Genomic DNA, 72,089 nt, shown 5'->3' with positions numbered 1-72,089 from the left:
TGCATAGTCTGTGTTGCTTCTGATGGAATTATTCATATCAAGGAGTCCTGTGGCCACCAGAGTCTATTCTGAAGTTTAAGGTCAATACTGCTGCTTAAGGTCATGTTGTGTAGTGTTCTAAGATATGTTATATTGATTTCATTGATATAATGTGGGAAAAGATACCGTTGTTTTCTGTCCACAATGATTGATACCAGGATCATCCATGGATGTCCATGTTCTCTGCTGCCACTTGGAACATTAATACAAGCTACTCCAATTGCCACCAAAATATATACTGATATCATCAATCCACACTTCTGCCATCTGACACCATGTTAGGTATATGATGTGTACTGCCAGCTCTAACCAATTTGATGTCAAAGGCCTATCCTGCCACTGGACTGGACATTACTGTCTATGGTTTTATATGTCCTCTGAAAATGTGTACAAGCCAATGATACCTCCTGGCAACAAACAACATGGATTATCCCAGATGATGGCTGCCATTAGCCACAAGAAGATTAGGGATTCTTGCTGTCACTTTGGACCCTATTGATTATACCATTGATCTCAATTGCATAGGAAAATATCTTGATGTCACTTAATCTTGCTGCCTGTGGTAACCATGTTGATATCCCAAGTCAGTGTTTGCTCTCAAGAGCTTGGTGATGTCTGTGAGCCCTACTGTCATAAGAATCTATCTTGAAGTTCATGAACAATGCTGCTACCTACTTCATGTGGAGTGTTCTGAGTTCCACCTCAGATATGTGTGTGATCCTACTTGCAACTGGAAGCTATACTGATATCAATATCTGCTTTCACCAGCAAAAAAGATGGTGTACATAGGTATTATTGAGATCCTACCTGCCACAGGTGACTATAGTGAATTCCTTGATGCATGCATGCAGCCCTCAATGCAGACCATATTCATTAAATACCCTTTTTGACACCAGATTTGCTATTGATGTCAATGATCCATCCTGCCACTGGAGAAGAAATTGATTTGCATGATCTATTCTACCCTCTGAGTCTACGATGATATCACAGATTTATCTTGCAATAAACACCATGGAATCTATACTGATGTTGGACCTGCACTCTGCAACAAATGTGTGCGAGCCCCAGGTTCAGCCTGTGTATGGTACTTGGGTGCTATTTCAGTATCTGAGAATCTCACTGATCCAAGTTGTTTGATTGTGTTGGTATTCCTTTAGAGTTCTTATCCCCCTTGGGGACCTCAATTTTTCCCCCAACTCTACCATAAGAGACCCAAGCTCCATTCAATATTTGGCTGTGGGTGTCTGTATCTGTCTGAGCCAACTGCTGAGTAGATCCTCCTAGAGGACAACATGCTTCTGTCTGCAATCCTATCACTGTATCATTAATGCTGTCAGGGATTGGTTGTTGCCCATAGGATGGGTCTCTAGTTTGGGAAGTTATTGCTTTGCCATTGCATTAGTATTTTCTCTATCCCTTGTCCATGTATTTCTCATAGACAGAATAAATTTTAGGTCCAAAGTTTGAAGATGTGTTGGTGTGACGATAGCTTCACTGGAGTTCCTACATAGTTACAAGAGGTGGACCATTCAGATTCCATAGCACAATATTGTGAGTCACAGTTAAGATCACTCACATTGATATTTGAGTACCTTCCCTTTCCCAGGTCTCAGTCTCATCCTCAACATGTCACACCCCTACACTCTATACCCCTGCAAGTTTCAGTTTTCCCTCCATTCTCATGGTCATCTAGACATCTACCCTGCCCCTACCCACACTGGATTCTGAACACTGCCATGCCATTACCCATTCTTTCTCTCACCCAGTTAATTTTGCCCATCTGCTTCCCATGATTTTTTTTAAGTGAGATTCAAGCATCCTCACTTTGTCTTTTCTTCTTGTTTAGCTTCCTTGGGTCTTTGGAGTACATCAAGTTTGTCCTGTATTTTAAGACTAATTTCAACTAATATGTGACTACATGCCATACATGTCCTTTGGGGTCTGGGTTAACTAGCTCAGGATGATATTCTCCATTCCATCTATTTTCCTACAAAATCCATGATGTCTCTGTATTTAATACCTGTATAGTACTCCACTGTGTAGATGTGTCACATTTTCTTTATCCATCTTTCAGTTAAGGGACATCTAGGCTGTTTCCAGTTTCTGGCTATTATGAATAAAGCTATGAACATGGTGGAGCAAGTGTTCTTTTGGGGACAGTGGAATATCTTTTGGGTATATGCACAGGAGTGTTAAGCTGGCTCTTGAATAGAACTATTTACAGTTTGCTAAGAAACACCAAATTGATTTCCAAAGTTGATGCAGAAGTTTGCAGTTCCGCCAGCATTTGAGGTATGTTCCCCTTGATCCACATCCTCACTAACATGTATTACCACTTGAATTTGTGATGTTAGCCCATATGATTATAGTATGATAGAATCTCAGAAGTGTTTTGATTTGCATTTCCCTAATGACAAAGCACATTGAACATTTATTTAAGTGCTTCTTGGCCATTCAAGATTCTTCTGCAGTGAACTATCTGTACCTAATTTTTCACCTACGTTATTTGGGTTTCTGGAGGTTAACTTCTTGAGTTTTTGGTAAATTTTGGATATTAGTCCTCTATGGGATGTCAGGTAAGTGAAAATTTTTCATAATGTGTAGGTTGCTGACTTGTACTATGGGCTATGTCCTTTGCTTTACAGAAGCTTTCCAGTTTCATGAGGTCCCATTTTTCAGTTCTTGATCTTAGAGACTGAAGTATTGGTGTTCTGTTCAGGAATTTGTTTCCTATACCAATGTGTTGAACCTATTTCCTACTATCTCTTCTATGAGATTTAGTGTATCTGATTTATGTTGAGGTCTTTGGTCCATTTGGACTTCAGTTTTGTGCACGACAGATGTGGATCTATTTGTATTCTTCTATATACAGACATCCAGTTAGACCAGCAAAACTTGTTGAAGATGCCTCCTTTTTCCATGTATACTTTTACCTTCTTTGTCAAAAATCAAATGTCCGTAGGTTTGTGGGGCCATTTCAGGATCATCCATTCAATTTAATTGATCCACCAGTTTATTTCTATAGTAATAGAATGCAGTTTTAATATTATTTCTCTGTATTATAAATCGAAGACTGGTATGGTGATACCTCTGGAAATTCTTTTAGTGGTTAAGATTGTTTTAGCTCTCCTGGGTTTTGTTTATCTGTATGAATCTTAGAATGGTTCTTTCAATGTCTGGAAAGAATTGTGTTAGAATTTTGATAGGGATTGCATTAAATCTATAAATTGCTTTTGTTCAGATGGTCATTTTCAATATGTTACTCCTAGTGCCCCATGAGCATTGAAGATTTTTCCAATTCTGATATGTTCCTCAGTTTCTTTCTTCAGAGAATTGAAGTTCTTCACTTTTAAGTCCTTACACATGCTTGATTAGAGTTGCACAAAGATATTTTATATTGTTCATGTCTATTGTACAGAGTTGTATTTTCCTAATTTATTTGTTGGCCCATTTATCATTTATCAAAGGAGGGCAGGCTATGTATTACTTTGAAATAACTTTATATTCAGCTGTTTTGCTGGAGGTGTTTATCAACTTGCTTATGTTTACAATAATATCATCTGCAAATAGTGATACATTGAATTCTTCCTTTCTACTTTGCATCTCTGTGAACTCCATCAGCTGTCTTATTGCTCTGTGTAGAACTTTTAATGCTATATTATATAAATAGTGCAAGAGTGGGTTGCATTCACTTGTCTCCAATCTAGTGGAAATGTTTGAAATTTCTCTACATTTAATTTTATGTTGTCCATTGACTTTCCATATACTGCTTGGATTATGTTTAGGTATGTGCCTTATATTCCTGATCTCACACTTTTGACATGAAGGGGTGGTGAATTTTGTTGAAGGCCTTTTCATCATATTATGAGATGATCATGTGAATATTTTCTTTCAATTTATTGATATGGTGGATTATGTGGATTGGTTTTCATATATTGAGCCATCCCCACATCCCTGGGATGAAGCCTACTTGATCATCATGGATGATATTCTTGATGTATTTCTGAAAGGGGTCAAAGTCACACTTAAAGAAATGTTCAAAGTTCTTAGTTATATGGGACTACAAATCAAAACAACACTGAGATTCCACTCTAACCCAATCAGAATGCCTAAGAACAAGAGCTCAAGTGACAGTACATGCTGGTGAGTATGTAGAACCCGAGGAACACTCCTTTATTGCTGGTAGGATTGCAAGTTGGTAGAAACACTATGGGAAACAATCTGGCTATTTTTCAGAAAAATGGAAATAGTTCTACCTGAAGAACCAGCTCGACTAATTTGGGCATATATCCAAAATATGCCACACCATGTGCTCCACTATGTTCACATTAGGCTTACATGTAATAGACAGAAGCTGGAAAGATCCCAGATGTCCCTCAATAGAAGAGTAGAGACAGAAAATGTGGTTTCTTTACATAATGGAATATTATTCAGCTATTAAGAATGAGGAAATCATAAGTTTTTCAGGCAAATGGTTAGAACTGGAAATTATCATCATGAGTTAAGTATCTCAGACCCAAAAGGGCATTCATAGTATGTACACACTAGTCAGTGGATATTAGCCAAAAAATACAGAATACCTAGGATACAACCTACTGAACTTAAGAAGTTTAACAACAGAAAGGCACAAATGAGGATACTTCAATAACATTTGAGGGTGAAGAAAATAATCATAGGAGTCAGGGGGAGGGAGGAACCTGGGTGTGAGTGGGGAGATGGAACAGAAATGGGACAGGATCAGTTAGGTGGGACAGGAACGAAGCCCAAAGCAGTAGCAGAATGAGTGGAAATATGCAGGTTTGGGGGTGGGTTCCATGTGGGGGAACACTCTAGAAAGTACCATGGACCTTGGAGTTAAGACTCTCAGGACTTAGTGATATGCTCAACAATGGGGAGAGGGAACTTAAAAAGCATCCACCTCCATTCGATAGATAGGGCTTCAGGCAGATGGATGGGGTTACCAAAACACAGTTAAAATTTCTGACCCAGAATTGTTCCTGTGTAAAAGTACTTGAGGGACAAAAATGGAGAAGAGATGAAGGGAAAGGTGGTCCAGTGACAGACCCAAATTGGAATTCCTCTCAAGGGCCGGCTCTAAGAACTGACATTATTACTTTTTTTTTTTATATATATTTTGAAGTTTTATTAAGTTGCTTATTAAGTGACAAAGTAACAACTAAAATCAGAAGAAATATTTTAACTATATTTATGATGTGACATTGTATAAGGCAACTTTCTTTTTTTAATTTTTAATATTTTTATTACATATTTTCCTCAATTACATTTCCAATGCTATCCCAAAATTCCCCCATAGCGCCCCCCACTTCCCTACCCTTCCATTCCCATTCTTTTGGCCCTGGCATTCCCCTATATTGGGGTATATAAAGTTTGCAAGTCCAATGGGCCTCTCTTTCCAGTGATGGCCGAATAGGCCATCTTTCGATACATATGCAGCTAGAGACAAGAGCTCCGGGATACTGGTTAGTTCATAATGTTGTTCCAACTATAGGGTTGCAGATCCCTTTAGCTCCTTGGGTACTTTCTCTAGCTTCTCGATTGGGACCCCTGTGATACATCCAATAGCTGACTGTGAGCATCCACTCCTGTGTTTGCTAGGCCCCTGCATAGTCTCACAAGAGACAGCTATCTTTGGGTCATTTCAGCAAAATCTTGCTAGTGTATGCAATGATGTCCGCATTTAGAAGCTGATTATGGGATGGATCCCTGGATACGGCAGTCTCTAGATGGTCCATTCTTTCATCACAGCTCCAAGCTTTGTCTCTGTAACTCCTTCCATGGGTGTTTTGTTCCCAATTCTAAGAAGGGGCACAGTGTCCACATTTTGGTCTTCATTCTTCTTGAGTTTCATGCGTTTAGCAAATTGTATCTTATATCTTGGATATCCTATGTTTTGGGCTAATATCCACTTATCAGTGAATACATATTGTGTGAGTTCATTTGTGATTGTGTTACCTCACTCAAGATGATGCCCTCCAATGGCTTGTGCTGTAAGATCGAGAATTGACAAGTGGGACCTCATGAAACTGCAAAGCTTCTGCAAGGCAAAAGACACCATCAATAAGACAAAAAACCACCAACAGATTGGGAAAGGATCTTTACCTATCCTAAATCAGATAGGGGACTAATATCCAATATATATAAGGAACTCAAGAAGGTGGACTCCAGAAAGTCAAATAACCCCATTAAAAAATGGGGCTCAGAACTGAACAAAGAATTCTCACCTGAAGAATACCAAATGGCAGAGAAGCACCTGAAAAAAATGTTCAACATCATTAATCATCAGGGAAATGCAAATCAAAACAACCCTGAGATTCCACCTCACACCAGTCAGAATGGCTAAGATCAAAAATTCAGGTGACAGCAGATGCTGGCGAGGATGTGGAGAAAGAGGAACACTCCTCCATTGTTGGTGGGATTGCAAGCTTGTACAACCACTCTGGAAATCAGTCTGGCGGTTCCTCAGATAATTGGACATAGTACTACCGGAGGATCCAGCAATACCTCTCCTGGGCATATATCCAGAAGATGTCCCAACCGGTAAGAAGGACACCTGCTCCACTATGTTAATAGCAGCCCTATTTATAATAGCCAGAAGCTGGAAAGAACCCAGATGTCCCTCAACAGAAGAACGGATACAGAAATTATGGTACATCTACACAATGGAGTACTACTCAGCTATTAAAAAGAATGAATTTATGAAATTCCTAGCCAAATGGATGGACCTGGAGGGCATCATCCTGACATTATTACTGATGCAATGGTTTGCTGACAGACAGGATCCTAGCATTGTTTGGCCTCCTAGAGACCCAAATAGCAGCTGAATAATTCAGTTGCAGATACTTATACCTAGAAATTGGACTGAAGTCGGGACCCCTATGGTGCAATTAGAGGAAGGATGGAAGAAGCTGAAGGGAAGAGTGACCCCATAGGAATACCAGCAGTATCAACTCATCTGGATGCCTAGAAGCTCCCAGAAACTGAGCCACCAACAAGGCAGCATGCCAGAGCTGGCTGGAGTATCCTGAAACACATATAGCATAGGATTGCCTAGTCTGGCCTTACTGGGAAAATATGGGCCTAATCTTCAAATGACTTGAGACCCCATGGAGGGTGAAGTTCCAGTGTATGTGTGGGAGCATCCTCTTGGAAGAGGGGCAAGGGGGAGGAGGAATATGATGAGGAACTGTGAGGGGGTACCAGGGGCAGAAACAAAGCCAGGATTGATATATATATGCGCATACATACAATACTCAAGGTCATCTTCAGCTACATAGTTAGTTTGAAGCCCACCCTGAGATACATTAGACCCTGTCTCATAAAAATATTATTAACTATACTCCTGTTAATAGGAATATAATTCCAGTTGGAATTGCCCCACTTAAATCTAGGATAACTAAGAGCTTTGTTGGCTTCTATTTGCCCTGAACTTGTGATAACTATTGTTTTTCAACCTGTCAAGAAAAAAATGAGACCTCTAATGTCCTATAATCAAAGGGCGTTCCTATGACATTGACCCAGAGGGAAGGAAACCTATGATAAGCAGACTGGAGTTAAAATGCTTAGTCCGGCTCCCAGTGTGGAGACAGTGTCTTTTTGTGTCATTCTGATTTTCTTAAAAATTGGATATTTTATTCACTTACATTTCAAATGTTATCCCTTTCCAGGTTTCCCCTCTGCAAACACCCTCTTCCAACCCCCTTTGCCCTACTTCCATGAGGGTGCTCCCCCTCTGACCTAGCTACTACTGCCTCACTGCTCTAGCATTCCTCTACAATGGGACATCAAACCTTCACAAAACCAAGGGCCTCCTCTCACATTGATGCCAGATAAGGCCCCTTCAGCTTCTTGAGTACTTCTCCTTACTCCTCCACTGGCTTCCCTTTGCTCTGTCCAATGGTTGGCTGTGAGAATCCACATTTGTATTGGTCAGGATGTAGAAGACCCTCCCAGGAGACAGTTGTATCAGGCTCCTGTCAGCAAGCACTTCTTTCTTTATCAGCAATAGTGTCTGGGTTTGGTGTCTGCATGTGGGATGGATCCCCAGATAGGGTAGTCTCTGGATAACGTTTCCTTCAGTCTTGATCCACTCTTTTTTTTCTTGTATTTCCTATAGAAAGGAGGAATTATGGATTAAAATTTTGGAACTGAGTGTGGGGTCCCATCCCTCAACCATGCCAACCTCTGGATATGATCTTTAAAGGTTCTCTCTCCCCTTTTGTGGTGTATTTTGGCTAATGTAATCCTGTTGGAGTCCTGTGAGTCCTTTGCTTTTTGGCATTGGGGACTTTCGGGTTGCTACATCCAGTTCCCCATCCCCATTTGCTATACACTGCTATTCAGGTTCCCGACCCACATTACATTTCCTCCATCTCCTCTGATATATGATTCTTCCCTCTTTTTCACCTACCCCTCTTCTCTTACATCCCAGTCCCTTTCACCCTCTATTTCCCATGAGTATTTTGTTCCCCTTTCTAAGTAGGGCTGAAGCATTCACACTGATCTTCCTTCTGCTTGAGCTTCATTGGCTCCATGAGTTGTATCTTGGGTATTCCATGTTCTTTGACTAATATTCACTTATCAGTGAGTACATACCATGCATGGTCTTTTGTGACTGAGTTACCCCACTCAAGACAATAGTTTTTAATTTTTTTAAATTTTTATTAGATATTTTCTTCATTTACATTTCAAATGCTATCCTACAAGTACCCTATACCATGTTCCATGCACTGCTCCCCAACCCACCCACTCCCACTTCTTGGCCCTGGATTCCCCTGTACTGGGGCATATAAAGTTTGCAAGACCAAGGGGCCTCTCTTCCCAATACTGGCTGACTAGGCCATCTTTTGCTACTTATGTAGCTAGAGACACAAGATCTGAGGGCACTAGTTAGTTATTTTTTTGTTCCACCTATAGGGTTGCAGACCCCTTCAGCTCCTTGGGTATATTCTCTAGCTCCACCATTGGGGCCCTGAGTTCCATCCAATAGATGACTATGACCATCCACTTCTGTATTTGCCAGGCACTGGAATAGCCTCACAAGAGACAGCTATATCAGGGTCTTTTCAGCCAAATCTTGCAGGCATGTACAATAGTGTCTGCATTTGGTGGCTGATTATAGGATGGATCCCTGGATGGGGTAGTCTCTAGGTGGTCCATCCTTTCATCTTAGCTCCAAACTTTGTCTGTGTAACTCCTTCCATGGGTATTTTGTTCCCAATTCTAAGGAGAAATGAAGTATCCACATATTGGTCTTCCTACTTCTTGATTTTCTTGTGTTTTGCAAATTGAATCTTGGATATTCTAAGTTTCTTGGCTAATATCCACTTATCAGTGAGTGCATATCAAGTGGTTCATTTTGAGATTGGGTTACCTCACTTAGGATAATATCCTCCAGATACATCCATTTGTTGAAGAATTTCATAAATACATTGTTTCTAATAGCTGAGTAGTATTCTCTTGTGTAAATGTTCCACATTTTCTATATCCATTCCTCTATTGAGGAACATATGGGTTCTTTCCAGCTTTTGGCTTTTATAAATAAGGCTGCTATGAACATAGTGGAGCATGTGTCCTTATTACCAGTTGGAACATCTTCTGGGAATATGCCCAGGAGAGGTATTGCTGCATCTTCCAGTTGGACAATGTCAACTTTTCTGAGGAACTGCCAGACTGATTTCCTGAGTGTTTGTACAAGCTTGCAATGCCACCAGCAATGAAGGAGTGTTCCTTCACATCCATGCCAGCATCTGCTGTCACCTGAATTTTCACACTTAGACATTCTGACTGGTGTGAGGTGGAATCTCAGGGTTGTTTTGATTTGCATTTCCCTGATGATTAAGGATGTTGGACATTTTTTCAGATGTTTCTCATCCCTTCAGTATTCCTCACTTGGGAATTATTTGTTTAGCTCTGTACCCCATTTTTAATGGGGTTACTTGAATGTCTGTGGTCCAGTGTCTTGAGCTCCTTGTAGATATTGGATATTAGTTCCCTATCAGATTTAGGATTAGAAAAAAATCCTTTCCCAATCTGTTGGTGGTCTTTTTGTTTATTGACAGTATCTTTTGCCTTACAGAAGTTTTGCAATTTTATGAGGTCCCTTTTGCTGATTCCTGATCTTACTGCACAAGCCATTGCTCTTCTGTTCAGGGATGATTCCACTTTGCCTATAACTTCCAGGCTTTTACCTACTTTATCCTCTATAAAATTTAGTCTGGTTTTATGTGGAGTTCTTTGATCTACTTAGACTTGAGCTTTGTACAAGAAGATAAGAATGGATCAATTTGCATTCTTCTAAGTGATAACCTCCCGTTGTGCCATCATCATTTGTTGAAAATGCTGTCTTTTTTTCCAATTCATGGTTTTAGATCGATCCCTTGTCAAAGGTCAAGTGACCATAGGTGTGTGAGTTCATTGCTGGGTCTTCAATTCTGTCCCATTGATCTCCCTGTCTGTCTCTGTACCAGTACCATGCAGTTTTTATCAAAATTGTTCTGTAGTGCAGCTTGAGGTCTGGCATGGTGATTCCACCAGAGTTTCTTTTATTGTTGAGAATAGTTTTTGCCATCCTAGGTTTTTTGTCATTCCAGATGAATATGGAAATTGACCTTTTTATCTCAGTGAAGAATTGATTTGGAATTTTGATGGGAATTGCATTGAATATGTAGATTGCTTTTGGCAGGATAGCCATTTTTACTATATTAATCCTGCCAATCCATGAGCATGGGAGACATTTCCATCTTCTGAGATCTTCAATTTCTTTCGTCAGAGACTTGAAGTTCTTGCCATACAGATCTTTCACTTCCTTAGTTAGAGTCACTCCAAGGTATTTTATATTTTTTGTAACTATTGTGAAGGGTGCTGTTTCACTAATTTCTTTCTCAGCCTATTTATCCTTTGTGTAGAGAAAGGCCACTGATTTGTTTGAGTTAATTTTATATCCAGCTACTGCACTGAAGCCGTATATCAGGTTCAGGAATTCTCTGGTGGAATTTTTAGGGTCACTTATATATACAATCATATCATCTGCAAATAGTCATATTTTGACTTCTTTCCAATTTTTATCCCCTTGATCTCCTTTTGTTGTGGTATTTCTTTGGCTAGGACTTCAAGTACTATATTGAATAGGTAGGGAGAAAGTTGGCAGCCTTGTCTATTCCCTGATTTTAGTGGGATTGCTTCCAGTTTCACTCCATTTAGTTTGATATAGGCTAATGGTTTGCTGTATATTTTTTATTATGTTTAGGTATGGGCCTTGAATTCCTGAGTATATTATAGATGTCACTGAAGTCCAACTTGGTGGACCAATGAATTTTACTGGGATTCCTTACAGGAATATGTGCAAGGGGTTACTTACAGGAGCAGAAATGACTCAAAGGCAGCTGCATCACCAAAGCCCACCACAGCATGCGCGAGAGCTCACAAAGCCGGGGACCAGGAGCACACTGCACGACCTGCAGGCAGCACAACAGTTTGGAGAGAGTCTTCCACGTGCCTCAGTGGGTCTATACCTCTTCCAGGCAAGGTAGCTCCAGCTCTGCTGGTTTCTACTTCTTTCGGGAAACTAGTCTCATCTTCCAAGATACTCCTCAATTGTAGCTCAGCTTTCTGCATCTGAGAAGGACTCTCAGCTTTTAGTCCTTCCTCTGGCATGGAGGAGCCTAATGACTGTTTTAAGTTTGGGGGACTCCTTGAAGCTGTTTGGAGGTGTTTGCCTTCCTGCTTAAAGAGCTTCCTGAAGCTCTTTTTAGTTGTTTATCTCCCTGCTTAAGGAGATTCCTGCAGGGTGGAAGGTTTCGATCCTCTGAGGACACTATTATACAACAATATATTAAGGGCTTTGGGAGTTATATTAGTAATAAATTCAACTGTACTTGGATTGTACAGTTAATAATAATTTTATATGTCACATTATAATATAGTAGAAGTAATAATAATAATAATAATAATAATTTCAACTGTGCCTTACCCTGATAACATGGTTTCACATATACATGGGAGTATGGTAGCCTCCGGACCCATCCTCTGTCCAGGTAGCTGGACCATGATAATGGATTTTATACTCAGATGGCCATTAATTTTATTTATAGTTGCCAATTTGTAGGGCACACCATTTACTTTGAGATTTCCTGTACTTATAATTTCTAAATGGTCCCCTCTGGTAAGTTGGAACAGGAAGAAAACTGTACAGCTAGACCCTAACACACACAATCCTGATGGGTTGAGCAGAAGTATAATCTAGGCTGTGTCCCTCACATATCTGATATAGTCCACAGAGGGCATGGTACCTGATATCTGCATTGACACTGTTTCAGTCCAGTCAGAGATGAGAGAAACTAGACAAGGGATAGAGGTTTTGTTCAAAGTGGTTTGGGAACCAAAGCATTGGATTTCCTAATCCACTGCATTATAAAATCTTTGGCCCAGGTATGTGGTGCTTCCAGCAGAAGTTTAAATCACACTTCCACTAGGTAAGTCAGTTTTCCACAAAAACTGAAGTATTATTTTGGTTTTGGTTTTGGTTTGGGTTTTGGTTTTGGTTTTGGTTTTGGTTGACAGGGTCTCATTATGTAGATCAGTGTAACCAGGAACACACTGTGTAGTAGTCCAGGCTACCATCAAACTAACAGAGGCCTCTGACTCTGGAGTGCTAGGTTTAAAGGCATGTGCTACTACCACACCTAGCCCCAATTGAAGTTTTAGGGAGTTAAACTGTACTGGCTACTTTTGTGTGAACTTGACACAGATAGAGTTATCACAGAGAAATGAGCTTCAGTTGAGGAAATACCTCCATGAGATCCAACTGTAAGGCATTTTCTCAATTAGTGATCAAGGGGGAAAGGCCCCTTGTGGGTAGGACCATCTCTGGGCTGTTAGTCTTGGGTTCTATAAGAGAGCAGGCTGAGCAAGCCAGGGGAAGCAAGCCAGTAAGGAACATCCCTCCATGGCCTCTGCATCAGCTCCTGCTCCCTGACCTGCTTGAGTCCCAGTCCTGACTTCTTTCAGTGATGAACAGCAATGTGGCAATGTGAGCTGAATAAACCCTTCTCCCCCAACTACTTCTTGGTCATGATGTTTGTGCAGGAATAGAAAACCTGACTAAGACAAATTGGTACTGGGAGTGGGGTATTCCTGAGAAAACCTGACCATGTTTTGGGGAGGACTGTGGAAGGACTTTGGAACTTTGGACTTGAAGATCCATTTGTTGTTAAGAGCTCTGTCAGATGTTGTTTAGGAGCTTGGAAGATAATGTTGAGAAAAGTACAGAAGATGGAGGTCTGGTTTGTGAAATTTCAGAAGGAAAATTAAAGACACTTTCAGGGCCATTGCTGTTTTGATTGTGAAGATTTTGTAGCTCTGGTTAGCTGGGGCTGAAGAATCAGCTGTGGTTAAGAAGATACCAGAACTACTAAAGCAAAAACTTTGCATTACTGGGACTATTGATGCTGGTTAGCTGGAGCTAAGAATTTAGTGGTGATTAAGAAGAGACCAGCATCATTGAGGTGACATCTTCTGGGAAGTGTTTTCTGAAAGCACCAAGAGGGTGTGCTCCAGAGATAGCCAAGATTGTACTCCTGCTGAAGCGGGACTTGGTAATATGTAAGGGTCTCGCAGGTGGTACTGGTTTTGAAGGCATGAAGGGATCACGCAGAGCAGCTGAGGCTCGGCACTGTGAGAGGCTATGAAAGGCCATTGGTGAAGGTGTAGCCTCAGTTGCAATTGAAGGCCCAGGACTGAAGGGGTCATGCAGTGTTTTGGACATGCCAGTTACATGAGATGACCACCAAGAGCAGCAGCAGCAGTGGAGTACAGTTGTCTGGAGCCCAGAGGATGACGCGTGTGCTACAAAGGGCATGGCTAGAGAAGTGACCCAAGCCCTTGGTGGAGCCCAGAAGATCGTGAGTTGGATCCCAGACATTGGATGGTTGGAGATTGATTTTTGCTTTGATTGTAACTGTACCTTTATATTTTCCCTCTTGAAGGAAGAAACTGTTTTAGTGGAGCCCACAGTTAAGAGACTTTTAATTGTAAAACTACTTTGGATTTTAAAAGAGATGGATATTTTAAAGAGATTGAAATTTTAAGAATATGTAAAGACTATGGGACTTTTAAAGTTATTTATATCTTGGGGATGAATAAGAATGCAAGGGTTGAGGCTTACTAGTGATGTGTTTGTGTGTCAAGTTGACAAGGGGTCAATTGTACTGGCTAGATTTGTTTCAACTTGACATAGCTAGAGTTATCACAGAGAAAGAAGCTTCAGTTGAGGAAATGCCTCCATGAGATCCAACTGTAAGGCATTTTCTCAATTAGTGAACCAGGGGGAAAAGCCCCTTGTGGGTAGGATCATCTCTGGGCTGTTAGTCTTGGGTTCTATAAGAGAGCAGGCTGAGCAAGCCAGGGGAAGCAAGCCAGTAAGGACCATCCCTCCATGGCCTCTGCATCAGCTCCTGCTCCCTGACCTGCATGAGTTCCAGTCCTGACTTCTTTCAGTGATGAACAGCAATGTGTGAGAATTTCGCTTTCTTTAAAAACCCAGTAATGTTATATGAGTACTTTTTTGTTTTGTTTTGTTTTAATCTCACGTGTGTCCCCAGCTGCACATAGTTTATGTTTGAAATTCTAGGGACTCTTGAGAGGGTATAAATGCAAGAGCTCCTGAGAGGACCTGGGGCAGTTGCTGCTACTCCTGTTGCATCTGCTTGTTATCGCTGGTTTAAATGAACAGTGCTCTAGCCACTGGAGCAAGGTTGTGGATTTATGTGTGTTAAAGGGCAATGATAGATATACATTGTTTCAAGAAGAAAAACAATTCCAAAATTCAGCTCACAAAGTAGGGTATTACCTTGATATAAAAACTGTTTAATGTTAATTAAAAAATAGTTGGATAGGGGCTAGGAAGTTGGCTAACTGGGTAAAGTGCTTGCACTCACAGTAAATGCTAAGAGTGCCAGCACTTGTGTGTAACCCAGCCCTGGAGGAGTGGAGAGAGATAGATGCCGGGGCTTGCTGAAGTACCAGTGTAGCTGAAAGGGCCAGCTCCAAGTTCAATGAAAACAACTATCTCAAAATAAGATGGACAGAAATAGAGAAAGTCACTCAGCAGCTTATCTGGAATGATTAATTCATTTAAGTAAATTTAGAAAAACAGTATGATTGATTTAAAAGAAATGTTGAAATACTGAATATTTGGTAAAACAAATATTTCAATTCTTTCTATCTATAAATGAATATTTGAAATAATGAGGAATAAAGATTAACAGCTTAAGAATGAATCTAAACACAATGAACAGGCCACTGACACAGTATGTGCATATTTGTGAGTTTTAATTATGATATATTTTCAATACACATAATAGTATGTTGGATAATATATATATATATATATATATATATATATATATATATATATATATATATATATATGTTGAATCTACCTGAATAAATAAAATACTAAATCTAAAAAGAATGAATCTAAAAATCAAACTTCTCTATGTTTGCTGAACATCAAAATAGAAGGCATTCTTGATCATTTATGTTTGAAGACACATGTGAAGCATTCTTTTTTTAGTTTTTTATTTCTTTTTTTAATTAGGTATTTTCTTCCTTTATATTTCAAATGTTTTCCCAAAAATCCCCCAAATCCGCACCCCCACTCCCCTACCCACCTACTCCCACTTCTTGGCCCTGGTGTTCCCCAAATACTGAGGCATATAAAGTTTGCAAGATGTTGAATATGCCTGAATAAACAAAATACTAATAATAAAAAAAAGAATGAATCTAAAAATCAAACTTCTATATGATTGCTGACCATCAAAATAGAAGGCATTCTTGATAATTTATGTTTGAGACACATGTGAAACATTCTTAATCATTAGGTAAGTTTAGGTGTCATTTATCTGAAGGCCAAGCACAATGAAATGATGTTTTGATGCCTTTATGAGAATACAAAAATCCATGTCTCAAACTAATATTTATACATTTTTTCAGTTAGATTTAATGTGTTAGTGTTATGAAATATAACATGGCAAGGGAGTACCTTTGGTGGGCTAATGCCAGGTGTTCCCCTGAGAAATTATACCATGCAACAGACCTGGTATAAAGTGGATTTATTGGGGGAGGGGAGAGGAGTGAGGAACTGGGGAAGAGATAGAGGCAGACAGACAGAAGCAAAGCCATTAGTTCAGAAAATGTAGGGCAGAGAACAGATAGATGGGAAGCTGGGAACAAAGACAGACAGAGATCTCAGAAAGAAGAACAATGGGAACAGAGAGAAGGGGCTGGGCCTGAAACAGTGAGAGGGGACTAATCAGTCCTTTTGTCCTGCCTCACAGTTAGCAGTTTAGTTTGTTTCAAGAAACAAATACACTTTCTTTCAATGAATTTTGTAAGTGAACAGGAAATATTCTCATCTCTCAGAGCTGACAGTGTTAATTTTATAATGTTTATAGGAGATTTTTGTGGGACTATTTTCTTAAAAACAGTGTAAGCCAGATATGTTGTCACATACCTGTAATAGCACCTACATGGAATGCTGGGATCACCTTGAACCTAAACATTCTAGACCTTCCTGGACAATAAACAACATACTAAGTGGCTATCACAAAAATGAAATGAAATGAAATAAAATCAAACCAATGAACCTTCTATATTTGTATCTCATACCTTTGGGAACTAATAAGATAATGGTTAAAAAATAAATTTCAATTATCTTTATCAATAAAAAGAATTAGAAATGTTATGAAGGTTAAAAAAAATCACAACAGGGAGGGGGGAGGGACCTGGGTGTGAAAGGGGACAAGGAGGGGAAGAGAGGAAAATGATCAGGTATTGTGGGGGTGGGGAAAAGAACTGAAGGGCTTAGGACCAGCAAAAAGAATGGAAAGAGGCATGTTTGATAGGTAGGAGGTTATAAAACCCTCTAGTGTAGGAAGCTGTGATAATATGTGCCGTCACTAGATGGTTCTAAGCTTCATTGTGCGCATGTGCAGGAGCAAATGCCTGCCAAGTCACTAGTCCATCCCCTGGGACATTTGAGACTGTGGGTGGAACTGCCAGTAGTATTAACAAGTCACACCTGTGGGTATATATAGCAACGCGTTTCTATCCTTCTTTGTTCTACCTCACGATTATGAATAAAGTGTAACCAGGAAAGGTCTTGACTTGTGTTCTGTGTGCGTTCCTGAGGGATGGGAATAGCACAGGACAATTGGTGTAGAAATCCTGGGAAAAAGAAGCCTGACCAATCCGCAGTGGCCAGAGGAGAACCCCTCCCACAACATCGGAGGAAAACCTGAATGTGGTGGAAGGTAAGCTCCAAAAGACAAACTGGCTTTGATCTCTCTAATCCCTCCCCGTAACTGGAAGCTTTTGTTCTCTTGTTGGCTGTGTTAACTCTATACCTCCCGGTTCTTTCCTACACTCACCAGAGGTGGTTCTGAATTTTGACTGCTGCTAAGCATGCTCATATGGACGTACATAAGCCGCTGTGCTTGTCCTGTACTTAAGCTCTCCTGTATATAAAGGAGCAGTATGGGAACTTCACATTCTGTGATTACAGCTTTGCAGTCTGTCTTAAAACAACATGACATTAAAGTATCTACAAAAATACTACAAACATTCATTAAGGAAATTGAACGTATCTCACGTTGGTACGAGTGTTCAGGATCATTAACACCTACCTCTTGGGAGAAATTAAGGGAAGACTTAATTAAGGAACAACAGAATGGGAAATTAAAGATAGGGACCATGGAATTATGGAAACTAGTGAAAACATGCCTGGAAGATGAGAAGTGTCTTTTAACTGTTAGGACAGTACAAGGGATTTTGGAAAAATTACAAGACAGTATGCCAGAATTGGAGCGGGACCATAGGTTAAGAGCTCAAAAAAGGAAACGTGCACGTGAAAAAGTAAGCCCTTCCACAGACCTTGGATCTGAGGAAGTGAAAGGTTTGGGAATAAATTCCCAGGGAGAGAAAAAAGATAAGGAGAAAGTTCAGGAAAAGAAAAGCCTTTATCCAGTAAAGGAACTGGAGGCTTTGAAGCTTGATAGATTAAAATCAGAAGAGCTTAGCTCCTCTGAGGAAGAAGAGTTAGAATATGAGACAGCTCACTATAAAAAAGAAAGATATCCAGAAGAAAGGCAAGTAAAGAAATCAGAGAAAATGTTAGACCTAGTGGGGAAACCCCCACCCCATTCCCGATTCGGCGTGCACCCAAAAAATCACGAAGGACCATCTCTTGCTGTAATTACATGAGGACGTTTAATTACGGAGCTCCGGTCCGACATGCATCTCACACAGGAGATAATGGATGCAGGCCACGAGGCTCGAAAGCTAGGAGTTTTTATGGAGTAAGGGGCTTAGGGGTGTGGAATTCAGCATAGCAACACACTATTGGCTTATTTAAACATTAACAGAAGGATTACAGAGCAACAGGACTTTGTTCCTGTGGGCTGGGGGCTTATCTTTGTTCACATAGCAACCAGTTGATGTATGACTTTTACCTGGCGCCAAGGGGCAATAGACAGAGGGGGAGGTTCCGGCCAAATGGTGGGGACTCAGACAAGATAGCCTTGCCTGCGTCCTTGAATTCTTTTCATCTTCACAGTTAAGATGTTCTTAGGAATGCCTTAACAGCCCTGCCCTGGCAGGCCTGGGGGCTGTTCTGCTTTGTTCTCAGTCCCAGGCCTGGGCAGTGGGCTCTTAAACAACTCACAAGTTACAATATTTTACCTTCCTTCAAAAAAATTAAAAGTTAATGGGGACACAGAGCAGGCTACCTCTAGGCCTTCTGGTCTCAATACTCCTCCACCTTATGTGGAGAATTTTTCTGATTCTTTCCTCCCCAGGGAGGAAAAGAAAAAACTTTTATCAGGCATTCCCTGTCTATGAAGTTGCTGATGGAGGGCGAGTACATGGACCTGTGGAGTATATTCAGATAAAAGAACTTGCTGAGTCTGTATGTAATTACGGATTTAGTGCCAATTTTACCATATCTCAAGTTGAAAGGCTTATGACCTTGGCCATGACTCCAGGAGACTGGCAGACAACAGTGAAGGCTGCACTCCCTAATATGGGGCAGTACATCGAATGGAAGGCGCTGTGTCATGACACTTCTCACGCACAGGCAAAAGTCAATGCCACTGCTGAAGGCGATCAGACAAACTGGACATTTGAATTATTAACAGGACAAGGGCAGTATGTTAATAATCAGACGAATTATGATTGGGGAGCATACAATCAAATCTCCACTGCAGCCATTAAGGCGTGGAAAGCACTTTCCAGAAAGGGAGAAGCTAGAGGATACTTGACAAAAATCATACAAAATCCTCAGGAGTCATTCTCACACTTTGTAGCTAGGATGACAGAGGCAGCAGGCAGAATCTTTGGAGACCCTGAACAGGCAATGCCGTTAGTGGAACAGTTGATTTATGAACAAGCCACACAGGAATGCAGAGCAGCGATTACACCCAGAAAGAGTAAAGGACTGCAGGTCTGGTTAAGGGTATGTCTTGAGCTTGGAGGCCCCTTAACTAATGCAGGGCTAGCAGCTGCCATCCTGCAGAGCCAAAGGCGTTCAGATACAAGTAATCACAAGATCTGCTACAATTGTGGCAAACCAGGACATATAAGAAGAGACTGCCAGGCCCCCGTAAAAAAGAAAGTGCTAGGACTGTGTACTATGTGTGGAAAACGTTATCATCAAGCCAGTGAGTGTTGCTCAATTAGAGACATCAAAGGCATACTTATTCAGTCTGGACCTCCTCAGGCAGAAAGAAGTGAAGACAATTCAAAAAACGAGTTTCTGGGCCCCAGGTCTCAGGGCCCCAAAACATATGGGATCCCAGCTCACAACAGACGGACACTACAGTCCACAGAGCTGCAGAAGTCTCACCAGGAGTGGATATCTGTTCCACAATTTGATTCATGCTGACACCTCAGGTGGGGGTGCAGCCCATTCCCACTGACTACAAAGGGCCTCTGCCATCTGGAAGCGTCGGCCTGATACTGGGCCGGGCATCCCTTACTTTACAAGGCCTCACTGTTCACCCTGGAGTCGTAAATCAAGACTATGAAGGGGAACTTCAAGTTCTTTGTTCTTGTCCTCAAGGTGTTTTTTCTATATCACAAGGAGATAGAATAGCTCAGCTAATAATCTTGCCAAACCTACATGGCTACTCCCCCTCCTCTGGTGTCCTTCAAGCTGCTAGAGAAATTGGCTCTACTGGCAAAGATTCTGCTTACTTAATAATGCCTCTTGATTCCAGGCCATCCTTAGAGTTAGTTATAGAAGGGAAACAGTTCAAAGGGATTTTGGATACAGGAGCAGATAAAAGTATCATCTCCTCCCACTGGTGGCCAAAAGCTTGGCCCGTTACTCAGTCATCACATTCACTACAAGGGTTAGGATATCAGTCCTGCCCCACTATCAGCTCTCGCTCCTTGAGCTGGCAAGCTCCTGAAGGTCAAACGGGACGATTCACTCCCTATGTCTTACCACTCCCAGTTAATCTTTGGGGGAGAGACATCTTACAGGCAATGGGAATAACCTTGACTAATGAATACTCACCACAAGCTGTACAAATGATGAAGAAAATGGGCTATAAAGAGGGAAAGGGACTAGGGAAAGGAGAGCAGGGTAGACTTGAACCTATTCCTCAAAAAGGTAATAATGGAAGACAAGGCTTGGGTTTTTTCTAGGATCAGCTGTTGAGGGTTCCATGCCCATACCATGGCTTACAGAGGAAGTTGTATGGGTTCTTCAATGGCATCTATCCTCTGAAAAATTAGAAGCAGCCACAAAACTGGTCTCTGAACAGCTATGCTTAGGTCATTTAGAGCCCTCTACCTCACCTTGGAATACACTTATTTTCGTAATTAAGAAAAAATCTGGCAAATGGCATTTATTACATGATCTTAGAGCAATTAATGCAAAAATGCGCCTGTTTGGGCCAGTTCAACGAGGGCTTCCATTGCTCTCTGCACTACCTAAAAATTGGGAAATTATAATTATAGATATTAAAGACTGTTTTTTCTCTATACCTTTATGTCCTCAAGATAGGCAAAGATTTGCATTTACCATCCCAGCCATTAATCATTTAGAGCCTGATCATAGATACCAATGGAAGGTCCTACCTCAGGGGATGGCAAATAGTCCTACCATGTGTCAACTGTACGTGCAAATGGCACTTAAATCAGTTAGGAATCATTTTCTATCTCATATCAATTTATATGGATGACATACTCCTTTGCCATAAAAATTTACAGTTATTGCAAGAAGCATACCCTATATTAATAAAAAGGTTAGGGCGATGGGGATTGCAGGTGGCTACTGAAAAGGTGCAAGTTGCTCAAATAGGAGCCTTTTTAGGAACACTCATTTATCCTGACAAAATTGTTCCTCAAAAATTAGAGATTCGCAGAGATCATTTACACACCTTAAATGATTTCCAAAAATTATTGGGAGATATTAATTGGCTCAGACCATTTTTAAAGATTTCCTCTGCTGAGTTAAAACCTTTATTTGATATTTTGGAAGGGGATTCTCATATCTCCTCCCCTAGAGCCCTTAATCCTGCTGCCAATCAGGCATTGCAGACAGTAAAAAAAGCTTTGCAAAAGGCTCAATTACAACGCATTGATGAGTCACAACCTTTTGATTTGTGTGTCTTTAAGACAGCCCAGTTGCCAACCGCAGTTTGTGGCAAAATGGACCTTTATTGTGGGTTCATCCAAATGCATCTCCTGCTAAAATAATAGATTGGTATCCTGATGCAGTTGCACAGCTTGCCCTTAAAGGCCTAAAAGCAGCTATTACCCACTTTGGACAAAATCCTAAAGTCCTAATTGTACAAATACAATATGTTTTATTAAATAGAAGATTCCCTGTTTATATTACTCATGTCAGGGCACATTCAGGCCTCCCTGACCCTATGTCTCTGAGAAATGATTTGGCAGATAAAACCACTAAGGTTATAGCTGTTGCTCTGTCTTCCCAGGCAAAAGCAGCAAAAGAATTTCATAAGCGCTTTCATGTGACAGCTGAGACTTTACGTCACTGCTTTGCATTAACTAGAAAAGAAGCTTGAGAAATTGTTACTCAATGTCAGAATTGCTGTGAATTTTTACCTGTCCCTCATGTGGGAATAAACCCACGTGGCATAAGGCCTTTACAGGTCTGGCAAATGGATGTCACGCATGTTTCCTCCTTTGGGAGAAATCAATATTTACATGTTTCTATTGACACCTGCTCTGGTGTAATGTTTGCCACACCTTTAACAGGTGAAAAAGCCTCTCATGTTATACAACATTGCCTCGAGGCATGGAGTGCTTGGGGAAAACCCAAACTCCTTAAGACAGACAATGGACCAGCTTATACCTCTCAAAAATTTCAACAGTCCTGTCGCCAGATGGAAGTGACTCATCTGACTGGTCTCCCATATAATCCTCAAGGGCAAGGCATTGTGGAACGGGCTCACCGTACTCTCAAGTCCTACTTAATTAAACAAAAGGGGGGAGTCGAGGAGGCTCTACCCCCAGTACCAAGAATAGCTGTTTCTATGGCACTCTTCACTCTTAATTTTTAAAATCTCGATGCCCAAGGCCACACTGCGGCTGAACGTCATTGTTCAGAGCCTGACAGGCCAAAAGAGATGGTAAAATGGAAAGATGTTTTAACTGGTCTCTGGAAAGGCCCAGATCCTATATTGATAAGATCCAGGGGAGCTGTTTGTGTTTTCCCACAGGAAGAAGACAACCCATTCTGGCTGCCAGGACGACTGACAAGAAGAATTCTGACACCTGAAGATGACTCCCGGATGGATCCCTTGGAAACTACCTCTAGCCCTCGTGCTACCTCTGTGGATTTGGGTTCCTAGTATATTTGGAGACTATAGATGGGCAATTCAGTCTGCTTCCCTAAGCCCATGCCTGTCCGTCATGATACAGCTGTTTTTCCCAAGTTTTTTACGACCAATAAAACTTTAGGCCTGCCATACCTACCATATGACCCTTTCTGGGCACCACTGGGAGAAAAACGCTCCTTTAAGGAATGAGGTTCTCTCTGTTTCCAAATTAATGAATTGGGAGATTGTATCAGACTCACCAGATGAGCTTTGGGAATGTTTATTAAGCACCGAGGAGGTTGGGTAAATACAACCCAAGACACCTCCAACAGAGATATAACCCTTACAAATCGGATTTTCTGGCAGGAGGCAATTTGGGTTAATGGTACATTTCTACCACCTAACTTTTCAGACAAAGAACGCCCCAGTCAAATAAAACTGGCTCCTCATTGTGACTTGGAAGATGAAGGGCTGATCCCACCTTGGTCTGATTGTCAATCCTCCATCACTCGTTGGGCAGATAAGAGTAAAACCTTTTCCCTTTCTCCCAACATGATAGGTGACCCAGAAAAGAAATATGTTATGAAAAAGGGACTTTTCATACAAGACTTTAAAATGCATCCTTTTAATAAATGGGTACTTTGTGGGATTAATGGTAGCTGTACAGATATTAATCCCTTGGTTTTCCTCCAAGGAGGAGCTGCTGGAAAAGCGATTTTTACTGGTATTTCAAAATTTGCTCAGTTTCATCAAGTTCTATTACCTGATAGAACCATTTATCAAAATTCTACTACTGAAATCACTGGACTTAATAAGACCTTGGTAAAACAAATTAATTATCCATATACTCCAGTTTGTGTGTACACCCCTTTCTTGTTTATTCTTTCTAATGGATCCTTTGAATCCTGTACTAATGAAACCTGCTGGATGGCACAATGCTGGAACCTTAAGTGGGCCAGCCGTGCAATGCTTGCCAAGATTCCACGATGGATTCCTGTCCCTGTGGAGACTCCTTCCACCGTATCTTTGCTCAGGCCAAAGCGAGACTTTGGCATCACTGCAGCTGTTGTGGTGGCAATAGCTGCCAGTGCGGTGGCAGCTACAGCTGCTGGAATTGCTATGACAACATCAGTCCAGTCAAGCACAACTATCAAGCAGTTGTCCTCCTCTGTGGCAGATGCGATTGATCAACATTCAGTGCTCAGTGCCCAATTAAAAGGTGGGCTAATGACAGTGAACCAGCGCATTGATCTGGTGGAGGAAAGGCTGGAAATTCTGCTCCAAATGGCACAGCTTGGCTGTGATAAGAAATCAGGAGCCTTATGTATTACTAGTGTCCAATATGAAAGTTGGATGCGTGCAGCTAATCTATCTAAAGAATTGTCTTTGTTTCTTACAGGAAACTGGTCTGAAGGATTTGATGAAAAGCTTGAGGCGCTACGTATAGCAGTGATGGCAATTAATTCCACGCACGTGGACCCGTCATTGGTTGATGGAATCAAAGGACTTACTTCCTGGATGTCTTCTGCATTCTCATATTTTAAGGAATGGGTGGGAGTAGGCCTATTTGTGGCAGCCCTGTGTTGTGGATTAGTGTTTTTACTATGGCTGGTTTGCAAACTCAGATCTCAACAGAGACATGACAGGTGGTAATTGCTCAAGCACTTGCTGCCATAGAGCAAGGAACCTCTTCTGATATTTGGCTATCCATGCTCAGCACTTGATTGGCATCTGAGTTCTCTGCTATTACATTCCAAGGATCTGTGGATCCATTGCACTGGAATGAGAGAGACTCATTGATCGTTGATCAGCCTTTTACATCGCTGAGGTTTCCTCATTGCACGCGATGGGAAGAGCATGATTTCCCCACTAATTCATTTTTTGGCTGGCCTCTTTTGTAGAGTTCGCCCTAGGTCATTTAGCAGTCACTGTCACACAGTGCTGCGGTATCCAAAGACAGGCAACTTTCCTCATGCACAGACCAACCTAAGGCACGGGGCCCGGTGGCGATAGGGTTTTCCAAGGACAGGTAAGGCTGTGACATTGGAGGAACGACCTAAAACAGGAGCCACAGTAGATGGACATAACTGCATTGCCTAGACCAGCCTTGTTTTATTATAACTAAAAGGGGGAGATGTAGGAAGCCGTGATAATACGTGCCGTCACTAGATGGCGCTAAGATCCATTGTGCGCATGTGCCGGAGCAAATGCCTGCCAAGTCACTAGTCCATCCCCTGGGACATTTGAGACTGTGGGTGGAACCGCCAATAGTATTAACACGTCACACCTGTGGGTATATATAGCAACACGTTTCTATCCTTCTTTGTTCTACCTCACGACTATGAATAAAGTGTAACCACGAAAGGTCTTGAAATGTGTTCTGTGTGCGTTCCTGTGGGACAGGAATAGCACAGGACACTCTAGAATGTACAAGAGACCTGAGAGGTTAGAGAATCTCAGGACTCAAAGGGAGGGACCTTAGATGAAATGCCCTGCAGTGGGGTGAGGGAACTTGTAGAGCCCTCCAGTGGAGAAACAGGACATCAAGTGGAAACATGGGGTTGCCATCCCACAGTCAAAAGCTTTAACCCAGAATTGTTCCTGTCTGAAAGAAGGACAGGGACAAAAAAGGAGAAAAGCCTAAGGAAAAGGAGATCCAGTGACAGGCCCAAATTGGGATGCAGCTCAAGGAGAGGCATGAAGGCCTGACACTATTACTGATGCTATGGTGTGCTCACAAAAATGGGCCTATCATGACTGCCCTCTGAAAGACCCAACCAGCAGGTGAAAGAGTCAGATGCAGACATTTACATGCAACCAATGGACAGAAGCTGGGAACCCCTGTGGTTGAATTAGGGAAAAGCCAGAAGCAGTTGAGGAAGAGGGCGACCCTGTAGGAGGACCAACAGTCTCAAATAACCTGGACATCCCAGGATCTCTCAGTCACTGAGCCACCAACCAGGCTGCATACAGCAGCTGATTTGAAGCCCCCAACACATATACAGCAGAGGACTCCCGGGTTGGACACAGTTAGAGAAGGTGCATCTAACCCTCAAGAGACTTGAGGCCACAGGGAGTAGGGAGGTCTGGTGGGGTGGGGGTAGGATGGTGGGGACATCCTTTTGGAGATGGGGAGTGGGGGCTTGGGGGGCATGGCAGAAGGAGTTATGGCATGTGGAACAGTCAGAGGGCAGACAAGGAGGGGGATAAAGTCTGGACTTTAAAAAAAGATTAAAGAATAAATTTTAAACAATCCACTACATTAGTGTGTGAAAGTTCGGTACAAAGGAATATTTGCCACTCACTTATTCATTTAGATTTTGTTTGGAAGTTAATATAAAGAGGCTCTTACACTTAAACAAGAAAATGATTAAAGATGTTTAAAAATAAAGGAGTTCTATTTTGACTCTAGAGGTATACCTCCTAGTTGACTTTATAATCACATCAGTGGGGTTTAACTTCCTTCTTAGAATCATCAGAATAACAAGGATTAAAGAGTCTTTCAAACTCAGTTTCATAGGGGAAAAAAAAGTTAGCAAATTTTTTATTTGGTTACAAATGTACCAGCAAGTAAAAAATATGTATGCTTCATTAGTCTGAAGATGGGTAAGTAGATGAGTACTTCAGAGTATGCTTCATAATGTCTCTTTTAAACACAGACATTTATTTTCTCAGTTCTCCATCTACATCAAAAAGCATATCATCGTTGTTGTTCTCCAAGTTCATCAAACCCTAAAACAGAAAAGCACTTCTTACTAAACAAACTCCCAAGCATACAAATAGGAAAGATTCTGTGCAAATGATGTATAGACGTGCTATATATAGTTAAGCCAGATAATTATACTGTTAATAAACTATGAGGTACATCTGAGGTCAAATTCCCAGTTTATCATTTCATGTCTTCAATAATTCCTACAAAGTCATTAGGATTTTACAGATAATATCAGTCACTTCAGTCAGAAATAATTCAAAATAGCAAGTAGTTAAACTTTTTGATTCCTAAAACATATTTAGTTTCCTAAGGACATTTTATTGACTATGCGCATACCTCCATGCACACCTCCATGGACTTCTCATGCATGTCTTTAATTGCTTCCAGGGTCTGGCTCTGACTACATTTGGACAGTTTTAATGCTTGTTGTTCTTTTTGATAATTGCTCTACAAATGTAAAAGGAAAACATTACTATAACAATTCTGTTCATTTTGTTGTTACTGCCATGCAGCATGAATGCTAGGCTAAGATTCAACCACTAAATATATCTCCAATACTAAAATGTTTACGTGAGCAAAAATAATTCAATATGAAACTTAAAAGGAATAGTTTTCTACCTGATTTAACATTTTAACAACTATGACTAAATATACTTATATTTTTAAGTAACATGAAATACAACTATACTACCAATTGTGGGTTAATAAAACTTTTTTTTAAATGAGAAAGTGTTTGCCATGCTGCAGAGACTGGCCTTAGCCTCTCAAGTACTTAGGTTTATAGGCATGCACCATGTAAACATGAACTTGGTAAAATCCTAGCCCTGGAAGCTTAACTCTAGCTAGTGTTAATGCTTTTATCATACAATGGCCTCCTTTTACTAAATAGCAGAAGCAATCCCAAGAGTTGGTTCACTACCTCATCTCTGTATGTACCCCCAACCTAAGGTGTATGTGCCACTTCTTCTACTTTCTCTTCCTTTCTTAAGGATGCCTTACACTATTCTTTACTAAGTCCAACATCTTCACTTGTCTCAACTATTGTCAAGAGTTTCAGCAATTGTAACTGTTATTTTAAATTTATGACTTAGCTGGCTGTCAATGTAATGCCTATAAAACTAACTTTTATAAAGTTTGAGTTACAATGATCACAAGATCATGAATAGTCTTGATCACTTAAAGACATCCTGCCTCAAAATAAAGTGTAAAGAGATGTCTGGGGATAAAGTTAAGTGGTAGATTGGTTTTCTCTAGGTTTCAATATCAAGTAACACATGGAAGTAGTAATATACATTTCTCTTTGTATTCTTTATGTTGGCACACAACCATGGTAATTTGCATTTTATAAAAAATTAAGACAAGCTCTTTACACCTTTTCTCCTTGGGACACTACATTCCTATTTTGTCCTTTATTTATTGTGATCAGTTTAACCTCACATGTCCACTCAAATCATCCTGATTAAGTACAATGACCTCCACTTTGCGTATTTTCCATTTAAAAATCATACACATGCATACATATGGAGACAAAGGATTAATATTGGGTGTCTTCTTTGGTTGCACCCTACTTTTTGGGAGACAGGATCTGACTGAACCTAGAGCTCATCCATTAGGCTACACCTGGTGGCTAGGAAGCTCTGGGAATCTTCTTATCTCTGAACTAAATCTGAGTTTGGTGGTTCTAAAATGCTCACCACCACACTAACTTTTATTGTTGTGGTGGTTTGTTTTTAGTTTTGCTAGTTTGTTGGTGGTGGTTGTGTAGGTGGTGGTAGTGGTGGTGGTCTGTGCATGCATGCCTACTCAGGGAATATAAGCTCGGGTCTCCATGCCTACACTGAGAAAGATTACCAAATAAACCATTTTCCAGCCCTGCAAATCTATCTTATTTGGCCCATTAGCAACATATGACACAGTTAGTGAACTTTTCTTCCTTAAAAGTTTTCCTTCACTTATGGTAGTATTCTTTCTACCAATTGTTCTCTTCCCTTGCTGGTTCCCTCTCAACACCCCCCCCCTTGCCCCATGCAGAATTACAAATATTTAAGTTCTCTGGGGGTCTGTCTTTAGATTCCTCATTTACACTGATGATCACTCCCCCTTGAAATTTCATCCAGAGTTCAAGGTATAAAAATTGCCTTCAATTGGAGTATTTTTTTTTCTTCAGTCCCTATCTCTTTCTTGAACTGACATATAATGGCAGCTTCCTCAATGCCTTCCCAGGAAGGAATGGATCTCCTGTTCCTTTCAAATTTAATACTTCTGAAACTATTAAACCATCAAATAAAAATGTAGTTAATATGGTCATCATCTCAGGTCTTACTTGGAAACCATGTGATGACTACAGTCATTGGTACAGTAATGGAGAGATGATCTAAGATAGTTTGGTGATATTCTTCCACAGGAATATTCTGCTAGGGTCGTTGAGACAGCCTGATGGAAACATGTTGTTTCCATCCACTGTTGTTACTAAATCTGTACTAAGTTATGATGGTAAGAACTGATTTACCAGTTTGAATTGGCTTTCTAATATTAACAGAGTCCAGATGACACCAGTAACTAAGCTTTCACTCTCCTATCAAGTGTACCTGAGGCTGACATACTGTGCTCACTTTTGTAAAAAGTGGTAGTCCTCTTTTCATCTTTCAGCAAATGTCTGCCTCTTGAAAATTTATGATCTTGACTACCATAAAATACCTAGTGGTTTTCATTGATATAGTAGTATGTGATCATACTTCTCTGGTTTACAATTCAGTAGGACTAGAACAGAACCAAGGATAGATAGATAATGAAACTTAATTTAGGTTCATGTGCCCAACACAAGGCTAGTTTCTCCATTCCTACCTGATACTTAGTTATACTAGGTTAATTATAAAGTTAGTTATGATACTAACCATTGATTTTTCTTGTTCTTCATTGAATTTCTGTATATCCATATCAAACTTCTGAAATGTAGTTATATCCTGCTCACACAATTTGTTGTTGATCACCTCGCTGTAAAGCAAAGTAATGAAAGCAGTCACATTTCATACCAATATGAAAAAAGAACACTCAAAACAAATTAAATAGACCATTTCATACTATAAAAAGAAAAACAGCAGTACGAAATTATCTAATGGGAAATCATTACAGATTTTTCCCTAACAGATTATCAGAGAAGTCTTCTTTTATGTTTTAGCTTTTCAAAATTAAAGAGGTTTTAATACATATACAGCTTAATTTAGGAAATTAATTGTATTTCAAAGTATTTTTTCATTAATTTCTACCAAATATAAGGTCTAATTTATTTTCCTATATTTATTCAGTTAAGACTTAGTGCAAAACATAAGTCAATTAAAATATATAAATTGTCTGCATATGTAATTGATCCTTTTCCATATTGTTATAATAAACCATAAATTACATTTCTAAGATTTTGTGCAAGACTTCTGTGTTTCCACAATGAAATTAAATCAAATTTTAAAATCTAATTAACAGGTACTTAAAGTAGAAAATAAAAATTTTCACAGATTTCTGAGATTAGATTTAGTTTCCTTGAAGGCATGAAGTTATAGGGTTAAATGCTTAGACAAAATCAAAGACACACATTTTTTACTAAAATCTCAGACATGGCTTTTTTTTTTTAAACTCAGCCATATATAATTTTTTAAATGATACAAATGTGACCCTACCAAACTAAAACCTCTACCTCTCCCATTTGTTCATTTGCCAAAGTCATTCTAATTTCTGGTTGCTTTCTTTGAAGGAATCTTTGATATAAGTTTCCATGTGTTTCTCTTTATGTGGCTCCAGGTCCAAGGTATCTTAAATAATCATCTGATATCTATGGGCAACAGGCACATATGTGGTGCACATATATACCTATAAGCAAATCACTAATATACAAATATGTCTGAAAAATAAGTATTAAGAGCATTGTTTCCTAAGCCATGTAAGATGTTTTGGGCCTATGATCCTAGTCTAGGAAGCTTAAGCAGGAGATTTCCAGTGTATAGGACAACATAGATTACATAGCAAAATTTAGGCCAGCCTGAACTACATAGTGAGACCATATCTCAAAGAAAAATTATTGTCTTCTAAGAAAGCTAATGTAACATTCAATTACATATAATTTAAAACAGATTCTTTTGGATCTGAGTATCATTCTCTCACTGGTTAGTAAAGCTGTCTTTTACTTTCAGTTACATAATTCATTTTATGAAAAACAAAACCAAACCAAACAAAAAACAGTGAGGGGATTGGAGAGATGATTCAGCAGTTAGGAGCACTGGTTCCCTTCCAGAGATCTGAGATTGGATTCCCAGCACCTCCAAGATGGCTCACTACCTATAACTCCAGTTCCAGGGGAATCAATGCCTTCATCTGGCCTCCTCAGGTACCAGACATACAAGCTGTGTGCAAGCAAAACAAACATACCCATAAAATAAAATTTTAAAAAAGTAATAAGGGTTACATTAAAGAATTCAGTTTTGTACTGTGTCAAATAAAGAAAGAAGCACAGAGGAGTCCTAGAAAAGAAAATGTCTTAATATAAAATTAATACTAGGTCAATGAAAAACTGTTGAATGTACAGAATTTTGTATACATATCACTTAGGTTTGAATACATGGAACTATAAAAAAGTTTACATCTTTTTTTTCCTCTAAAATCCCTTCAAAGCAGTTATGAAGATACCTCAATAGTTAAGAGGGTTTACTGTGAAAGGAGGAGGTTCGCAAATTTGAATCTAGTACCCATCTAGAAAACCAACCATGGATGGTTGCTTCTACAATGGCAGCACTGTGGTAGGCAAAGTGAGAATTGCTAGGACTTGCTGACTGCTTGTCTAACTGGATGTTCAGTGACAGAGCCTGACTTAAGGGAATAAGGTGGAAAGTAACAGAGCAAAACCCAACATCCTCCTCTGCCCTCCACATTTGTATATATGCACCACACACACAAACATACAAAAAATAAAAATTAAGTTTAATTAATGTCACACCTCTGCAAAAAGCATCATTTTCACTTCTGTACCACAGGAAAAAGTAAGTCCATGATGCTAAATCAAAAATATTTGCAAGAGTCTGTGTCATGAGTAGACCTTGGGTGCTGAATCTGCAACTAGTCCCACAATACCCAGAGGAAGCTCAACTCCCAGGTGCTCTAACACACCCAGGATCACAGCAATGGCATCAACATCAGGAGTAACTTGAGTCCCTACGGATCCAGGGACACAGGAACTCCTGCCTTGCCAGTGGCATGGATTCCTTCTGGTCTGAAACTGCACCTGGATCAGACCTGGGTTACTGGCTCTGGCACCCACTCTTAAAACACCCAGAGGAAGCATGACTACCAGGTATTCTGAAATGCCCAAGATCACAGGATTACAGAGGAAGCTCGACTCCCAGGAGATCAGAGACACCCAGGAACACTGGAGTTCTGACAGAAGATCACAGCTGAGGGCATGACATCTTTCCCAACACCCTGTGTATGTGGGACCCCCACAAGAACCAGGGAAACAAATCATCCTCCCAGCCAGAGGCACAGGTTCCTTGCAGGATGCAACTGTGTCTAGAGAAAACATAGGGCTCTGGCACCCCACCAAATCTTGCAACACCAAGAAAAAGCTTAACTCCCAGGAGCTCTGACACAGCAGGATCTCACTAGATTGTTCACACCAGGATTTCAGGATCCAAGAGGCAGCATGACTTCCAGGAGTTCAGACACACCCAGAATATCAGGATTGCAGGATCCTAGGATCCCAGATAGCTGGACTCCAATGAGTTCTGACACAACCAGGATTACAGGAGGGATAGGCTCCAGTCAGAGACTGCAAGGGAAGGTAGCACCAAAGAAAATTAGATAGCAAGAGTTAAGTGCAAGAATATAAATAATAGAAACCAAAACTAGTCGGCATCATCAGAACAGGTGAAGGAATTGAACAAAAACCATCTAGGATCTAAAACTGGAAATAGAGAATAAAAACTCACAAAGACAGATGAACCTGGAGAAAGAAAACCTAGGAGACATAGATGCAAGCATCTCCAACAGAATACAAGAGATAGAATAGAGAATCGCAGGTACAGAAGATACCATAGATACACTGACAGAACAGTCAAAAAATGCAAAATGCAAAAATCTCCTAACCCAAAACATCCAGGAAATCCAGGACACAATGAGATGACAAAACCTAAGAAAAATAGGTATAGAGGAGAGAAAAGATTACAAATCAAAGGGCCAGCATATATCTTCATCAAAGTCATAAATGAAAACTTTCCCAATCTAAGGAAAGAGATGCACATGAACAAACAAGAAGCCTACAGAAATCCAAATAAACTGGACCAGAAAAGAATTTCCCGCTGACACATAATAATCAGAACAACAAATGCACTAAATAAAGATAGTATATTAAAAGCAGTAAGGAAAAAAGGTCAAATAACATGAAAAGGCACACCTATTAGAAATACACCAGACTTCTCACCAGAGACTATAAAACCAGAAGATTCTGGACAGATGATACACAGACCCTGAGAGAACACAATTGCCAGCCCAGGTTACTATACCCAGCAAAACTCAAAATTACCATAGATGGAGAAACCAAAATATTCCACGATAAAACCAAATTCACACAATATCTTTCCACGAATCCAAACCTTCAAAGGTAGATGGAAAACTACATACAACACAAGGAGGGAAACACTACACCATACAAAAATCAAGAAAGAAATCTTCTTTCAACAAACCTCAAAGAAGGTAGCAACATAAACATAATTCCACCTCAAACAACAAAAGTAACAGGAAACAACCAACAGTCACTGGTCTTTAATATTTCTTAATAGCAATGGATTCAATTCCCCAATAAAAAGACATAGATTAATAGACTGGATACATAAACAGAACCCAGGATTTTGCTGCATACAGGAAACCCACCTTAGTGACAAAGACAGACATTACCTCAGAGGAAAAGCCTGGAAAATCTTTTCCAAGCAAATATTCCCAGGAAACAAGCTGGAATAGCCATTCTACTATGGAATAAAATCAACTTATAACCAAAATAATTTTTTGTTGTTCGTTTTTGTTTTTGTTTTTTAAAGATAAGGACTGTCACAATATTTGTCAAAGGATGAATCAACAAAGATGAACTCACAATTCTGAACATCTATGCTCCAAATGCAAGGAAACCCAAATTCATAAAAGAAACTCTACTAAAGCTCAAAGCACATATTGTACCCTATAATAATAGTGGGAAAATTCAACACCCCACTCTCAACAACGGACAGATCCTGGAAACAGAAACAAAACAGAGACACTGTGAAACTAACAGAAGTTTTGAAACAAATGGATTTAACAGAGGTCTATATCTATAGATATCATAGAACATTTTATCATAAAACAAAAGAATGTCCCTTCTTCTCAACACCTCATGATGCCTTCTCCATTACTGACCATATAATGTGTCACAAAACAGGCTTCAAAAGATATAAAATTATTTAAATAATCCCATGAATCCTATCAAGTCATCACTGACTAAGGCTGATCTTCAATAATAATATAAATAATCCAGGCATGGTGGCATATGCCTTTAATCCCAGCACTTGGGATGCAGAGGCAGGCATATTTCTGGTTTGAAGGCCAGCCTGGTCTACAAAATGAGTTCCATGACAGCCAGGGTAAACAGAAAAACCCTGTCTTAACCCCCATAATAATAATAATAATAATAATAATAATAATAATAATAATAATAATAAAATAGAAAACCCATATACACGTGGAAGTTGAAAAACAGTCTACTCAATGATAAATTGGTCATGGAAGAAATAAAGAAAGAAATTAAAGACTATTTTGAGTTTAATGAAAATGAAACTACAACATATCCAAACTTATGGGACACAATGAAAGTATTCCTAAGAGAAAAACTAATAGCTCTGAGTGCCTCCAAAAAAGAAACTGGAGGGAGCATACACTAGCATCCTGACAGCACCATTAAAAGCTCTAGAACAAAAGGAAGCAAATTCACCCAAGAGGAGTAGAAGGCAGGATAAAATCAAACTCCAGACTGAAATCAAACAAGTGGAAACAAAAAGAACTATACAAAGAATCAACCAAACCAGGAGCTGGTTCTTTGAGAAAATCAACAAGATAGATAAACCCTTATCCAGACTAAAGAGAGGGCACAGAGTCAGTATCCAAATTAACAAAACCAGAAATGAAAAGGGAGACATAACAACAGAAACTTAGGAAATCAAAAAAAAAAAAAAAAAAAGATCCTACTATAAAAGCCTATACTCAACAAAACTGGAAAATTTGGATGAAATGGACAATTATCTAGACAGATATCAGGTACCAATTTAAATCAGGATCAGATAGACCCTGCAAACACTCCCTGAACCCCTAAAGAAATAGAAGCAATCATTAATAGTCTCCCAACCCCCTCACCAAAAATAAAAACCCAGGATCTGATGGGTTTAGTACAGAATTCTATCAGACCTTCAAAGAAGACCTAATACCAACACTCTTCAAACTATTATGCAAAATTAAAAAGAGAGGGAACACTATATTCAATTTGTTCTATGAAGCCACAATTACACTTATACCCAAAACATACAAAGACCCAAATGAAGAAAGGAAACTTGAGACCAGTTTCACTTATGAATATTGATGCAAAAATACTCAATAAACTTTTGGTAAACCCAATTCAAGAACATGTTACAATGATCATCCTTCATGATCAAGTGGTCTTCATCCCATGGATACAGAGATGGTTCAATATATGGAAATCCAAAATGTAAACAATGGCATGGAAAAAATCCACAGTATTATCTCATTAGATGCTGAGAAATCATTTGCAAAAATTCAACAACCCTTCATGATAAAATTCTTGGAAAGATCAAGAATTCATGGCCCATACCTAAACATAGTAAAAGCAATATACAGCAAACCAGTATCCAACATCAAAATAAATGGAGAGAAACTTGATGCAATCCCACTAATATCAGACAAGATAAGACTAGATAAGGCTTCCCACTCTCTCCCTACCTATTCACAGTAGTATATAATATAGTAGTATTCTATAGCACTAGATGTTCTATCCATAGCAACTAGACAACAAAAAGAGGTCAAATGGATAAAAATAGGAAAGGCAGAATTCAAAATATCACTATTTGCAGATGACATGATTGTATATGTAAGTGACCCCATAAATTCCATCAGAGAACTCCTAAACCTGATAAACAAATTCAGCAAAGTGGCTGGATATTAAATTAACTCAAACAAATCAGTAGCTTTCCTCTCCTCAAAGGATAAACAGGCTGAAAAAGAAATTATGGAAACAACACCCTTCACAATAGTCACAAATTATCATACCTTGGTTTGACTCAAACCAAGCAAGTGAAAGATCTGTATGACAAGAACTTCAAGTCTGAAGAAAGAAATTGAAAATCTCAAAAGATGGAAAGATCTCCCATGCTCATAGAATGGCACAGTTAATTTAGTAAAAATGGCCATCTTGCCAAAAGCAATCTACAGATTCAATGCAATCTCTATCAAAATTCAAACTCAATTCTTCATAGAGATAGAAAGGGCAATTTGAAAAATCATTTGGAATAACAGAAATCCAGGATATCAAAAAAACTATTCTCAACAATAAAAGAACTTCAGGGGGAATCATCCCCGACCTCAAGCTGTATTAAAGAGAAATAATGATAAAAATGTATGGTAATGGTACAGATACAATGACTTCATGAAATTCACAGGCAAAAGGATGGATCTAAAATATATCATCCTGTGTGAGGTAACCCAATCCCAAAAGAACAAACATGGTATGTACTCACTGATAAGTGGATATTAGCCTAAAAGCTCAGAATACCCAAAATGTAATTCACAGACCACATGAAGCTCAAGAGGAAGGAAGAGGACAGTGTGGGTGTTTCAGTCCTTCTTAGAATGCGGAACAAAATACTCCTTGGAGGAAATATGGAGACAAAGTACAGAGCAGAGACTGAAGGAATGACCATCTAGAGTCTGCCCATCCTGTGGATCCATTTCATATACAGACACCAAACCCAGTCACTATTGTGGATGCCAACAAGTGCTTGCTGACAGGAGCCTAATATGGCTTTCTCCTGAGAGGCTCTGTCAGAGCTTGGCAAGAACAGAGGCTGATTGTCACAGCCAATCATCAGACTGATCAATGGGTCCCCAGTGGAGGAGTTAGAGGAAGGACTGAAGGATCTGAAGGGGTTTGCAACCTTATAGGAAGAACAACAATATGAATGAACCAGACCCCCCAGAGCACTCAGAGACTAATCCACCAACAAAAGAGGGGGTCCCATGGCTCCAGTTGCATATATAGCAGAGTATGACCTTGTCAGACATCAGTGGGAAGAGAAGTCCTTGGTCCTGTGAAGGTTCAATGCCCCAGTGTAGGCAAATGCCAGGGTGGGGAGGTGGGAGTGGGTGGGGGGTGAACACCCTCATAGAAGCACAGGGATGGGTTATGGAATAGGGAGTTTCTGGGGTGAAACCAGGAAAGGGCTATTATTAGAAATGTAAAGGAAAATAATAGAGAATTATAAATAAATTAAAATAAAAATATTCACAAAATACTACATATAAATAGGAATAATTCATTAAGATGTCATATAGTATATTAACTAATATTTCCTAATATGTAAATTATGTTAATACTATATAGTTTTAAACACATTATATATCCAAAAAACGTACCTTCAAATTTTCCCAGAATATTTTATACTGGAGATCTATGAAGTAATTAAAGCTTTAAAAAGTAAGGATACCTTTTGATGGCTCAGCTTTTGTCCTACAGCAGGACGATGAGAGTTTGACCCACAGCAATACACCCTCCAAGAAAACCATTCAAATTAAGGATTAATCTTACGGAAATATTGTTTATAATATATATCATATTCTAATTATTAATATAGATTACTTGCTATACAATCAATAAAACTTTTCTGGAAGAACTTACACTAAGAAGGAAATAATAAATTTGAACATATTACCGTGTATCTCCAACTATTCCTTCAGGATTTGCATTCCCATCATCATGAGTTACTGGATTCTGTACTGGGTTGGTAATAAAACAAGATATTAAAACAATTATGTTATTTTGCAAATTTTAATGAAATGCTTTGTGATCATTCAGGCATAGTGCCAACATTAGGTTTTAAAGCAGATCTATGATTTGTCTAGAAGTTAAACAAAATCAAGTAATGTCTAATTGTCATCTAGAAATATATTTTAAGCTATTTATTTACATGTTGTGATTAAAGACAAGAGATGCAATATGAGATTTTTGATCTTCATTACAGTCCTAAGAAGAATAACTAGAAAAAAGGAAGTGTAACATCAATGCCGAACATAAGATATCTGGTATCTTCCATAAGGTCCAATTCTGAAGCATTCCCATCTTGCTGTTCACCACTTAACAAATTACAGTTTTCCATTGGTGTCTATACAGAACGTGCAAAACGCTGCCATTCCACTGAGAAACTTACGTTTTCAGATTTAAAATAAAAAAATAAATTTTCTCAAGCCATTTGAATCAAAAAAATCACTTAAACTAATAAAATTGAAATATAAAATAACATTAAGGAATGAATTTTACAAAAGCAGCACTTCATAATTGCATGAAGGGTTTAAAGATAAAACCATATTTCTATTACCCTCTGATTTAATACTAAAGACTTTAGTATTTAAACATGGAACAGAATAGTTGGCTTCAAAGATAGCCATTATAAACCTTAACTTTAATATGTACACATTTTTTTTAAAAAAAGAATTAAGTTGAATAAAGTATCTTGGGCTTCCTTAATCTAAATTATAAAGTTCTGCCTGTCTGGACATATATTTTACTGCTACAGCAAGAAGCTCTGTGTTTAATCTTCAGTTAAGAAAAAAAATTAAAAAAAATAATAAAACAGGCATGTATCCTCAGGCCCCAGTACATTTGTAAGGCTGAGGACTTCAGTTTCAAGGCCAGTTCAAGCTGCACACGAGGTTTCAGACACTCCTGAGATAGAGAGTTAGAGCTTACTTCCCTAAACCAAAACAACACACGAATAAACACAGCCTGTCCTGAATTATGTCTGAAGTCCCAGTACTTCTGAGGCTGAGAGGAGCCTCAGGATTTTGAGGCTGTTTGGATCCTATATAGACAAATTTGGGCAATCTGGCCTTTCAACACCAGGTAGAGGAAAATGAAGACTGGTCTTCAGTTTGTTTTTATGAATTTCTGGCGGGAATGGTATGGGAAACAAAATACCCATGGAAGGAGTTACAGAGGCAAAGATTGGAGCTGAGACTGAATGCATCCAGAGACTGCCTCACTCAGGGAAAAATCCCATAATAACCACCAAATCCAGACACTGTTGAAGATGCCAACAAGAGCTTGGGGACAGGAGACTGATATAGCTGTCTCCTGAGAGGATCTGCCAGTGCCTGACAAATACAGAAATGGATGCTCATAGACATCCATCATACTGAGCACAGGGTCCCCAATGATGGAGCTAGAGAAAGTACCCAAGGAGAATAAGGGGTTTGCAGCCCGATAGGAGGAGGAACAATATGAACTAAGCAGTACCCCCAGAGTTCCCTGGGACTAAAACACCAATCATATAAATCAGATGTTAGGACTTATGGCTCCAGCTGCATATGTAGGAGAGGATGGGATAGTAGGTCATCAATGGGAGGAGAGACCCTTGGTACAGTAAAGGTCCTATGCCCAGTATTAAGGAATGCCTGGGCCAGGATTTGGGAGTGGGCGTGTTGGAGGCAGGGGGAGAAGGGAGGGGAGAGGGGATTTTCAGAGGGGAAATAGAAAAGGGGATAATATTTGAAATGTAAATAAAGAAAATATATAATAGAAAAAAGGAATGAAACAATTCATTTGCAGGTTATATGAAATAAATTCATGTTTTGCTAACATATAGGAACAATGTTCAGGTCTTTTCCTGGGGTAAAATCATAGCAAGTTATTGTTTCTCAACATATTGTGACTACAGTGCCAAGAGTAGGTATATGCACGGCTAAAACTCAGGTATAGGAATATATAGATATAGGTAAAATTAGAAATGAAGTATATGAAATCTCTTAGAAAAGACTTGTTCCATTGCAGGTGAGTTGGTAAAAGTCTAAGAAACTGCAGGACACAATCAATACCGAAGACTGGATATACTATACCTTCAGAATGAGCCTCATCCAAAACATTTATGTCATCTTCATCTTCATCATAGTCAAGAAGTAGTAAGTAACCGTTCTTTGGTACCACCCACATCTTCTTTGCCATTTTTCTCTTAAGCACTCAGTTGTCTTCTCAGTTACAAAAATAAAAAGGAAAAAAGAATAAAAACATAGCAATCTGAATCCAAAGGTATCATTTAAATAGTTAAAAATGTCAAAAAATCAAATAATTATCTTAGCTCATTGAAAGATTGTTTCTTTTGTTTTTTAACACTTATATTTTTAATAATTTGTCTTTATCATAGAGTTTTGAATACATATTCAATATAATGACATATATATACATATGTATACACACACACACATACAAACACACACATATATATATATATATATATATATACATACATATATATATGTATATATATATATATATATATATATATATGCTTTCCCTTACAATTTCCTCCATGTATCCCATTTCTAATGTCCCTCTCCCTCCCAACTTTGTTTTAAAATCTTCTTTAATTTACGTATTTAAAAACCTTCTTTAGAACCCAAGTTAACAATCTACCATTTCTCAGTTTAAAAAAAGGCAAAAACAGGCCAGCCTTTAATGTGTGAGTCCTCCCCTTCCCACCAAAAATGTTGAGCAAAATGTGTTTGCATTTAAACTTTGAGGCATCTGAATTTTGATCCTATATCCCAAAGATTCTTTTTAAACAAAACATCAGCAATTACGTTTTTCAGTGTATCTCAGTTTTAAAGTAAATTCACAGTACTATTCAGAAAGATAACGAGCATGGTAACTATATATTCATGTCAAGAAGACCCAAGAGTGTTTGTCTACAACAAACACTCGCCACGACCACCCACACAGAAAATCCTTATATTGGAGAAACGTGGGATTGGGGGAAGCCGAGGATTTCAAACATCTGCAGATTTTTAGTTCAAGGCTTGCCCAAGCCAGGCCAGCCTGAGCTACAAAGGAAGATCCCTTTCTACAGAAATAAAACTGAGAGAAAAAGCTGAACTTGGTGGTGCAAGTCTTTAATCCCAATACATGGGCGACTGAGACAGGAGGATCGGTGCTCAGAATCCTTCCCAGATTACTTATTAATCTCTTGCAATGTCTCCTCTTCTTCTTTTCATTCATTCTTCCTACACCACTCCCTTCTCTGCAATGTCCATAGAGTGTATACCAAAGGAACACACCATAGAGAAGACAATGAAGAGGGAGGAATCCTCAGTGTATTTCTAATGGATCCGGGACAGCACACAGGACAAGCACCAAGTTGGACCCTAAGGCTCCTTACAGCACACAGGACAAGCTCCAAGGCTCCTCACTCACAGACCCATGCTCCCTCGACCCCCAATCCTGCAGCCAGCTCGCTGATCCTATCCCCAGGACCCAAGATTGTGTCCTCCAAGGGTTCACAATCTTCCAAGGCCCTGACCTATTCAATCCTCTGCCATGAATATGGTCCTCCACCTTCATTTAACAATCAGAAGCCATAGGAAATGGGGACCAGGAGGCTTTTCCTCACATAGTGACCACCTGGGCCTGATATGCCACACCGTGACACACCTCGATTAACTGTCCAACAACCCTGATCAGAGCAAATTATCACTTACAGGTTATCTCAGAGGTGAACTCCTTCACAACAGCACCGTTCCGTGCTCAGCTCCTCAACGGTAAAAAACCGTTGTCAGCAGAGATGCCTGGACACAGGCTTCTGAGGACCCTTTGTGACGCAAGCTGGAGTAAACAGGTCTCACCCAGGGATTGCACTGATTGGCTGAATATATCCTGCGCATGCGTACATGGAGTACCATGCACCATTGCTTCAAAGGGAGTTTTCAGGAGGTGGGAATGAACTACTACTGGCTTTAAGACACTTTCTAGGTTCATAAGTCCATACAGACTTGAAAAACTTGAACAAACATGAAACATACGAAACAATGCAAATGACACTACTTTATTTCAAATGTAGAGGCTCTTGTATGCAATTTTGGTTTCTATTTATTTATGTGCATAACATTTAATGTGTGTGGACTTTTTCTGAATGTACTTACGCACACCACAAGAGTTTATTCTGTCCTAAGGGATCAGAAGGGAGCATCCAGATCCCCTCTATCCCCTGGTACCCTCCTGTCTCCACCTTCCTAGTACTGACCTTGATTACAAGAATGTGCCTGACCCTTCTGGCCCTCTCTCTCACTTATGCCTCTGTTGCCTATAGAGTCTGGAAGTGTGCACTGATTCTCTGAAACTTTAGCTGTGCATAAATTGTGATCCAAGATATGGGTGTTTTGTGCCCGGTCATCTGCATAGAACAGGTGTTTTAACAGCTGAGTCATTTTTCCAAGCACTGTTTTGTGCACTTATTTGCACTCCTCTGGCCTCTTCTGGTACCAGGCATGCATCCGGTGTGTTTAAATTTATGGTGACCCAACACCCACCCACACACCCCCACACGCACCCACACACACCCACACACATTCACACACACACACACACGCACACACACACACACACACACACACACACACACACTGTACACACACATATGCCCAATGATAATTTTTAATTTTCATATTTCTCTATAACTCCTTTTGTACTATTTCATGTCTTGTCCAACTTTATTGTGAGGTGTATTCCTTTTCTTTCTTTGTTTTTTGATTGTTTTCAATTTTTTACTAGATATTTTCTTCATGAACATTTCAAATGCTATCCCGAAAGTCCCCTATACGCTCCCCCTCCCCGTCCTGCTCCCCTACACATCCACTCATAATTCTTGGCTCTGGCACTCCCCTGTACTGCAGCATATAAAGTTTGCAAGACCAAGGGGCCTCTCTACCCAGTGATGGCCGACTAGTCCGTCTTCTGCTACATATGAAGCTAGAGACAAAAGCTCTTGGGATAATGGTTAGTTCATATTGTTGTTCCACCTATAGGGTTGCAGACTCCTTCTGCTCCTTGGATACTTTCTCTAGCTCCTCCATTAGGGCCCTGTGTTCCATCCAATAAATGACAGTGAGCATCCACTTCTGTATTTGCAAGGCACTGGCATATCTTCCTATGAGACAGCTATATCAGGGTCTGTTCAGCAACATCTTGCTGGCATGTGCAATAGTGTCTGCTTTTGGTGGATAATTATGGGATGGAAGCCTAGGTGGGTTAGTCTAAGGATGATCCATCCTTTTGCCTTACCTCCAAATTTTGACTCTGTAACTCTTTCCATGGGTATTTTGTTCCCTATTCTAAGGATGTATGACGTATCCACGCGTTGATTTTCATTCTTGATTTTCTTGTGTTTTGCAAATTGTATATTGGGTATTGTAAGTTTCTGGGTTAGTATCCACTTATCAGTGAGTGCATTTCAAGTCACTTCTTTTGTGATTTGGTTATCTCACTCAGGATGATATCTTCCAGATACATCTATCTGCCTAAGAATTTTATGAATCCATTGTTTTAATAGCTGAGCAGTACTCCAAAGTATAAATGTACCACATTTTCTATATCCATTCCCCTATTGAGGGACATCTGGGTTCTTTCCAGCTTCTGGCCATTATAAATAAGGCTGCCATGAACATACTACTGCATGTGTCCTTACTACCAGTGTGACCATCTTCTGGGTATGTGCCCAGGAAAGGAATTGCTGGATCTTCAGGTAGTACTATATCCAATTTTTTGAGAAACTACTAGACTGATTTCCAGAGTGGTTGTACAAGCTTGCAATCCCACGAACAATGGAGGAGTGTTCCTCTTTCTCCACATCCTTGCCAGCATCTGCTGTCACACGAATTTTTGATCTTAGCCATTCTGACTGATGTGAGGTAGAATCTCAGTTTTGTTTTTATTTTTATTTCCCTGATGGTTAAAGATGTTGAACATTTTTTTTCAAGTGCTTCTCAACCCTTCGGTATTCCTCAGTTGAGAATTCTTTTTTAGCTCTGTACCCCATTTTTAATGGGTTATTTGAATTTCTGGAGTCCAGATCTTTGTATATATTGGATATTAGTCCCCTATCAGATTTAGGTTTGGTAAAAATTCATTCCCAATCCCTTGGTGGCCTTTTTATCCTATTGACAGTGTCTTTTGTTTTACAGAAGCTTTGCAATTTTTTCTGGTCCCATTTGTTGATACTTAGTCTTAAAGCACAAGTTATTGCTGTTCTGTTCAGGAAATATTCTCCTGTGCCCATATCTTCGAGGCTTTTCCCCACTTTCTCCTCTATAAATTTCAGTGTCTCTGATTTTATGTGGAGGTCTTTGATCCACTTAGACTTGCGAGTTGTACAAGGAGATAAGAATGGATCAGTTCTCATTCTTCTACATAATAACCACCTGTTGTGCCAGCACCATTTGTTGAAAATGCTGTCTTTTTTCCACTGGATGGTTTTAGCTCCCCTGTCAAAGATCAAGGGACCATAGGTGTGTGGGTTCATGTTTTTATTTTATTTGGTATTTATTTCATTTAAATTTCCAATGCTATACCAAAAGTCCCCCACAAGTTCCCTTCACTACCCCCTTACTCCCACTTCTTGGCCCTGGCATTCCCCTGTACTGAGACATATAAAGTTTGCACGACCAATGGGCCTCTGTTTCCACTGATGGCCAAATAGGCTAACTTCTGATATATATGCAGCTAGAGACACGAGTTCTGGGGGGTACTGTTTAGTTCATATTGTTGTTCCACATATAGGGTTGCAGATCCGTTTAGCTCTTTGGGTACTTTCTCTAGCTCCTCCATTAAGGGCCCTGTGATCCATCCAAAAGCTGACTGTGAGCATCCATTTCTGTGTTTGCTAGGTCCGGGCATAGTCTTTCAGCAAAATCTTGATGATATATGCAATGGTGTCAGTGTTTGGAGGCTGATTATGGGATGGATCCCCGGATACGGCAGTCTCTAGATGGTCCATCCTTTCCTCTCAGCTCCAAACTTTGCCTCTGTAACTCCCTTGCATGAGTGTTTTGATCCCAATTCTAAAAGGGGGAAAAGTATCCACACGTTGGTCTTTGTTCTTCATGACTTTCATGTGTTTCTCAAATTGTATCTTATGTTTTGGGTATTCTAACTTTCTGGGCTAATATCCACTTATCAGTGAGTTCATATTCTGTGAGGTTTTTTGTCATTAGGTTACCTCACTCAGGATGATGCCCTCCAGGTCCATGCATTTGCCTAGGAATTTCATAAATTCATTCGTTTTAATAGATGAGTAGTACTCCATTGTGCAAATGTACCACATTTTCTGTATCCATTCCTCTGTTGAGGGGCATCTGGGTTCTTTCCAGCTTCTGGCTATTATAAATAAGGCTCCTATGTACATAGTGGAGCATGTGTCCTACTTTCTGGTCAGAACATCTTCTGGATATATGCCAAGAAGTGGTATTGCGGGATCCTCTGGTAGTACTATGTCCAATTTTCTGAGAAACCACCAGACTGATTTCCAGAGTGGTCAGACAAGCTTGCAATCCCACCAGCAATGGAGGAGTGTTCCTCTTTCTCCACATCCTTGCCAGCATCTGCTGTCACCTGAATTTTTTAGCCATTCTGACTTATGTGAGGTGGAATATCAGGGTGGGTTCATTTCTGTGTCTTCAATTCTAATCCATTGATCTACCTGTCTTTTGCAGTACAAGTTACATGCAGTTTTTATCAGGTAGTACAGCTTGAGTTCAGCCATGGTGATTCCTAAAGAGGTTCTTTTCTTATTGAGAATAGTTTTTGCTATCCTAGTTTTTTTGTTGTAATTTTGTTTTTTGTTTTTCGGTTATTTTTGTTTGTTTGTTTTGTTGTTTTTGTTTTAGTTATTCCATATGAATTTGCAAATTGCCCATTCTAACTCAGTGAAAAATTGAGTTAGAATTTGGATGGGTATTACATTGAATCTGTAGACTCTTTTCAGCAAATAGACATTTTTTACTATATAAATCCTACCAATCCATGAATATGGAAGATCTTTTTATCTTCTGACTTCTTCAATTTCTTTCTTCAGAGACATGAAGTTCTTGTCATATGAGACTTTTCACTCCCTTATTTACAGTCACACCAAGGAATTTTATATTTTTTGACTATTGTGGAGGGTGTCGAATCCCTATTTTCTTTCTCATCCTCTTTATCCTTTGTGTAGGGAAAGGCCACTGACATGTTTGAGTTAATTTTATATTCAGCTACTGCACTGAAGTTGTGTATCAGGTTTAGGATTTCTCTGGTGTAATTTTTGGGGTTACTGATACATGCTATCATATCTTCTGGAAATAGTGATATTTTGCCATCTTCATTTCCAATTTGTATTCATTTTTTATCCTTTTGTTGTTGAAATGGTCTGGCTAGGACTTCAACTAGTATGTTGAATAAGTAGGGAGAAAGTGGGCAGCCTTGTCTAGTCGCTGATTTTAGTAGGATTGCTTCAAGTTTCTCACCATTTACTTTGATGTTGGCTACCGGTTTGCTGTCTCTTGCTTTTTCTATGTTTATGTATGGGCCTTGAATTCCTGAATTCCTCAACTTTTATTATAAATGGTGTAGCATTTTATCAAATGCTTTTTCAGCATCTAATGAGATGATCATGTGGTTTTTGTCTTTGAGTTTGTTTCTATAGTAGATTAAGTTGATAGATTTCTGTATACTTAACCATTCCTACATCACAGGGATGAAGCCTACTTGATCATGATATATTCTTGGATTCAGTTTGCAAGAATTTTATTGAGTATTTTTGCATTGATATTCATAAGGGAAATTGGTCTGAGTTTCCTTTCATTGGGTCTTTGTATGGTTTGAGTACAATTGTAATTCTGGCTTCATAGAACAAATTGAATAGTGTACCTTCTCTTTTGATTTTGCATAATAGTTTGAATAGTATTGGTATTAGGTCTTCTTTGAACATCTCATAGAATTTTATACTAAACCCATCAGATCCTGGGCTTTTTTGTTGTTGTTGTTGTTGTTGGGAGACTATTGATTACTGCTTCTATCTCTTTAGGGGTTATGGGAGTATTTCCAGGGTTTATCTGCTCTTAGTTTCAATTTGGTACCTGATATCTGTCTAGATATTTGTCCAATTCATCCAGATTTTCCAGTTTTGTTGAGTATAGGCTTTTGTAGTAGGATTTGATGATTTTTTTTGGATTTCCTAAATTTCTGTTGTTATGTCTCCCATTTCATTTCTGGTTTTGATAATTTGGATACTGTCCCTGTGCCCTGTAGTTAGCCTGGCTAAGGGTTTATCTATCTTGTTGATTTTCTCAAATAACCAGCTCCTCGTTTGGTTGATTCTTTGTACAGTTTATTTGTTTCCACTTGGTTGATTTCAGCCCTGAGTTTGATGGTTTCCTGCCTTCTACTCCTCTTGGGTGAATTTGCTTCCTTTTGTTCTAGAGCTTTTGGTTGTGCTGTCAAGCTGCTCCTGCATCCTCTCTCCAGTTTCTTTTTGGAGGCATTCAAAGGTATGAGTTTTCCTCTTAGGACTGCTTTCATTGTGTCCCATAAGTTTGGGTATGTTGTAGCTTCATTTTCATTAAACTCTATAAAGTCTTTAATTACTTTCTTTATTTCCTCCTTGACCGAGTTATCATAGAGTAGATTGTTTTTCACCTTTCACGTGTATGTGGGTTTTCTCTTATCTATAGTTTTTATTGAATATCAGCCTTTTTCTGAGGTAATCTGATAGGATCCATGGGATTATTTCAATATTTTTATATCTGTTGAGGCATGTTTTGTGACTGATTAAATGGTCAGTTTTGGAGAAGGCATCATGAGGTGTGCAGTACAATATGTGTTTTGTGCTTTACTAAATTTCTTTTATGAATGTGGATGCTTTTGCATTTGGAGCATGGATGTTCAGAATTGAGATTTCATCTTGGTAGATTTTACCTTTGATGACTATGATTTCCCCCCTTTGTCTTTTTTGATAACTTTTGGTTGAAAGTCAATTTTATTCGATATTAGAATAGCTACTCCAGTATGTTTCTTGGGACCATTTGCTTGGAAAATTATTTTCCAGCCTTTTACTCTGAATTACTGTCTGTCTTTGTCCCTGAGGTGGGTTTCCTGCAATCAGCAAAATGTTGGGTCCTGGTTTTGTAGCCAGTCTATTAGTCTATGTCTTCTTATTGGGGAATTTAGTCCATTGATGCTAAGATAAATTACAGAAAAGTAATTATTGCTTCCTGTTATTTTTGTTGTTGAAGTTGGGATTTTGTTCTTGCGGCTGCTTCTTTTAGGTTTGTTGAAGGATTACTTTCATGCTTTTTCTAGGGTGCAGTTTCCATCTTTTGTTGGTGTTTTCCTATTATTATCCTTTAAAGGTCTAGATTCTTGGAAAATATTGTGTGAACTTTTTTTTTTGTCATGGAATCCTTTGGTTTCTCCATCTATGGTAATTGATAGTTTTGCTGGGTACAGTAGACTAGGCAGACATTTGTGTTCTCTTACTGTCTGTATAACATCTGTCCAGGATCTTCTGGCTTTCATAGTCTCTGGTGAGAAGTCTGGAGTAATTCTAATAGTTCTGCCTGTATATGTTACTTGAGCTTTTCCTCTAATTGCTTTTAATATTCTTTCTTTATTTAGTGCATTTGTTGTTCTGATTATTATGTGTCAGGAGGAATTTCTATTCTGGTCCAGTCTATTTGGAGTTTTGTATGCTTCTTGGATGGTCGCGGCCATCTCTTTCTTTAGGTATGGGAAGTTTTCTTATATATTTTATTGAAGATATTTGCTGGACGTTTAAGTTGAAATTCTTCCTTCTCATCTACACCTATGTGGTCTGTGAATTTTTTCATGGGCATACTGAGCTTCTGGGCTAATATCTACTCATCAGTGAGTGCATATCATATATTTTGTGATTGGGTTACCTCCCTCAAGATGTTATCCTCCAGATCCATCCATTTGCCTAAGAATTTAATAAATTCATTTTTAAATAACTGAGTAGTACTCTATTGTGTAAATATACCACATTTTCTTTATCCATTCCTCTGTTGAAAGACATCTGGGTTCTTTCCAGTTTCTGGCTATTACAAATAAGATAGCTATGAACATAGTGGAGTATGTGAAATTACTACAAATGGGAACATCTTTTGGGTTACTGCCCAAGAGTCGTATAGCTGGGTCCTTAGGTAGTACTATGTCCAATTTTCTGAGGAACTACTAAAATGATTCCCAGAGTGGTTGTATCTGCTTGCAACCCCACCAGAAATGGAGGAGTATTCCTCTTTCTCCACATTCTTGCCAGCATCTGCTGTCACCTGCGTTTTGATCTTAGCCATTATGAATGGTGTGAGGTGGAATATCAGGCTTGTTTTGATTTCCAATTCCTTGATTACTAAGGATATTGAACATTTCTTTAGGCGCTTCTCAGCCACTAGATTTTTAATAGGTGAGAATTTTTTGTTTAGCTCTGTACCCCATTTTTAATAGGGTCATTTTTCTCTAGCATTTAACTTCTTTAGTTCTTTGTATATATTGGATATTAGCCTTCTATTGGATGTAGGATTGTTAAAATTCTTTTCCCAGTTTGTTGGTTTCTATTTTGTACTACTGACAATGTACTTTGCCTTACAGAAGCTTTACAATTTTATGAGGTCATATTTGTTAACTCTTGTTGTTCAGGATATTGTCCACTGTGCCCAAGTGCCCAAGGCTCTTCCCAATGTACTTGTCTATTAGTTTCAATATATCTGGTTTTATGAGGAGGTCCTTGATCCATTTGGAATTGAGCTTTGTTCAAGGAGATAAGAATGGATCAATTTGCATTTTTCTACAAGCTAACTTCTTTTTTTTTTAATATATATTTTTATTACATAATTTCCTCAATTACATTTCCAATACTATCCCAAAAGTCCCCCATAGCGCCCCCCACTTCCCTACCCACCCATTCCCATTCTTTTGGCCCTGGCATTCCCCTATATTGGGGCATATAAAGTTTGCAAGTCCAATGGGCCTCTCTTTCCATTGATGGCCGACTAGGCCATCTTTCAATATATATGCAGCTAGAGACAAGAGCTCCAGGGTTCCGGTTAGTACATCATGTTGTTCCAACAATAGGGTTGCAGATCCCTTTAGCTCCTTGGGTACTTTCTCTAGCTTCTCCATTGGGAGCCCTGTGATACATCCAATAGCTGACTGTGAACATCCACTCCTGTGTTTGCTAGGCCCCGGCATCGTCTCACAAGAGACAGCTATATTTGGGTCCTTTCAGCAAGATCTTGCTAGTGTATGCAATGGTGTCAGCGTTTAGAAGCTGATTATGGGAAAGATCCCTGGATACAGCAGTCTCTAAATGGTCCATCCTTTCATCACAGCTACGAACTTTGTCTCTGTAGCTCCTTCCCTGGGTGTTTTGTTCCCAATTCTAAGAAGGTGCACAGTGTCCACACTTTGGTCTTCATTCTTCTTGAGTTTCATGCGTTTAGCAAATTGTATCTTATATCTTGGGTATCCTAAGTTTTGGGCTAATATCCACTTATCAATGAATACATATTGTGTGAGTTCTTTTGTGATTGTGTTACTTCACTCAAGATGATGCCCTCCAGGTCCATCCATTTGGCTAGGAATTTCATAAATTCATTCTTTTTAATAGCTGAGTAGTACTCCATTGTGTAAATGTACCATAATTTCTGTATCCATTCCTCTGTTGAGGGACATCTGGGTTCTTTCCAGCTTCTGGCTATTATAAATAGGGCTTCTATGAACATAGTGGAGCATGTGTCCTTTTTACCGGTTGGGACATCTTCTGGATATATGCCCAGGAGAGGTATTGCTGGATCCTCCGGTAGTACTATGTCCAATTTTCTGAGGAACCGCCAGACTGATTTCCAGAGTGGTTGTACAAGCTTGCAATCCCACCAACAATGGAGGAGTGTTCCTCTTTCTCCACATCCTCGCCAGCATCTGCTGTCACCTGAATTTTTGATCTTAGCCATTCTGACTGGTGTGAGGTGGAATCTCAGGGTTGTTTTGATTTGCATTTCCCTGATGATTAAGGATGTTGAACATTTTTTCAGGTGCTTCTCTGCCATTCGGTATTCCTCAGGTGAGAATTCTTTGTTCAGTTCTGAGCCCCATTTTTTAATGGGGTTATTTGACTTTCTGGAGTCCACCTTCTTGAGTTCTTTATATATATTGGATATTAGTCCCTTATCTGATTTAGGATAGGTGAAGATCCTTTCCCAATCTGTTGGTGGTTTTTTTGTCTTATTGATGGTGTCTTTAGCCTTGCAGAAGCTTTGTAGTTTCATGAGGTCCCACTTGTCAATTCTCGATCTTACAGCACAAGCCATTACTGTTCTATTCAGGAATTTTTCCCCTGTGCCCATATCTTCAAGGCTTTTCCCCACTTTCTCCTCTATAAGTTTCAGTGTCTCTGGTTTTATGTGAAGTTCCTTGATCCACTTAGACTTGACCTTAGTACAAGGAGATAGGAATGGATCGATTCGCATTCTTCTACATGTTAACAACCAGTTGTGCCAGCACCATTTGTTGAAAATGCTGTCTTTCTTCCACTGGATGTTTTTAGCTCCCTTGTCGAAGATCAAGTGACCATAGGTGTGTGGGTTCATTTCTGGGTCTTCAATTCTATTCCATTGGTCTATTTGTCTGTCACTATACCAGTACCATGCAGTTTTTATCCCAATTGCTCTGTAGTAGAGCTTTAGGTCCGGCATGGTGATTCCACCAGAGGTTCTTTTATCCTTGAGGAGAGTTTTTGCTATCCTAGGTTTTTTGTTATTCCAGATGAATTTGCAGATTGCACTTTCTAATTCGTTGAAGAATTGATTTGGAATTTTGATGGGGATTGCATTGAATCTGTAGATTGCTTTTGGCAAGATAGCCATTTTTACAATGTTGATCCTGCCAATCCATGAGCATGGGAGATCTTTCCATCTTCTGAGATCTTCTATAATTTCTTTCTTCAGAGACTTGAAGTTTTTATTATACAGATCTTTCACTTCCTTAGTTAGAGTCACGCCAAGATATTTTATATTATTTGTGACTATTGAGAAGGGTGTTGTTTCCCTAATTTCTTTCTCAGCCTGTTTATTCTTTGTGTAGAGAAAGGCCATTGATTTGTTTGAGTTAATTTTATATCCAGCTACTTCACCGAAGCTGTTTATCAGGCTTAGGAGTTCTCTGGTGGAATTTTTAGGGTCACTTATATATACTATCATATCATCTGCAAAGAGTGATATTTTGACTTCATCTTTTCCAATTTGTATCCCTTTGATCTCCTTTTGTTGTCGAATTGCTCTGGCTAGGACTTCAAGTACAATGTTGAATAGGTATGGAGAAAGTGGACAGCCTTGTCTAGTCCCTGATTTTAGAGGGATTGCTTCAAGCTTCTCACCATTTACTTTGATGTTGGCTACTGGTTTGCTGTAGATTGCTTTTATCATGTTTAGGTATGGGCCTTGAATTCCTGATCTTTCCAAGACTTTTATCATGAATGGGTGTTGGATCTTGTCAAATGCTTTTTCAGCATCTAAGGAGATGACCATGTGGTTTTTGTCTTTGAGTTTGTTTATATACTGGATTACGTTGATGGATTTCCGTATATTGAACCATCCCTGCATCCCTGGGATGAAACCTACTTGGTCAGGATGGATGATTGTTTTGATGTGTTCTTGGATTCGGTTAGCAAGAACTTTATTGAGGATTTTTGCATCAATATTCATAAGGGATATTGGTCTGAAGTTTTCTATCTTTGTTGGGTCTTTTTGTGGTTTAGGTATCAGAGTAATTGTGGCTTCATAGAATGAGTTGGGTAGAGTACCTTCTGTTTCTATTTTGTGGAATAGTTTGTGAAGAACTGGGATTAGATCTTCTTTGAAGGTCTGATAGAACTCTGCACTAAACCCATCTGGTCCTGGGCTTTTTTTAGTTGGGAGACTATTAATGACTGCTTCTATTTCTTTGGGGGATATAGGGCTGTTTAGATCATTAACCTGATCTTGATTCAACTTTGGTACCTGGTATCTGTCTAGGAACTTCTCCATTTCATCCAGGTTTTCCAGTTTTGTTGAGTATAGCCTTTGGTAGAAGGATCTGATGGTGTTTTGGATGTCTTCAGGATCTGTTGTTATGTCTCCTTTTTCATTTCTGATTTTGTTAATTAGGATGCTTTCCCTGTGCCCTCTAGTGAGTCTGGCTAAGGGTTTATCTATCTTGTTGATTTTCTCAAAGAACCAGCTCCTTGATTGGTTGATTCTTTGAATAGTTTTTCTTGTTCCCACTTGGGTGATTTCACCCCTGAGTTTGATTATTTCCTGCCGTCTACTCCTCTTGGGTGAATTTGCTTCCTTTTGTTCTAGTGCTTTTAGGTGTGTTGTCAAGCTGCTAATGTGTGCTCTCTCTAGTTTCCTTTTGGAGGCACTCAGAGCTATGAGTTTTCCTCTTAAAAATGCTTTCATTGCGTCCCATAAGTTTGGGTATGTTGTGGCTTCATTTTCATTGAACTCTAAAAAGTCCTTAATTTCTTTCTTTATTCCTTCCTTGACCAAGGTATCATTGAGAAGAGTGTTGTTCAGTTTCCACGTGAAGGTTGGCTTTCTATTATTTATTTTGTTATTGAAGATCAGCCTTAGTCCATGGTGATCTGATAGGATGCATGGGACAATTTCAATATTTTTATATCTGTTGAGGCCTGTTTTGTGACCAATTATGTGGTCAATTTTGGAGAAGGTACCATGAGGTGCTGAGAAGAAGGTATATCCTTTTGTTTTAGGATAGAATGTTCTGTAGATATCTGCCAGATCCATTTGATTCATAATTTCTCTTAGTTTCACTGTGTCCCTGTTTAGTTCTGTTTCCATGATCTGTCCATTGGTGAAAGTGGTGTGTTGAAGTCTCCCACTATTATTGTATGAGGTGCAATGTGTGTTTTGAGATTTACTAAAGTTTCTTTAATGAATGTGGCTGCCTTTGTATTTGGAGCATAGATATTCAGGATTGATAGTTCCTCTTGGAGGATTTTACCTTTGATGAGTATGAAGTGTCCCTCCCTGTCTTTCCCAGTTTGTTGGTTTCTATTTTGTACTACTGACAATGTCCTTTGCCTTACAGAAGCTTTACAATTTTATGAGGTCATATTTGTTAACTCTTGTTGTTCAGGATATTGTCCACTGTGCCCAAGTGCCCAAGGCTCTTCCCAATGTACTTGTCTATTAGTTTCAATATATCTGGTTTTATGAGGAGGTCCTTGATCCATTTGGAATTGAGCTTTGTTCAAGGAGATAAGAATGGATCAATTTGCATTTTTCTACAAGCTAACTTCTTATTCAAAGTATGTTGAAATACTCTCTTTTTTCTACTGGGTTTTTTTTTTTTTAGCACCTTTGTCAATAAACACATGACCACATGTGTTTTGATTCATTTCTGGTTCTTCAATCCCATTCCACTGATCTACATGCCTGTCTCTGTACCAATACCATGCAGGTTTTTTAAAATTATTATTATTATAATTGCTCTGTAATACAACTTGAGGTCAGGGAATGTGTTTCCACCAGAAGTTCTTTTATTGTTGAGAATAGTTTCCACTATCCTAGGTTTCTTGTTATTATCAATGAATTTTCAAATTGTTCTTTCTTTTGAGATAACCCCCACTCTAGTTCTTCAGGACCCACATGAAGACAAAGCTGTACATCTACTACCTTTAAGCTGAGAGGCCTAGATCCAGCCTGTGTACTTTGTTAGTTACTTAGAAGCAGAATAGTTAATATAGTTTGTTGTTCAGGAGCTTTGGTTTTATTCTTGCATTATTTGTTCTTCTCTCTCTCATGGAACTATACACTTAGTATGTGTGCACTACACATTCAACTCCCAAAGTAAATTTCATCAAATCTCCAAACTCAGAGGTTATCAATGAATAGTCCACTAAATCCTACTTATTTCTGTTGTGTTTTTTAACAATTGGAGAAGATTGACATTCCATGTGTAAACTCTATCTATCATGGTCTAATCTCTCAGTAAGCAAAAGGCATGAGTGGTATGTGGATACGCCATCTTTATCCCCTACTATCTTTTTATCTTCTATTTTTATTTTATACCAAGCCGAATTCCCCTTATAGCTTTTGTACCAGTCACAATGTATTATGATACAATCCTCCTAAGGCCAATGATACTCAGGCTTTTATGTCTCCAGGAACATGCTATTCTATCTATTTGGGCTTTTGTTACCTTATCTGCCTAAAAACTAATAATCATTAATCATATCAATTTGTTCTATTTATACACACACTGTGCATGTATGTTATATGATTATCATTATTATTACAAAAGGCATATTTTTAAAATTATTTTATTAGGTATTTTTCTCATATACATTTCCAAGCTATCCCAATATCCCCCATACACTCCCCCCCCACTCCCCTACCCAACCAGTCCCACTTTTTGGCCCTGGTGTTCCCCTGTACTGGGGCATATAAAGTTTGCAAGTCCAATGGGCCTCTGTTTCCAGTGATGGCCGAATAGGCCATCTTTTGATACATATGTAGCTAGAGTCAAGAGTTCTGGAATAAGGGTTAGTTCATAATATAGTTCGAAGTATAGGGTTGAAGATTCCTTTAGCTCCTTGGGTACTTTCTCTAGCTCCTCCATTGGGGGCCCTGTGATCAATCCAATAGCTGACTGTTAGCAAACACTTCTGTTTTTGCTAGGTCTCAGCATAGTCTCACAAGAGACAGCTATATCGGGGTCCTTTCAGCAAAACCTTGCTAGTGTATGCAAATGTGTCAGAGTTTGGAAGCTGATTATGTGATGGATCGCCGGATAAGGTCATCTCGAGATGGCCCATCAAAAGGGATCATTTTTTATATTTTCAAAGGACTCTGATGGACAAATGTGAAGAATAGATTACCCCACAGATGATCAAATTTGACACAGTAGAAATATACTGAGACTTCAATATCTCCAGCTTGCCAACCAAGTTCTCTTTCACACATAGTCTGTCTTTTTATGTTTCTATAATATATTTTTATTACGTATTTTTCTCAATTAAATTTCCAATGCTACCCAAAAGTCTAGCATGCCACCCCCATTCCCCGACCCACCCATTCCCATTTTTTGGCCCAGGTTTTCCCCTGTGATGGGGCATATAAAATTTGCAAGTCCAATGGGTCTCTCTTTCCAGTGATGTCCGATTAGGCCATCTTTTGATATATATGCAGCTAGAGTCAAGAGCTCCAGGGTACTGGTTAGTTCATAATGTTGTTGCACCTATAGTGTTGCAGATCCCTCTAGCTCTCTAGATATTTTCTCTAGCTCCTCCATTGGGGGCCCTGTGATTCATCCAATAGCTGACTGTGAGCTTCCACTTATGTGTTTGCTAGGCCCCAGCATAGTCTCACTAGAGACTGCAATATCAGGTTCCTATCAGTACAATGTTGCAAGTGTATGCAATGGTTTCAGCGTTTGGAGTCTGATTATGGGATGGATCCCTGGATATGGCAGTCTCTAGATGGTTCATCCTTTTGTCTCAGCTCCAAACATGTCTCTGTAACTTCTTCCATGGGTGTTTTGTTCCCAATTCTATTAGGGGCAAATTTTCCACATTTTGGGCTTCGTTATTCTTGATTTTTAAGTGTTTTGCAAATGGTAACTTATATCTTGGGTATCCTAAGTTTCTGGGCTAATATCCACTTATCAGTGAGTACATATCATTTGAGTTCTTTTGTGATTGGGTTACCTCACTCAGGATAATGCCCTCCAGGTCCAACCATTTGCCTAGGAATTTCATAAATTCTTTAGTTTTAATAACTGAGTAGTACTATATTCTGTAAATGTACTACATTTTTGTATCCATTCCTCTGTTGAGGGGCATCTGGGTTCTTTCCAACTTCTGGCTATTATAAATAAGGCTGCTATGAACATAGTGGAGCATGTGTCCACTCTAACCCAATCAGAATGCCTAAGAACAAGAGCTCAAGTGACAGTACATGCTGGTGAGTATGTAGAACCCGAGGAACACTCCTTTATTGCTGGTAGGATTGCAAGTTGGTAGAAACACTATGGGAAACAATCTGGCTATTTTTCAGAAAAATGGAAATAGTTCTACCTGAAGAACCAGCTCGACTAATTTGGGCATATATCCAAAATATGCCCCACCATGTGCTCCACTATGTTCATATTAGGCTTACATGTAATAGACAGAAGCTGGAAAGAACCCATATGTCCCTCAATAGAAGAGTAGAGACAGAAAATGTGGTTTCTTTACATAATGGAATATTATTCAGCTATTAAGAATGAGGAAATCATAAGTTTTTCAGGCAAATGGTTAGAACTGGAAATTATCATCATGAGTTAAGTATCTCAGACCCAAAAGGGCATTCATAGTATGTACACACTAGTCAGTGGATATTAGCCAAAAAATACAGAATACCTAGGATACAACCTACTGAACTTAAGAAGTTTAACAACAGAAAGGCACAAATGAGGATACTTCAATAACATTTGAGGGTGAAGAAAATAATCATAGGAGTCAGGGGGAGGGAGGAACCTGGGTGTGAGTGGGGAGATGGAACAGAAATGGGACAGGATCAGTTAGGTGGGACAAGAACGAAGCCCAAAGCAGTAGCAGAATGAGTGGAAATATGCAGGTTTGGGGGTGGGGTCCATGTGGGGGAACACTCTAGAAAGTACCATGGACCTTGGAGTTAAGACTCTCAGGACTTAGTGATATGCTCAACAATGGGGAGAGGGAACTTAAAAAGCATCCACCTCCATTCGATAGATAGGGCTTCAGGCAGATGGATGGGGTTACCAAAACACAGTTAAAATTTCTGACCCAGAATTGTTCCTGTGTAAAAGTACTTGAGGGACAAAAATGGAGAAGAGATGAAGGGAAAGGTGGTCCAGTGAAAGACCCAAATTGGAATTCCTCTCAAGGGCCGGCTCTAAGAACTGACATTATTACTGATGCAATGGTTTGCTGACAGACAGGAGCCTAGCATTGTTTGGCCTCCTAGAGACCCAAATAGCAGCTGAATAATTCAGTTGCAGATACTTATACCTAGAAATTGGACTGAAGTTGGGACCCCTATGGTGCAATTAGAGGAAGGATGGAAGAAGCTGAAGGGAAGAGTGACCCCATAGGAATACCAGCAGTATCAACTCATCTGGATGCCTAGAAGCTCCCAGACACTGAGCCACCAACAAGGCAGCATGCGAGAGCTGGGGGGAGGACCCTGACACACATATAGCATAGGATTGCCTAGTCTGGCCTTACTGGGAAAATATGGACCTAATCTTCAAATGACTTGAGACCCCATGGAGGGTGAAGTTCCAGTGTATGTGTGGGAGCATCCTCTTGGAAGAGGGGCAAGGGGGAGGAGGAATATGATGAGGAACTGTGAGGGGGTACCAGGGGCAGAAACAAAGCCAGGATTGATATATATATATATATATATATATATATATATATATATATATATGCGCATACATATAATATTCAAGGTCATCTTCAGCTCCATAGTTAGTTTGAAGCCCACCCTGAGATACATTAGACCCTGTCTCATAAAAATATTATTAACTATACTCCTGTAAATAGAAATATAATTCCAGTTGGAATTGCCCCACTTAAATCTAGGATAATTAAGAGCTTTGCTGGCTTCTATTTGCCCTGAACTTGTGATAACTATTGTTTTTCAACCTGTCAGGAAAAAAATGAGACCTCTAATGTCCTATAATCAAAGGGTGTTCCTATGACATGGACCCAGAGGGAAGGAAACCTATGATAAGCAGACTGGAGTTAAAATGCTTAATCCGGCTCCCAGTGTGGAGACAGTGTCTTTTTGTGTCATTCTGATTTTCTTAAAAATTGGATATTTTATTCACTTACATTTCAAATGTTATCCCTTTCCAGGTTTCCCCTCTGCAAACACCCTCTTCCAACCCCCTTTACCCTACTTCCATGAGGGTGCTCCCCCTCTGACCTAGCTACTACTGCCTCACTGCCCTAGCATTCCTCTACAATAGGATATCAAACCTTCACAAAACCAAGGGCCTCCTCTCACATTGATGCCAGATAAGGCCCCTTCAGCTTCTTGAGTACTTCTCCTTACTCCTCCACTGGCTTCCCTTTGCTCTGTCCAATGGTTGGCTGTGAGAATCCACATTTGTATTGGTCAGGATGTAGAAGACCCTCCCAGGAGACAGTTGTATCAGGCTCCTGTCAGCAAGCACTTCTTTCTTTATCAGCAATAGTGTCTGGGTTTGGTGTCTGCATGTGGGATGGATCCCCAGATAGGGTAGTCTCTGGATAACGTTTCCTTCAGTCTTGATCCACTCTTTTTTTTCCTTGTATTTCCTATAGAAAGGAGGAATTATGGATTAAAATTTTGGAACTGAGTGTGGGGTCCCATCCCTCAACCATGCCAACCTCTGGATATGGTCTTTAAAGGTTCTCTCTCCCCTTTCGTGGTGTATTTTGGCTAATGTAATCCTGTTGGAGTCCTGTGAGTCCTTTGCTTTTTGGCATTGGCAACTTTCTAGTTGCTACATCCAGTTCCCCGTCCCAATTTGCTATACACTGCTATTCAGGTTCCCGACCCACATTACATTTCCTCCATCTCCTCTGATATATGATTCTTCCCTCTTTTTCACCTACCCCTCTTCTCTTACATCCCAGTCCCTTTCACCCTCTATTTCCCATGAGTATTTTGTTCCCCTTTCTAAGTAGGGCTGAAGCATTCACACTGATCTTCCTTCTGCTTGAGCTTCATTGGCTCCATGAGTTGTATCTTGGGTATTCCATGTTCTTTGACTAATATTCACTTATCAGTGAGTACATACCATGTATGGTCTTTTGTGACTGAGTTACCCCACTCAAGACAATAGTTTTTAATTTTTTAAAAATTTTTATTAGATATTTTCTTCATTTACATTTCAAATGCTATCCTGCAAGTACCCTATACCATGTTCCATGCACTGCTCCCCAACCCACCCACTCCCACTTCTTGGCCCTGGATTCCCCTGTACTGGGGCATATAAAGTTTGCAAGACCAAGGGGCCTCTCTTCCCAATACTGGCTGACTAGGCCATCTTTTGCTACTTATGTAGCTAGAGACACAAGATCTGAGGGCACTAGTTAGTTATTTTTTTGTTCCACCTATAGGGTTGCAGCTCCTTGGGTATATTCTCTAGCTCCACCATTGGGGCCCTGAGTTCCATCCAATAGATGACTCTGACCATCCTCTTCTGTATTTGCCAGGCACTGGAATAGCCTCACAAGAGACAGCTATATCAGGGTCTTTTCAGCCAAATCTTGCAGGCATGTACAATAATGTCTGCATTTGGTGGCTGATTATAGGATGGATCTCTGGATGGGGTAGTCTCTAGATGGTCCATCCTTTCATCTTAGCTCCAAACTTTGTCTGTGTAACTCCTTCCATGGGTATTTTGTTCCCAATTCTAAGGAGAAATGAAGTATCCACACATTGGTCTTCCTACTTCTTGATTTTCTTGTGTTTTGCAAATTGAATCTTGGATATTCTAAGTTTCTTGGCTAAAATCCACTTATCAGTGAGTGCATATCAAGTGGTTCCTTTTGAGATTGGGTTACCTCACTTAGGATAATATCCTCCAGATACATCCATTTGTTGAAGAATTTAATAAATACATTGTTTCTAATAGCTGAGTAGTATTCTCTTGTGTAAATGTACCACATTTTCTATATCCATTCCTCTGTTGAGGAACATATGGGTTCTTTCCAGCTTTTGGCTTTTATAAATAAGGCTGCTATGAACATAGTGGAGCATGTGTCCTTATTACCAGTTGGAACATCTTCTGGGAATATGCCCAGGAGAGGTATTGCTGCATCTTCCAGTCGGACAATGTCAACTTTTCTGAGGAACTGCCAGACTGATTTCCTGAGTGTTTGTACAAGCTTGCAATGCCACCAGCAATGAAGGAGTGTTCCTTCACATCCATGCCAGCATCTGCTGTCACCTGAATTTTCACACTTAGCCATTCTGACTGGTGTGAGGTGGAATCTCAGGGTTGTTTTGATTTGCATTTCCCTGATGATTAAGGATGTTGGACATTTTTTCAGGTGTTTCTCATCCCTTCAGTATTCCTCACTTGGGAATTATTTGTTTAGCTCTGTACCCCATTTTTAATGGGGTTACTTGAATTTCTGTGGTCCAGTGTCTTGAGCTCCTTGTAGATATTGGATATTAGTTCCCTATCAGATTTAGGACTAGAAAAAAATCCTTTCCCAATCTGTTGGTGGTCTTTTTGTTTATTGACAGTATCTTTTGCCTTACAGAAGTTTTGCAATTTTATGAGGTCCCTTGTGCTGATTCCTGATCTTACTGCACAAGCCATTGCTCTTCTGTTCAGGGATGATTCCACTTTGCCTATAACTACCAGGCTTTTACCTACTTTATCCTCTATAACATTTAGTCTGGTTTTATGTGGAGTTCTTTGATCTACTTTGACTTGAGCTTTGTACAAGAAGATAAGAATGGATCAATTTGCATTCTTCTAAGTGATAACCTCCCGTTGTGCCATCATCATTTGTTGAAAATGCTGTCTTTTTTTCCAATTCATGGTTTTAGATCGATCCCTTGTCAAAGGTCAAGTGACCATAGGTGTGTGAGTTCATTGCTGGGTCTTCAATTCTGTCCCATTGATCTCCCTGTCTGTCGCTGTACCAGTACCATGCAGTTTTTATCAAAATTGTTCTGTAGTGCAGCTTGAGGTCTGGCATGGTGATTCCACCAGAGTTTCTTTTATTGTTGAGAATAGTTTTTGCCATCCTAGGTTTTTTGTCATTCCAGATGAATATGCAAATTGACCTTTCTATCTCAGTGAAGAATTGATTTGGAATTTTGATGGGAATTGCATTGAATATGTAGATTGCTTTTGGCAGGATAGCCATTTTTACTATATTAATCCTGCCAATCCATGAGCATGGGAGACATTTCCATCTTCTGAGATCTTCAATTTCTTTCGTCAGAGACTTGAAGTTCTTGCCATACAGATCTTTCACTTCCTTAGTTAGAGTCACACCAAGGTATTTTATATTTTTTGTAACTATTGTGAAGGGTGCTGTTTCACTAATTTCTTTCTCAGCCTTTTTATCCTTTGTGTAGAGAAAGGCCACTGATTTGTTTGAGTTAATTTTATATCCAGCTACTGCACTGAAGCCGTATATTAGGTTCAGGAATTATCTGGTGGAATTTTTAGGGTCACTTATATATACAATCATATCATCTGCAAATAGTCATATTTTGACTTCTTTCCAATTTTTATCCCCTTGATCTCCTTTTGTTGTGGTATTTCTTTGGCTAGGACTTCAAGTACTATATTGAATAGGTAGGGAGAAAGTTGGCAGCCTTGTCTATTCCCTGATTTTAGTGGGATTGCTTCCAGTTTCACTCCATTTAGTTTGATATAGGCTAATGGTTTGCTGTATATTTTTTTATTATGTTTAGGTATGGGCCTTGAATTCCTGAGTATATTATAGATGTCACTGAAGTCCAACTTGGTGGACCAATGAATTTTACTGGGATTCCTTACAGGAATATGTGCAAGGGGTTACTTACAGGAGCAGAAATGACTCAAAGGCAGCTGCATCACCAAAGCCCACCACAGCATGGGCGAGAGCTCACAAAGCCGGGGACCTGGAGCACACTGCACAGCCTGCAGGCAGCACAACAGTTTGGAGAGAGTCTTCCACGTGCCTCAGTGGGTCTATACCTCTTCCAGGCAAGGTAGCTCCAGCTCTGCTGGTTTCTACTTCTTTCGGGAAACTAGTCTCATCTTCCAAGATACTCCTCAATTGTAGCTCAGCTTTCTGCATCTGAGAAGGACTCTCAGCTTTTAGTCCTTCCTCTGGCATGGAGGAGCCTAATGACTGTTTTAAGTTTGGGGGACTCCTTGAAGCTGTTTGGAGGTGTTTGCCTTCCTGCTTAAAGAGCTTCCTGAAGCTCTTTTGAGTTGTTTATCTCCCTGCTTAAGGAGATTCCTGCAGGGTGGAAGGTTTCGATCCTCTGAGGACACTATTATACAACAATATATTAAGGGCTTTGGGAGTTATATTAGTAATAAATTCAACTGTACTTGGATTGTACAGTTAATAATAATTTTATATGTCACATTATAATATAGTAGAAGTAATAATAATAATAATAATAATAATAATAATAATAATTTCAACTGTGCCTTACCCTGATAACATGGTTTCACATATACATGGGAGTATGGTAGCCTCCGGACCCATCCTCTGTCCAGGTAGCTGGACCATGATAATGGATTTTATACTCAGATGGCCATTAATTTTATTTATAGTTGCCAATTTGTAGGGCACACCATTTACTTTGAGATTTCCTGTACTTATAATTTCTAAATGGTCCCCTCTGGTAAGTTGGAACAGGAAGAAAACTGTACAGCTAGACCCTAACACACACAATCCTGATGGGTTGAGCAGAAGTATAATCTAGGCTGTGTCCCTCACATATCTGATATAGTCCACAGAGGGCATGGTACCTGATATCTGCATTGACACTGTTTCAGGCCAGTCAGAGATGAGAGAAACTAGACAAGGGATAGAGGTTTTGTTCAAAGTGGTTTGGGAACCAAAGCATTGGATTTCCTAATCGACTGCATTATAAAATCTTTGGCCTCTTATGTGGTACTTCCAGCAGAAGTTTAAATCACACTTCCACTAGGTAAGTCAGTTTTCCACAACAACTGAAGTATTATTTTGGTTTTGGTTTTGGTTTTGGTTTTGGTTTTGGTTTTGGTTTTGGTTTTGGTTTTGGTTTTGGTTTTGGTTTTGGTTATGGTTATGGTTTGGGTTTGGGTTTGGGTTTGGGTTTGGGTTTTGGTTTTGGTTTTGGTTTTGGTTTTGGTTTTGCTTTTGGTTTTGGTTTTGGTTGACAGGGTCTCATTATGTAGATCAGAGTAACCTGGAACACACTGTGTAGTAGTCCAGGCTACCATCAAACTAACAGAGGCCTCTGACTCTGGAGTGCTAGGTTTAAAGGCATGTGCTACTACCACACCTAGCCCCAATAATTGAAGTTTTAGGGAGTTAAACTGTACTGGCTACTTTTGTGTCAACTTGACACAGATAGAGTTATCACAGAGAAATGAGCTTCAGTTGAGGAAATACCTCCATGAGATCCAACTGTAAGGCATTTTCTCAATTAGTGATCAAGGGGGAAAGGCCCCTTGTGGGTAGGACCATCTCTGGGCTGTTAGTCTTGGGTTCTATAAGATAGCAGGCTGAGCAAGCCAGGGGAAGCAAGCCAGTAAGGAACATCCCTCCATGGCCTCTGCATCAGCTCCTGCTCCCTGACCTGCTTGAGTCCCAGTCCTGACTTCTTTCAGTGATGAACAGCAATGTGGCCATGTGAGCTGAATAAACCCTTCTCCCCCCAACTACTTCTTGGTCATGATGTTTGTGCAGGAATAGAAACCCTGACTAAGACAATTTGGTACTGGGAGTGGGGTATTCCTGAGAAAACCTGACCATGTTTTGGGGAGGACTGAGGAAGGACTTTGGAACTTTGGACTTGAAGATCCATTTGTTGTTAAGAGCTCTGTCAGATGTTGTATAGGATCTTGGAAGATAATGTTGAGAAAAGTACAGAAGATGGAGGTCTGGTTTGTGAAATTTCAGAGGGAAAATTAAAGACACTTTCAGGGCCATTGCTGTTTTGATTGTGAAGATTTTGTATCTCTGGTTAGCTGGGGCTGAAGAATCAGCTGTGGTTAAGAAGATACCAGAACTACTAAAGCAAAAACTTTGCATTACTGGGACTATTGATGCTGGTTAGCTGGAGCTAAGAATTTAGTGGTGATTAAGAAGAGACCAGCATCATTGAGGTGACATCTTCTGGGAAGTGTTTTCTGAAAGCACCAAGAGGGTGTGCTCCAGAGATAGCCAAGATTGTACTCCTGCTGAAGCAGGACTTGGTAATATGTAAGGGTCTCGCAGGTGGTACTGGTTTTGAAGGCATGAAGGGATCACGCAGAGCAGCTGAGGCTCGGCACTGTGAGAGGCTATGAAAGGCCATTGGTGAAGGTGTAGCCTCAGTTGCAATTGAAGGCCCAGGACTGAAGGGGTCATGCAGTGTTTTGGACATGCCAGTTACATGAGATGACCACCAAGAGCAGCAGCAGCAGTGGAGTACAGTTATCTGGAGCCCAGAGGATGACGCGTGTGCTACAAAGGGCATGGCTAGAGAAGTGACCCAAGCCCTTGGTGGAGCCCAGAAGATCATGAGTTGGATCCCAGACATTGGATGGTTGGAGATTGATTATTGCTTTGATTGTAACTGTGCCTTCATATTTTCCCTCTTGAAGGAAGAAACTGTTTTAGTGGAGCCCACAGTTAAGAGACTTTTAATTGTAAAACTACTTTGGATTTTAAAAGAGATGGATATTTTAAAGAGATTGAAATTTTAAGAATATGTAAAGACTGTGGGACTTTTAAAGTTATTTATATCTTGGGGATGAATAAGAATGCAAGGGTTGAGGCTTACTAGTGATGTGTTTGTGTGTCAAGTTGACAAGGGGTAAATTGTACTGGCTAGATTTGTGTCAACTTGACATAGCTAGAGTTATCACAGAGAAAGAAGCTTCAGTTGAGGAAATGCCTCCATGAGATCCAACTGTAAGGCATTTTCTCAATTAGTGAACCAGGGGGAAAAGCCCCTTGTGGGTAGGACCATCTCTGGGCTGTTAGTCTTGGGTTCTATAAGAGAGCAGGGTTAGCAAGCCAGGGGAAGCAAGCCAGTAAGGAACATCCCTCCATGGCCTCTGCATCAGCTCCTGCTCCCTCACCTACATGAGTTCCAGTCCTGACTTCTTTCAGTGATGAACAGCAATGTGTGAGAATTTCGCTTTCTTTAAAAACCCAGTAATGTTATATGAGTACTTTTTTGTTTTGTTTTGTTTTAATCTCACGTGTGTCCCCAGCTGCACATAGTTTATGTTTGAAATTCTAGGGACTCTTGAGAGGGTATAAATGCAAGAGCTCCTGAGAGGACCTGGGGCAGTTGCTGCTACTCCTGTTGCATCTGCTTGTTATCGCTGGTTTAAATGAACAGTGCTCTAGCCACTGGAGCAAGGTTGTGGATTTATGTGTGTTAAAGGGCAATGATAGATATACATTGTTTCAAGAAGAAAAACAATTCCAAAATTCAGCTCACAAAGTAGGGTATTACCTTGATATAAAAACTGTTTAATGTTAATTAAAAATAGTTGGATAGGGGCTAGGAAGTTGGCTAAATGGGTAAAGTGCTTGCACTCACAGTAAATGCTAAGTGTGCCAGCACTTGTGTGTAACCCAGCCCTGGAGGAGTGGAGAGAGATAGATGCCGGGGCTTGCTGAAGTACCAGTGTAGCTGAAAGGGCCAGCTCCAAGTTCAATGAGAACAACTATCTCAAAATAAGATGGACAGAAATAGAGAAAGTCACTCAGCAGCTTATCTGGACTGATTAATTCATTTAAGTAAATTTAGAAAAACAGTATGATTGATTTAAAAGAAATGTTGAAATACTGAATATTTGGTAAAACAAATATTTCAATTCTTTCTATCTATAAATGAATATTTGAAATAATGAGGAATAAAGATTAACAGCTTAAGAATGAATCTAAACCCAATGAACAGGCCACTGACACAGTGTGTGCATATTTGTGAGTTTTAATTATGATATATTTTCAATACACAGTATAGTATGTTGGAATATATATATATATATATATATATATATATATATATATATATATATATTGAATCTACCTGAATAAATAAAATACTAATTCTAAAAAAAAGAATGAATCTAAAAATCAAACTTCTATATGTTTGCTGAACATCAAAATAGAAGATATTCTTGATCATTTATGTTTGAAGACACATGTGAAGCATTCTTTTTTTAGTTTTTTATTTATTTTTTTAATTAGGTGTTTTCTTCATTTACATTTCAAATGTTTTCCCAAAAATCCCCCAAATCTGCACCCCCACTCCCCTACTCAACTACTCCCACTTCTTGGCCCTGGTGTTCCCCAAATACTGAGGCATATAAAGTTTGCTAGATGTTGAATATGCCTGAATAAATAAAATACTAATACTAAAAAAAGAATGAATCTAAAAATCAAACTTCTATATGATTGCTGACCATCAAAATAGAAGGCATTCTTGATAATTTATGTTTGAGACACATGTGAAGCATTCTTAATCATTAGGTAGGTTTAGGTGTCATTTATCTGAAGGCCAAGCACAATGAAATGATGTTTTGATGCCTTTATGAGAATACAAAAATCCATGTCTCAAACTAATATTTATAGATGTTTTCAGTTACATTTAATGTGTTAGTGTTATGAAATATAACATGGCAAGGGAGTACCTTTGGTGGGCTAATGCCAGGAGTTCCCCTGAGAAATTATGCCATGCAACAGACCTGGTATAAAATGGATTTATTGGAGGAGGGGAGAGGAGTGAGGAACTGGGGAAGAGATAGAGGCAGACAGACAGAAGCAAAGCCATTAGTTCAGAAAATGTAGGGCAGAGAACAGATAGAGGGGAAGCTGGGAACAAAGACAGACAGAGATCTCAGAAAGAAGAACAATGGGAACAGAGAGAAGGGGCTGGGCCTGAAACAGTGAGAGGGGACTAATCAGTCCTTTTATCCTGCCTCACAGATAGCAGTTTAGTTTGTTTCAAGAAACAAATACACTTTCTTTCAATGAATTTTGTAAGTGAACAGGAAATATTCTCATCTCTCAGAGCTGACAGTGTTAATTTTATAATATTTATAGGAGATTTTTGTGGGACTATTTTCTTAAAAACAGTGTAATCCAGGTATGTTGTCACATACCTGTAATAGCACCTACATGGAATACTGGGATCACCTTGAACCTAAACATTCTAGACATTCCTGGACAATAAACAACATACTAAGTGGCTATCACAAAAATGAAATGAAATGAAATAAAATCAAACCAATGAACCTTCTATATTTGTATCTCATACCTTTGGGAACTAATAAGATAATGATTAAAAATAAATTTCAATTATCTTTATCAATAAAAGAATTAGAAATGTTAAGAAGGTTAAAAAAAAACACTACAGGGAGGGGGGAGGGACCGGGGTGGGAAAGGGGACAAGGAGAGGAAGAGAGGAAAATGATCAGGTACTGTGGGGGTTGGGAAAAGAACTGAAGCCCCAAGGACCAGCAAAAAGAATGGAAACAGGCATGTTTGATAGGTAAGAGGTTATAAATCCCTCTAGAATGTACAAGAGACCTGAGAGGTGAGAGAATCTCAGGACTCAAAGGGAGGGACCTTAGATGAAATGCCCTGCAGTGAGGTGAGGGAACTTGTAGAGCCCTACTCCAGTGGAGAAACAGGACATCAAGTGGAAATATGGGGTTGCCATCCCACAGTCAAAGGCTTTAACCCAGAATTGTTCCTGTCTGAAAGAAGTACAGGGACAAAAATGGAGAAAAGCCTAAGGAAAAGGAGATCCAGTGACAGGCCCAAATTGGAATGCAGCTCAAGGAGAGGCATCATGGCCTGAAACTATTACTGATGCTATGGTGTGCTCACAAAAATGGGCCTATCATGACTGCCCTCTGAAAGACCCAACCAGCAGGTGAAAGAGCCAGATGCAGACATTTACATGCAACCAATGGACAGAAGCTGGGAACCCCTGTGGTTGAATTAGGGAAAAGCTAGAAGCAGCTGAGGAAGAGGGCGACACTGTAGGAGGACCAACAGTCTCAAATAACCTGGACATCCCAGGATCTTTCAGACACTGAGCCACCAACCAGGCTGCATACAGCAGCTGATTTGAAGCCCCCAACACATATACAGCAGAGGACTCCCGGGTTGGACACAGTTAGAGAAGGTGCATCTAACCCTCAAGAGACTTGAGGCCACAGGAAGTAGGGAGGTCTGGTGGGGTGGGGGTAGGATGGTGGGGACATCCTCTTGGAGATGGGGAGAGGGGCGTGAGGGCCATGGCTGAAGGAGTTATGGCATGTGGAACAGTCAGAGGGCAGACAAGGAGGGGGTTAAAGTCTGGACTTTAAAAAAAGATTAAAGAATAAATTTTAAATACTTCACTACATTAGTGTGTGAAAGTTTGGTACAAAGGAATATTTGCCACTCACTTATTCATTTAGATTTTGTTTGGAAGTTAATATAAAGAGGCTCTTACACTTAATCAAGAAAATGATTAAAGATGTTTAAAAATTAAGGATTTCTATTTTGATTCTAGAGGTATACCTCCTAGTTGACTTTATAATCACATCAGTGGGGTTTAACTTCCTTCTTAGAATCATCAGAATAACAAGGATTAAAGAGTCTTTCAAACTCAGTTTCATAGGGGAAAAAAAAGTTAGCAAATTTTTTTATTTGGTTACAAATGTACCAGCAAGTAAAAAATATGTATGCTTCATTAGTCTGATGATGGGAAAGTAGATGAGTACTTCAGAGTATGCTTCATAATGTCTCTTTTAAACACAGACATTTATTTTCTCAGTTCACCATCTACATCAAAAAGCATATCATCGTTGTTGTTCTCCAAGTTCATCAAACCCTAAAACAGAAAAGCACTTCTTACTAAACAAACTCCCAAGCATACAAATAGGAAAGTTTCTGTGCAAATGATGTATAGACGTGCTATATATAGTTAAGCCAGATAATTATACTCTTAATAAACTATGAGGTACATCTGAGGTCAAATTCCCAGTTTATCATTTCATGTCTTCAATAATTCCTACAAAGTCATTAGGATTTTACAGATAATATCAGTCACTTCAGTCAGAAATAATTCAAAATAGCAAGTAGTTAAACTTTTTGATTCCTAAAACATATTTAGTTTCCTAAGGACATTTTATTCACTATGCGCATACCTCCATGCATACCTCCATGGACTTCTCATGCATGTCTTTAATTGCTTCCAGGGTCTGGCTCTGACTACATTTGGACAGTTTTAATGCTTGTTGTTCTTTTTGATAATTGCTCTACAAATGTAAAAGGAAAACATTACTATAACAATTCTGTTCATTTTGTTGTTACTGCCATGCAGTATGAATGCTAGGCTAAGAGTCAACCACTAAATGTATCTCCAATACTAAAAATTTACGTGAGAAAAAATAATTCAATATGAAACTTAAAAGGAATAGTTTTCTAGGTGATTTAACATTTTAACAATTATGATTAAATATACTTATATTTTTAAGTAAGATGAAATACAACTATACTACCAATTGTGGGTTAATAAAACTTTTTTTTTTTTATGAGAAAGTGTTTGCCATGCTGCAGAGACTGGCCTTAGCCTCTCAAGTACTTAGGTTTATAGGCATGCACCATATAAACATGAACTTGGTAAAATCATAGCCCTGGAAGCTTAACTCTAGCTAGTATTAATGCTTTTATCATATGTTGGCCTCCTTTTACTAAATAGCAGAAGCAATCCCAGGAGTTGGTTCACTACCCCATCCCTGTATGTACCCCCAACCTAAAGTGTATGTTCCATGTCTTCAACTTTCTCTTCCTTTCTTAAGGATGCCTTACACTATTCTTTACTAAGTCCAACATCTTCACTTGTCTCAACTATTGTCAAGAGTTTCAGAAATTGTAACTGTTATTTTAAATTTATGACTCTTGCTGGCTGTCAATGTAATGCCTATAAAACTAACTTTTATAAAGTTTGATTTACAATGATCACATGATCATGAATAGTCTTGATCACTTAAAGATATCCTACCTCAAAATAAAGTGTAAAAAGATGTCTGGGGATAAAGTTTAGTGGTAGATTGGTTTTCTCTAGGTTTCAATCTCAAGTAACACATGGAAGTAGTAATATACATTTCTCTTTGTATTCTTTATGTTGGCACACAACCATGGTAATTTGCATTTAAAAAAATTAAGACAAGCTCTTTACACCATTTCTCCTTGGGACACTACATTCCTATTTTTTCCTTTATTTATTGTGATCAGTTTAACCTCACATTTCCACTCAAATAATCCTGATTAAGTACAATGACCTCCTCTTTCCGTAGTTTCCCTTTAAAAAACGTACACATGCATACATTTGGAGACAAAGGATTAATATTGGGTGTCTTCTTTGGTTGCACCCTACTGTTTGGGAGACAAGATCTGACTGAACCTAGAGCTCATCCATTAGGCTACACCTGGTGGCTAGGAAGCTCTGGGAAACTTCTTATCTCTGAACTAAAACTGAGATTGGTGGTTCTAAAATGCTCACTAACACACTAACTTTATTGTTGTGATGGTTTGTTTTTAGTTTTGCTAGTTTGTTGGTGGTGGTTTTGTTGGTGGTGGTAGTGGTGGTGGTGTGTGCATGCATGTCTAAGCAGGGAATATAAGCTCGGTCTTTCAGCCTACACTGAGAATGATTACCAAATAAACCATCTTCCAGCCCTGCAAATCTATCTTATTTGGCCCATTAGCAGCATATGACACAGTTAGTGAACTTTTCTTCCTTAAAAGTTTTCCTTCACTAATGGTAGTATTCTTTCGACCAATTGTTCTCTTCCCTTGCTGGTTTCCTCTCACCTGCCCCCCTTGCCCCATGCAGAATTATAAATAATTAATTACTCTTGGGGTCTGTCTTTAGCCTCCTCATTTACACAGGTGATCACTCCCCCTTTAAATTTCATCCAGAGTTCAAGGTTTAAAAATTGCCTTCAATTGGAGTATTTTTTTTTTATTTAATCCCTATCTCTTTCTTGAACTGACATATAATGGGAGCTTCCTCAATGCCTTCCCAGGCAGGAATGGATCTACTGTTCCTTTCAAATTTAATACTTCTGAAACTATTAACCAATCAAATAAAAAAGTAGTTAATATGGTCATAATCTCAGGTCTTACTTGGAAACCATGTGATGACTACAGTCATTGGTACAGTAATGGAGAGATGATCTAAGATAGTTTGGTGATATTCTGCCACAGGAATATTCTGCTAGGGTTGTTGAGACAGACTGATGGAAACAGGTTGTTTCCATCCACTGTTGTTACTAAATTTGTACTAAGTTATGATGGTAAGAACTGATTTACCAGTTTGAGTTGGCTTTCTAATATTAACAACAGAGTCCAGATGACACCAGTAAGTAAGCTTTCCCTCTCCGATCAACTGTACCTGAGGCTGACATACTGTGCTCACTTTTGTAAAAAGTGGTAATCCTCTTTTCATCTTTCAGCAAATGTCTGCCTCTTGAAAATTATGATCTGGTCTACCATAAAATACCTAGTGGTTTTCACTGATATAGTAGTATGTGATCATACTTCTCTGGTTTACAATTCAGTAGG

At 39.4% G+C, this 72,089-nt stretch overlaps 1 pseudogene; it reads right to left on the bottom strand.

Annotated features, from left to right (window-relative positions):
• Positions 1–26,519: 26,519 nt before the first annotated feature.
• LOC147004752 (X-linked lymphocyte-regulated protein PM1-like) lies at positions 26,520–41,479 on the bottom strand (annotated as a pseudogene).
• Between the last annotated feature and the right edge of the window lie 30,610 nt (positions 41,480–72,089).

This window comes from Mus caroli, unplaced genomic scaffold (genome assembly GCF_978045245.1).
Source record: "Mus caroli unplaced genomic scaffold, Mus_caroli_1 scaffold_5, whole genome shotgun sequence".
Taxonomy (NCBI): Eukaryota; Metazoa; Chordata; class Mammalia; order Rodentia; family Muridae; genus Mus; species Mus caroli.
The sequence above is the reverse complement of the archived record's forward strand: the minus strand, read 5'-3'. Positions and strand labels throughout refer to the sequence as shown.